The sequence below is a fragment of the Zea mays genome, chromosome 6, assembly GCF_902167145.1.
Source record: "Zea mays cultivar B73 chromosome 6, Zm-B73-REFERENCE-NAM-5.0, whole genome shotgun sequence".
In the NCBI taxonomy this organism is placed as follows: Eukaryota; Viridiplantae; Streptophyta; class Magnoliopsida; order Poales; family Poaceae; genus Zea; species Zea mays.
The window spans coordinates 13,376,645-13,448,733 of NC_050101.1; the positions used below are offsets into that span (position 1 = coordinate 13,376,645).

The window sequence follows — 72,089 nt, forward strand, 5'->3', positions numbered from 1 at the left end:
TCCGAGCCCTGGGGTCGGGCGGAGCGGAGTTCGCCGTCTTCCGGGGCTGAGCCCGAGTCCGAGCCCTGGGTCGGGCGGAGCGGAGCTTCCTATGGCGCCTTTGGCAAGGCCTGACTGCCTGTCAGACTCACTCTGTTGAGTGGCACTGCAGTCGGAGTGGCGCAGGCGGCGCTGTCCTTCTGTCAGACCGGTCAGCGGTGCGGCGGAGTGACGGCGGTCACTTCGGCTCTGCCGGGGGGCGCGCGTCAGGATAAAGGTGTCAGGCCACCTTTGCGTTAAATGCTCCTGCAACTCGGTCAGTCGGTGCGGCGATTTGGTCAGGGTTGCTTCTCAGCGAAGCCAAGGCCTCGGGCGAGCCGGAGATGCGTCCGCCGTTAAAAGGGGGGCCTCGGGCGAGACGGAAGTCCCTCGAGGTCGGCTGCCCTTGGCCGAGGCTAGGCTCAGGCGAAGCGTGATCGAGTCACTCGTATGGACTGATCCCTGACTTAATCGCACCCATCAGGCCTCTGCAGCTTTATGCTGATGGGGGTTACCAGTTGAGAATTAGGCGTCTTGAGGGTACCCCTAATTATGGTCCCCGACAGTAGCCCCCGAGCCTCGAAGGGAGTGTTAGCACTCGCTTGGAGGCTTTCGTCGCACTTTTTTGCAAGGGGACCAGCCTTTCTCGGTTGCATTTTGTTCCGGTGGGTGCGCGCGAGTGCACCCGCCGGGTGTAGCCCCCGAGGCCTCAGAGGAGTGGTTTCACTCCTTCGAGGTCTTAATGCCTTGCGTAATGCTTCGGCTGGTCTGGTTGTTCCCTCATGCGAACTGGCCGTAGCCCGGGTGCACGGTCGGGGCCCAAGCTCTCGGGCTGGTATGTTGACGCTGTCAACGGTCTGGCCGGAGCCGGGTTTGCGAGAGCAGCCCCCGAGCCTCCGCACAGGGCGAGAGGACGATCAGGGACAGACTCGGCTTTTTTACATACGCCCCTGCGTCGCCTTTCCGCAAGGAGGAGGGGGGGAGAGCGCCATGTTACCCTCGATGGGCACCGAACATGGTGTCTCCGGTGAGCTGCAAGCGGGTGATCCGAGTGGACGTCCGTGCCCCGTTCGTTGGGGGTTGGCTAGGGGCCCAGAGGCACGCCCAAAAGTACCTACGGGTGATCTGCCGGACCCGGTCCCCTGGCGACGGGGTCCGAGGGCTCGATGCCTCCCTCCGATGGGATTCCGTTACAAGATCGTTCCCGCTGGTCTCGAAAATGTCCTAGGGTACCTCGGGAGCGCAGCCCGAGCCTCGGTTATGTATCGAACGTACCCCTGGTCATCCCTCGCTCGGTGTCTGAGGCGACTGTGAACCCTTCGGGGGCCAGCCTTCGAACCCCTGATCAGTAATGGGCGCGGAGCCCGAGTAGCCTGAGGCGGCCATGGAGCCCTTCGGGGGGCCGGCCTTCGAACCCCTGACCAGTAGTGGGTGTCGGGCCCACGCGATCTGAGGCGACTGTTGAACCCTTCGGAGGGCCAGCCTTCGAACCTCTTATCAGTAGGGGGGGCTCGGAGCCCGGTTCCTTCGCAGAGAAGGATCCTTTTCGGGGTATCCCCCTTTCCCGGTCCCTGTTGCAAGAGATAGAGAAAGAGGAAAAAAGGAAAAGGATACGAAATCGAACGACGTGGCGTACCTTTTTTGGCGCGGTAATTACGGCGAAGGCGAAGCGTCGCCCGCCGCTCCTGCCAGAGGCGCCGCCTGTCCCGCCGCGAAGTTAATGCGACGGGGCGAGTGGTTGGCGGGGCGGCCGTTGCGCGTGCGCGAGCCGTTCGAGGGACGGCTGTTTCGCTTCGCGTTTTTTGAATCCCGCGTCCGGTCCGAGCGGAGCGCTGGAAACGGTTCCGCCCTGGCCTTTATATCCTCGAGAGGGGGTCCGGTGACGGCTCTTCGCTCTGCTCCCCGCTTCTTCCTTTAGGTCTTTGCAACCCAAGGAACTTTAGTCAGAGAAGAGAAAAATCACCCTTCCTGCCCTTTGCGCCGCCATCCCTTCCATCTTGGTGATGGCTGATCGGGTGACCATAATTCCCCCACGCGATCCGTGGCCCTTTTCCACGGTGATGGCGAGCGACCTGGAGGAGCTGGTCGGCGAGGGTTTGCTTCGCCCCCTCACCGATAAGCAGCGACCATAATGGATTCCTCCCGTGGGCGGAGCCGCTCCGTCCCCACCACCGGGGTACGTCGTGAGCTTCGTCTCCTTCCACGAGCGGGGATTCGGTGTGCCGACGGGCCGCTTTATGCGGGCAATCCTGTTCCACTATGGGGTGGAGTTGCATAACCTCACCCCCAACTCCATCTCGCAGGCCGCTATCTTTGTAGCGGTGTGCGAAGGGTACTTGGGGATCGCTCCCCATTGGGATTTGTGGACTCATCTCTTCCTCGCCGAGCCTTTCGCCTTGTCGACGGGGGAGAGGAGGATCCGTGCAGCGGTGCGGGCCGGAGGCTGCACTCTTTTGCTGAGGCAGTCGCGGGCGTCGCAGTACATTCCTGCCATCCTCGCGTCCTCGAACAAGGGGTGGCAACGCCGGTGGTTCTACCTTCGGAATAACGGTGAGTTGCTCCCACCATTCTCCCAGCGGGTAGTCACCGCCGCCACCGACGCCTGGCGCCATGGGACCCCGCACGAGAGACAGAAGAATCTCGAACCCCTTCTCCAGGCCCTGAAGGAGTTGCGGGAGGGGGGACTCACCGCTGCGGGAGTGGTCGCCGCCATCCACCGTCGGAGGGTGCTTCCTTTGGCGGAGCGGCGGCTGCCGCTCTGGGAGATGACTCCGGAGGCTGACTGGGAGGGCTCGCGGATGTCCCCTGATCCTCTTCCCTTCGACGCCCTCCAATGGCGAGTGTCGGCTGCGATGGGGAAGCCGGACCCTCATGCCTACTCCCAGCTTCGGATGCGCCCCGACCAGGGGTGCGTAACTCTGGTGAGTATTCACTCCCTCCTTCTTCATACATCGGGTTGCTCCGGGTTCTTATGATTGGGTTTCTTTCTCCCCTTCTTTTAGGAGGTGGGATGGCACAAGCCCTCCCTGCCACGGGTCCCGGAGGACGCGGTGGATCGAGCAGCGCGGCGGGTCGCCGTAGAGGAGAAAAAGAAGAAGAAGGACGCGGAGAAGGCCCGAGCCCGCGAGCGGAGGCGGGCTCGGGACGCCTTGGAGAAGCGTCGTCGCCAGCAGGAGAGGGAAGGGCTCCCAAGGGAGCCATCGCCAGAGACGCCCGACGACGACGATGACGACGATGATGAAGAGGAGGATGACATGGCCGCCCGTCTCGGCCTCAGCCCCGGCTTGGGGTGTGGCCAGGAGCCGCCGAGCCAGCCCCCGAGCGGGCCGACGCCGTCAGCCCCCGGAGTTGGGGTGTCGGGGTCCCGGCCCGAGGCGCAGGGGCGATCCGAGAGGTCACCTGACCCCTCAGCCGGAGGAGCTGAGGTGGCTCCGGAGGGCCAGGTCAGGGCGTCTGCTCCCCAGGGGCCGCCGCTCGTGCCGGTGGCGCATGGGGGTGACCCTCAAGTCATCGCGGTCGTGCCCGGGCAATCTGCTCCCCGGGTGTCCAAAACGAGGGTGGCGCCGAAGTTGCCGGCGAAGCGGACCTCGGCGGTTGTTTCGGGAGCCGGGACCCAAGAAGGCTCTCCCCAGGCGCGGTGGATCATGGCCCGAAGTGGGTGAGTATCTCGGAATGTCTTCGTCTTGGCTTCCCATTCGTATGTCTCGGCTGTGATTTTCCCTTTCCCCCTTTTTTTATCCAGCAAGCGAAGCCATGGCCAGAGCGACCTGGCACCCCGGAAGGCCCTTAAGACGGCACCGGACTGCGCGGCCAGCGCCGCCTCGGGTCTTGTCGTTCAGCCGACCCTTTCGCAGGGTGTTCCGCCGCAGGGGGCTCGGGTGTCGCCCGTCTCTGGGGAGCGGGCTCCCAAGGCTGGCTCTTCTGCCGAGGCGGCCATCGTGACAGGGGAGGCGGCCGACGCCGACGTGGCCCCGAGCCCGCCTGTCGTGTCGGCCACGCCGGCGCCCGTCGCTACTGAAGTCGCCGACGTCCCAGTCGGAGAGCGACCGGTTGCTGCCTGCGTCAGGATGGCCGACGCGTCGGCGCCCAGTGCCTCGGAAGAGGTGGGCGTGGGCGCGCGATCCGTCCAGCCGGGCGGCGGCCTCGTCGCCGTGTGGCGGAGCCCCGAGGCCCGGCGTCAGCTGCTCCGATTCCGGACCCGCGAGGCCTCGGACCCTGTCTTCGTCCTCGACGATGAACAGGAGGACCAGTCCTGGGATGAGCTCCGCGAGCGCGCTGAAGCAACGGTGGGATCGCTCCAGTCGTCGTTGGAGGTTTTCTGCAGGGATGTCCCCAAAATCCTCCAGGTAACGGTTTCAGGCATACCTTTTCCTTTCTGCGAGCGAGGCGTTCGTCGTGACGCCCTGTCTCCTTCCTCCAGGACCTGACGGATCGGAGCGCCGCCAAGTCGTCATTCATCCGCCGCGAGGCCGATGTCTGGGGCTCGCTGCGATCCCTGAGGACCTCGCTTGCCGGGGCTACTGCGCGCCTTTCTCAGCAGGATGCCAAGGTAGCGGACCTCCAGTTGCTTTGCGCTGACCTGAGGGCCGAGGCGGCAGCAGCGCGCACGGAGGCGCAATGGCAGCGGTCGGAGTTCGCCCAGGTCGTCGAGGAGCGGGACCAATCTCGGGGCCGAGCTGCCGAGGCCGAAGGCCGGGCCGAGACCCTCGCGGCCGACCTAGCCGCAGCCCAGGTCGCGGCCTCGGAACAGCGTGCCCGAGCCGAAGGTACGCCATGGTCGTCCCTGATTCTTGTTCTTGTCGGTTTCCTCTGCTTGTGCTTGAGGTCTTTCTTCTGGTTGTTCGCAGAGCTCGAGTCTGCCCTTGACGAGTCCGCCAAGGCGCTCGCCGAGGCGCTTGCCGGAGCTGCCGAGCAGAGGGAGGCTGACCTCGCGGCCATGTCCGAGGCCGTCTCGGATGCTTATCGGATCCTCGGCTCCGGCGACGTCCCTTCAGGAAGCTCCCCCCAAAGCCGCCTTCAAGCCTTGGGTGATCACGCGCGCGGCAGAGTCCGCGAGGCGCTGCACCACGGCGTCAGGCGGGCCTTCGCTGTGCTCGCTTCCCACTACGTTGTGGACCTGGAGCGGGTTAGTGAGGGGTATTGTCTTCCTGATGAGGACGAAGCTGCCCTGGCGGAAGTTCAGCGGCTCGACGCGATCGCCGCGGGTCCGAGCGCGGTGTTGGCGACCACCTTCGAGGCGGAGATCCTTCCCCCTGCGCCGTCGCCGGAAGCCGAGATGGACCTTACCGACGGCGGGGACGGAACGGAGGGCGCGGCTCCTTCCCAAAGCGGCGCCTAACTCTTGTTGGAACAGCTTCTGTTGAATGTGTGCCTTGCCGCGGCCGCTGAGGCCTGAACACTTTGTTTTTCTTGCATGAAGTCGCACTCTTCTTTCTTTCAGCCTGCGTGTCTGGCCCGGCTTGTCGATAATGGGGTGGCTTCCCAAGTTGGGTCATTTTTTTCGTGGCAGGTGATGAGTGAGGTGTCCCTAGCCCGGAGGCGTAGGAGTTCCTCGGCTCAGTCGGCCTTGCCACTTACATGTACCCACGTTCGCTCCTCGGGACTCTGCTTCCGACATAGCCGGGAGAACGCAAACGCCCTTTTTTGATTGAAAATTTTTGATGCGGAGAAGTACACCCGATCTTCAACGCAGAGGGGTTCCCCCTTTCTAGCCCCCGAGGGAGGGTCGGGCTCCGCCGAGGCGAGGCCGACCCTACCTTGACGGCTGAGGCGCAGAGGCTGCCTGACGGGTCGGACTCAGGCCCGAATATCCAGCGGGTGCTCGGCGACATCCCTCGGTATGTCAGGCATGTCCGAGGGACTCCACGCAAAGATGTCGGCGCTTGCGTGGAGAAAGTCGACGAGCACTGCTTCCTTATTTGGGGTCGAGCCCGGAACCGATCTGGATCTGCCTGGAGGTGTCGCCACTGGGGTCGAGTGGGACGGCCTTAACCGTCTCCGCTGGCTCGAAGTTGCCGGCATGACGCTTCACGTCTGGCACCTCTTTGGAGAGGTTCTCCAGGTCGGCGATGAGGGCCTCGGACTCGGCGAGGGCCTCGGCGTACTCCATGCACTCCACGTCGCATTCGAACGCGTGTTTGTACGTGGGGCCGACGGTGATGACCCCATTGGGGCCCGGCATCTTGAGCTTCAGGTAGGTGTAGTTGGGGACGGCCATGAACTTCGCGTAGCATGGCCTTCCCAGTACCGCGTGGTAGGTTCCTCGGAACCCGACCACCTCGAACGTCAAGGTCTCCCTTCGGAAGTTGGAGGGCGTTCCGAAGCAGACGGGGAGGTCGAGTCGTCCGAGGGGCTGGACGCGCTTCCCAGGGATGATCCCGTGGAAGGGCGCAGCGCCTGCTCGGACGGAAGACAGATCGACGCGCAGGAGCTTGAGGGTCTCGGCGTAGATGATGTTGAGGCAGCTGCCCCCATCCATCAGGACCTTGGTGAGCCTGACGTTGCCGACGATGGGGTCGACGACGAGCGGGTATTTCCCCGGGCTCGGCACATGGTCGGGGTGGTCAGCCTGGTCGAAAGTGATGGGCTTGTCGGACCAGTATAGGTAGACTGGCGCCGCCACCTTCACCGAGCAGACCTCCCGGCGCTCTTGCTTGCGATGCCGAGCCGAGGTATTCGCCGCATGCCCACCGTAGATCATGAAGCAGTCGCGGACCTCGGGGAACTCTCCTGCTTGGTGATCTTCTTTCTTGTCGTCGTCGTGGGCCCTGCCACCCTCCGCGGGTGGCCCGGCCCTGTGGAAGTGGCGCCGAAGCATGACGCACTCCTCGAGAGTGTGCTTAACGGGCCCCTGATGGTAGGGGCACGGCTCCTTGAGCATCTTGTCGAAGAGGTTAGCACCTCCGGGGGGCTTCCGAGGGTTCTTGTACTCGGCGGCGGCGACAAGGTCCGCGTCAGCGGCGTCGCGTTTCGATTGCGACTTCTTCTTGCCCTTCTTCTTGGCGCCACGCGGAGTAGACGCCTCGGGAGCCTCTTCCGATGGGCGGCCCTGGGGCTGCTTGTCCTTTCGGAAGATAGCCTCAACCGCCTCCTGGCCAGAGGCGAACTTGGTGGCGATGTCCATCAGCTCGCTCGCCCTGGTGGGGGTCTTGCGACCCAACTTACTCACCAGGTCGCGGCAGGTGGTGCCGGCAAGGAACGCGCCGATGACATCCGAGTCGGTGATGTTGGGCAGCTCGGTGCGCTGCTTCGAGAATCGCCGGATGTAGTCCCGGAGCGACTCTCCCGGCTGTTGCCGGCAGCTCCGAAGGTCCCAGGAATTTCCGGGGCGCACGTACGTGCCCTGGAAATTGTCGGCGAAGGCTTGGACCAAGTCGTCCCAGTTGGAGATCTGCCCCGGAGGCAGGTGCTCCAACCAGGCGCGAGCAGTGTCGGAGAGGAACAGGGGAAGGTTGCGGATGATGAGGTTGTCGTCGTCCGTTCCACCCAGTTGGCAGGCCAGGCGGTAGTCCGCGAGCCCCAGTTCCGGCCTCGTTTCCCCCGAGTACTTTGTGATAGTAGTCGGGGGTCGGAACCGGGTCGGGAACGACGCCCGTCGGATGGCCCGACTGAAGGCCTGCGGACCGGGTGGTTCGGGCGAGGGACTCCGATCCTCCCCGCTGTCGTAGCGCCCCCCACGCCTGGGGTGGTAGCCTCGGCGCACCCTTTCGTCGAGGTGGGCCCGACGGTCGCGTCGATGGTGCTCGTTGCCGAGGTGGCCCGGGGCCGCAGGCGCGGTGTTGCGCGTGCGCCCGGTGTAGACCGAGGCTTCCCGCATAAATCCGGAAGTCGCGGCGTGAGGCTCCGAGGGGTATCCCTGCCTTCGGGAGGCAGTGCTCTCGGCCCGTTGGGCCGCAGCACCTTCCAGGAGATTCTTGAGCTCTCTCTGGATTCGCCGACCCTCGGTGGTTGATGGCTCCGGCATCGTGCGGAGGAGCATCGCTGCGGCTGCCAGGTTCTGACCAACCCCGCTGGATGCGGGCGGCGGCCTGAGCCTGACATCGTTGGCGACGCGGTGCTGGAGACCTTGGGGCAGGTGACGTATTTCTCCGGCCGGGGGTTGGCCCGCCCATGCCTGCCCGACGTCCCGGCGGATCGTCTCAAGCGCCCCTGTTTCCTCGTCGAGCCTGGCTTGCGCCCCGCGGACTTGCTCGAGCTGTGGGTCGTGACCCCCCGCCGGAACGGGGACCACAGCTAGCTCCCGCGGGATGTCGGCGCGAGGCACCGTCCTAGGAAAATCACTGTCCTCCGGCATGCCAAGATGGTTGCCTTCGGAGGGATCCCCTAGCTCGACGTGGAAACATTCGCGGCTTGGGCCACAGTCCTCGTCGTCAAGGCTGCGGCTTCCGTCGGAACAGTCGGAGAGGCAGTAGTCACATGCGGTCATGAAGTCCCGCATGGCACTGGGGTTGCCAAATCCAGAGAAATCCCAACAGATGCTGGGATCGTCATCTTCCTCGGACCCAGAGGGCCCGTAGGTCGAGACGTCCGTCAATCGGTACCAAGGCGACCGCATACGAAACCCCAGTGGGGTTGCACTCGCCTCAATGAGAGCGCCCGCCAAAGCGAGGTCGCTTGGCGGGTTGAGGCCGAGTCGAAATGACATAAGATGGGAGTTAGTCAGTACCTTTTGGTCGACGAGGAGCGACGTAGTCACATCGGGGACTGGTTGCACCGTCGTCTCAGGTACGAGGGCGACGTCCTGCAAGCTCTCCGCGAGTGCGCCGGCGTCGTCTTCTTGCTCGGGATCAGCGTGTCGCGGGGGGACGGCGCCTGCCTTCGTCTCGAACGCGAGGTCGACGCCCGGCATGCCCTCCGTTGGGGCGCTGGGAACGTCGATTCGCTCGACGGCCGACGAAGCGCGGCCTCCCGCTTGGCCTTGGTTGCCCCGCCTCCTTCCCCGTTGACGGGGGAGAGGACGGGGCGAGCTCGAACGTTGTTCTTCCACCACGCGGGGAAGATGTCGTCGGTTCCGCCGCCGGTGGGCGGGTTGTCGGCCACCATTGTCGTTGTCGCGCGGCGGTGGAAGGAGTATCATGTCGTAGCTGCCGTCGAACGACATGAACTCGAGACTCCCGAAACGGAGCACCGTCCCGGGCCGGAGAGGTTGCTGGAGACTGCCCATCTGGAGCTTGACGGGAAGCTGTTCGTCAGCACGCAGCAGGCCCCTACCTGGCGTGCCAACTGTCGGCGTTTCGAGACCGAGGGGTCCCCGAGCCGACGAGTGAGTGTGCCACGTGCCCCAGCCTAGATGGGTCGAGCGCGTGGGCGAGCGCGAAGGGGGGAGAAGCGAGGTGGCCGGAGACGGGCGTGAGAGAGGTGGAGATCCCGCGGCCTTCGTGTTCGTCCCGCGCCCAGGTCGGGTGCGCTTGCAGTAGGGGGGTTACAAGCGTCCACGCGGGTGAGGGAAGCGAGCGGCCCTAAGAGAGCGCCTGTCCCGTCCTCGTCCCGCGCGGCCAACCTTCTCTAAGAAGGCCCTGGTCCTCCCTTTTATAGGCGTAAGGAGAGGATCCAGGTGTACGATGGGGGTGTAGCAGAGTGCTACGTGTCTAGCGGAGGGAGAGCTAGCGCCCTAAGTACATGCCAATGTGGCAGCCAGAGAGATCTTGGCACCCTGCTGGCGTGATGTCGTGGCTGTCGGAGGAGCAACGGAGCCTGGCGGAGGGACAGCTGTCGGAGCGGTCGAGTCCTTGCTGACGTCCACCTGCTTCCGTAAGAGAGCTGAGAGCCGCCGTCGTCACAGAGCTTGTGGGGCGCCATCATTGCCCATCTGGCGGAGCTAGCCAGATGGGACATCGGTCTTGTTCTCCATGACCCGAGTCGGCTCGGGGTAGGATGATGATGGCGCTTCCTGTTGACGTGGCGGGCCTGTGCCCTAGGTCGGGCGACGTGGGGGCTCCTCCGAAGCCGGGGTCGAGTCTGTCTTCCGTGGCTGAGGCCGAGCCCGAGCCCCCGGGTCGGGCGAGGCGGAGATCGTTCGGCAGAGGCCTGGGCGGAGTCCGAGCCCTGGGGTCGGGCGAAGCGGAGTTCGTCGTCTTCCGGGTCTTAGCCCGAGTCCGAGCCGTGGGGTCGGCGGAGCGGAGTTCGCCGTCTTCCGGGTCTTAGCCCGAGTCCGAGCCCTGGGGTCGGGCGGAGCGGAGTTCGTCGTCTTCCGGGTCTGAGCTCGAGTCCGAGCCCTGGGGTCGGGCGAAGCGGAGTTCGTCGTCTTCCGGGTCTTAGCCCGAGTCCGAGCCCTGGGGTCGGGCGGAGCGGAGTTCGCCGTCTTCCGGGTCTTAGCCCGAGTCCGAGCCCTGGGGTCGGGCGGAGCGGAGTTCGTCGTCTTCCGGGTCTGAGCCCGAGTCCGAGCCCTGGGGTCGGGCGAAGCGGAGTTCGTCGTCTTCCGGGTCTTAGCCCGAGTCCGAGCCCTGGGGTCGGGCGGAGCGGAGTTCGCCGTCTTCCGGGGCTGAGCCCGAGTCCGAGCCCTGGGTCGGGCGGAGCGGAGCTTCCTATGGCGCCTTTGGCAAGGCCTGACTGCCTGTCAGACTCACTCTGTTGAGTGGCACTGCAGTCGGAGTGGCGCAGGCGGCGCTGTCCTTCTGTCAGACCGGTCAGTGGTGCGGCGGAGTGACGGCGGTCACTTCGGCTCTGCCGGGGGGCGCGCGTCAGGATAAAGGTGTCAGGCCACCTTTGCGTTAAATGCTCCTGCAACTCGGTCAGTCGGTGCGGCGATTTGGTCAGGGTTGCTTCTCAGCGAAGCCAAGGCCTCGGGCGAGCCGGAGATGCGTCCGCCGTTAAAAGGGGGGCCTCGGGCGAGACGGAAGTCCCTCGAGGTCGGCTGCCCTTGGCCGAGGCTAGGCTCGGGCGAAGCGTGATCGAGTCACTCGTATGGACTGATCCCTGACTTAATCGCACCCATCAGGCCTCTGCAGCTTTATGCTGATGGGGGTTACCAGCTGAGAATTAGGCGTCTTGAGGGTACCCCTAATTATGGTCCCCGATAGTTATCTAATAGCATCCAAAATTTATATAATTTGAAAAAACAGTAATTACATATTATATTTGTCCTAATTTTCCTAAAATTTTATGTGTAAAAGATTAGTTACTAAAATAGAAAGGAATAAGAAAAACAAAAAAGAAAAAAATGAAAGACTCCCTCGGTCAGTGTACCGAAATCGGTCAGCCCATTCATTCACCCGGTGCCGACAGGTAGGGACGTTATGTCATCCGCTCAACCGTGTGCGCCCTCACTGGATCATAGGCCCGCGCAATATCTCCGTTCCACCACACAAGACCGCTGACGCGTGGGACCACTTCGATAGCTCCTCCTTCCTAGAATCCTAGCACCATCTCAACAGAATCCACGCCGTACAGAAAACAAATTCGATTGAGATCTTCTCAGATCGATTGCAAACGATTTTCTGTTAGGATTAATCTCGGGCACCGCGGCTCCTCGTCCTCCCAAGCCAAGGCGCCGTGGGAGCTCGGGATCTCATGTCGTGCTGTCACCTAGCAGAGAGAAGGGCCAACCATGAGCAATTCGCCATGTCATCGCCAAGATTCCCAGAGGGTAGCCAAGGGAGTTCACGAGCGAGGGTCGAGCCTAATCCCAGCTGTCTTAGGGGCAGGGGAGCATCCGAACCATGGGAATTTCCCCGCCGGAGTTCGTGGGCAGAGGAAGATCCGCACCACGCCTACATCATCGCTCTGGGTATACGATGTGGTCGAGGATATTCGCCATTGCATGTGGATGTTCATCGTAGCAGCGCCTAGGCGGAATCGCTCTCCGGGCCATCGGAATTCGTCGCCGGAGATGGGCCCCGCCGCGGAGCCGCGACGAGGATGGGACTCTGCATAGTGCAATCATCGGTGAGCAACACTCTACCTGTTTTGCCAGGACCTCTGCATCGTATAACGCGTGTAAGCATGTGATATGGGTCACCAGGGGGGCTGATCGCCTGACCTCGGCGAGGGCGCCGCCGTGAAATAGGGGGGCATCGTCGCTGCTGGCTGTAGTGGGGCAAACGATGGCCGCTAGTCGTTGATCAGCTATTGGGCGGCCAGGATTATATCCCGTTTGCATAAAATCTGAATCGTTGGTCATAGATCTGGCGGCTCGCAGTGAGTACCGGTTCACCATGGAGATGTTCTAATCTGAGCCGTGCATTTATGATCGGGCAGCTGATAAACACACATACCCTTTTGCCGAGCGTAACTTACAAAAGAGTCCCTCGGTTTTTGTAGAATCAACCCGCAGTCCACCCAGTTCAATGGAAATCACAGTCAAGGCCTCGAATTTCACAAATAAGTGCATGGAATCTTCAAAACAGCCCCTGACGACTTAAAATTATGAAATTAATATAAAAAGTATAAACAAACTTAGACAATCTATATCTTACTCATTTTAACTTTGTTTTGATCTGTTTAAACTGTGTTAGCTTCGTAATAATATTGCCTACACAGTATAAAACTGTTTGTAATATATCACATACTTTTATAATTAGATATTTCTTTAATCCATAAGATTAACCTTTCTAATCATCGTTAGTCTATCTATAATTATAAACCGACTAAAAGATATCCTCCGATCGAAAACTATAACTTAGATCAAAGTTGAATTAGTTATTTCTCTGAAATATTTTTCTCACATGATTTATGTTAATGAACATAGAATATAATTTTATTGTTTAATCACCTAAAACTTTGGAAAACCATATCTTTTCAACTATGACTCCGATTTTAGTGGTTCTCGAACCTACGATCTTATAGCGACACGTAGAATATTCTTATATAGTTTGTTCTTGTATTTGGTGTAATGTTATCATATCCATTATTTGTTTATTTGTATGTAATGTTGCAATAGAAGCGAGGTGACGTGGAACCTGAAGCTTCAATTGGAGAAGTATCTGGAGTTACATAAAAAGGCAAGATATGTCTTTGATCACTTTCTTTACCTAATAATTATTCTATTAATCACCGTGGCATAGTTAGGTTAAGTTGATGGGACCTAATAAGTTACCTAATTTTGTTTACTCTATACCTTGCAAACAAATGAAATATTGGGTAGTCTTGCTATTGCTTTATCTAGTTTTGGGATTAATGATATATATGAATTATGATCATGCTTTATTATTGCGAATGAAATTCTTTATTTTCATGATAAGAACATTGTGTCAATTGCAACATGGAACTTAACCTGAGATAACAATTAACAGTGCTACCATAAGAGTGGAATGAGATGCCCTTAGCCAATTAATTAGGAAAGTTAGGGAGAGATTACTTTACTCAAAACGGGCAAGCGGGAGGCATCGCTGCAGAGTATGGAGAGGTTCTCGTGTCGATCATGCTGTGATGGCTTTTCGAACAAGAGATTCCTATGCTTCCTTCTTCCTAAAATTGTAGCGGGTTTTCTCAAACTAGCGAAACTTTGTAAAGGCCTCACAGTGGATCCCTAGTGTTGCACCATGGGATTGTCTAAGTGTGTAGCTAACCTTGTCTTTATGGGAAACACATATTGTGGGTAAAGATGTGCAACCTTTGCAGAGTGTAAAAGTGGTATATCAGTCGCGCAAACGGTCATGAGCGACTAAGGATTCTCACATGATTAACTTATAGAATTAAATTTAATCTATCATTTGCATTGCTATTATTATTAATTATGCTCAATTACTTAATTGAGTTGGTACTCACTTATACTTAGTAATTGCTAATAAAATTTTGACAAACTATTTAAAAGCAATGCTCGGCTTTAACCATTCTACTAGCAAGCCTTACACCACACTTTTTCCACACTTACTGAATGATGATCGTATGTGAGCTCACTCTTGCTATAATCACACTAGGTCAAGCATAGGTACCATAAAATGAGGAGCATGCAGGATACTACAATGAGTACGGAAAGGTCTAGACCGTTATCTCTCAGTCAACTATGGTTGCAGGGATCGTTGTCGTTATATAATGTATTTATTTAGCTATTTTGTATAGAACTCCTATTATATAATATAGATGTGACATTGATTTCTATATCATGAGTTATCATATGTGTGAGACTTGATCCTAGTAGATATTTAAGACGGGTCCAAATCTATATCTATACTCTACTTAAAGCACCAGTTTCAACGGTCGTCCCGCGTCATATTTTTACAAATAACTCCTCATAGCTATTTCGAATTAATCCGTTGCATGCCTATAGATTGCTAAACGGCGGCTCAGCATGGGCCAGATGCCCGCGGGCCACAAGGGCCAGACGCCTGCGGGCCACAACTCTGGCCCATGCACGTCATGCCGGCCTGCTGACTGTGCCGGGCCAGCCCGTTATCCCGTCGGCCCATTTGATTAAATCAGCGTAAAATGTTAAAAAATGGTGCAGGAGGTGAGATTCGAACTCATGCCCTGATGGAAGAAGGGTTGAAGACACTAGGTAAAGTTGTCTAACCGGTAGAACATAATGCTCAGATGTTTTAATATTAAATATAAATTGTATATATGTATATATGTTTTTTTATAAAATAAAAAAATATAATCGTGTCGGGCCGGACCAGCACTACGGGCCGAGGCTACAGCCCAAGCATTAGATTGTTTTTGAGACCACATTGGCGCAATGGACTCTATGGTGTTTGAGGTTGCTGAATTGGATGAAGCAACAATGATTTGTCACACTAACAGCGAAATAAAAGGTTATTTGTTGGTTTAAACGTTAGTAATTGCTACGAAGTAGCAAAATTTATATGGAGCGCATCCAGATTTTATTGATGCCTGAATTTAGCAATCACTCCATATTTCGATCCATCTTTTTTATAAGTTTGAGTTTATGTGACTTATTTTAGAAACTTGATCTCACAAACTTTCTCTTACTTGGTCTATGTATGATGGAATTATGTCATTTTATAATCACTGTTCGTTCAGTCAGTCGTTGTGAACTCTTTTATAATCGACCACTTCATTGGTCGTGTTGTACCATGACATATTGCATGGAATAAACAATAACATTAGTTTGCTAAATCAAAAAAATATTATACGGAGAGCAAAGACAATCAATAAAAAATCATGAAATTTTTTTATGAATAGTTTACGTGGTTATTGTTGTAAGCTGTCGCAACGTACGGGCAACCGACTAGTTTATCCTTAAATTCGAGTGTGACACGTCTCGGCTACCCGGCCCATAAGGGCGACCAGGTCGTCCGCTGATCTATCTAGCCGGTAAGGTACTTTTTTGTGAAATTTTTGTAATCATAATGAGCTTTATTTGACAAAAAAAAACAAGGGAGCTTGACTTCCCCCCTCCTTATAGCAGGTTGTCGGGTTAGAGACCCATTAATCGTTGTATCAGTTGATCTATCGACCTGAAAGTGAGCTAATTGAAAATTTATTTTGGATTCGAATTTGGTCAATTTCTACTGATTTTCGTGATTAATTGTGATTTATTAGTTAGCGGTTATCTGCGGCGGCCGGTTTCTTGGGGCAGGCCAGTTTGGAGAACCCCAATTACTCCTGCGGCACGCACAACTCATATCGGTTGGTTGAATCTTGCATATCCAACAACCCATTCGTCACCGCATATATATTTTCACAAAATCTATATCTATACTATACTTAAAACATCAGTTTTAATGGTCGTCATGCGTCATTTTTTACAAATAACCCCTCACAGCCGTTGCACGTCTATAGATGTCAAACGATGCTCGACACGGGCTAAATGCACGCGGGCCACAACTATGGCACAGGCACGTCCTACCGGCCTGCTAACTGTGTCGGGCCAGCCTGTTAGCCCGTCGATCCATTTAATTAAATCAGCGTAACGACGTCCGACATGGGCTAGATGCACGCGGGCCACAACTATGACACATACACGTCATGCCGGCCTGCTAACTGTGTCGGACCAGCCCGTTAGCCCGTCGATCCATTTAATTAAATCAGCGTAAAATGTTAAAAAACGGTGCAGAAGGTGGGGTTCGAACCCACAGCTACTTCAAATTAATCTGTTGCACGTGTATAGATGTCAAACGACGCCCGACACGGGCTAGATGCACGCGGGCCACAACTATGGCACAGGCACGTCCTGCCAGCCTGCTAACTGTGTCGGGCCAGCCCGTTAGCCTATAGATCCATTTTATTAAATCAGCGTAACGACGCTCGACACGGGCTAGATGCATGCGGGCCACAACTATGGCACAGGCACGTCATGCCGGCCTACTAACTGTGTGGGACCAGCCCGTTAGCCCAGCTCGTTAGCCCGTCGATCCATTTAAGTAAATCAGCGTAAAATGTTAAAAACGGTGTAAGAGGTGGGATTCGAACCCATGCCTTGATGGAAGAAGGGCGGGAGACACTAGGTGAAACTGTCTAACCAGTAGAACATCACGCTAAAATGTTTTTAATATTGAATATAAATTGTATATAGGTATATACGTTTTTTTGTAAAATAAAAAAATAATCGTGTCGGGTCGGGCCAGCACTACGGGCCGAGGCTACAGCCCAAGCACGACACGACGTTTTTGGCTCTTGCAAGCATTAGGTCGTTCTGAGACCACATTGGCGCAATGGATTACATGGTGTTTGAGGTTGCTGAATTGGATGTAGCAGCAATGATTTGTCACACTAACAGCAAAATGAAAGGTTATTTGTTGGTTTTAAACGTTAGTAACTGCTACGAAGTAGCATAATTTATATGAAGCGCATCCAGTTTTTATTGATGCCTGAGTTTAGCAATCACTCCATATTTTGATCTATCTTTTTTATAAGTTTGACTTCATGGGACTTATTTTAGAAACTTAATCTCACAAACTTTCTCTTATTTGGTTTCTGTATGATGGAATTATGTCATTTTATAATCTCTGTTCATTCAGTCAATCGTTGTGAACTCTATTCTAATCGCTCACTTTATTGGCCGTGTTGTACCCAGACATATTTGCATGGAGTAAACAATAACATCAGTTAGCCAAATCAAAAAAATATATTATACATAGAGCGGAGACAATCAATAAAAAATCTTGAAATTTTTTTGATGAATAGTTTACGTGGGTATTGTTATAAGCCGTCGCAACGCACAGGCAACCAACTAATATCTATATATGGCACAGATATTTACCTAGCATGTCATTGTTATACACAAATTTGTTTTGTTTTTCTCGGGCTCCTTCTCTTTCCTCGCCTATTTTTGTCTCTATATATGTGGTGGAAAAATGGTGAGAAAACTAGGCAAGTCATCGTAATTACGTTTGAATTTGTTTCTTCCTTTGGATAGAGACCTGAGACAAGACCCCGAGGGGCATTGAGAAAAATAAGTCAATAATCTTTACGTGTAAAAAAAGGAGAGAAAGAGACCAAAAAAAAGAGATAAGGATCGATGACGAACTTGTAAGAGAGAAAAAGAGATAGACATCCAAAAGAGTTGCTAAAATCCACGCCAAATAACAAGCCAAGCAACTTTCTATACGCCCACAAGCTACAAACTTTTCTTAATGTCAGTTACCAAAAGCAGAACTTTTCTGAATACGTTCCAAAATATAATTCATTTAAACTAATCACATATTCATTAAGTATTGTAGTTTCCATGTATGTCTATATCATTACCGGATATAGTCAAAGCATAGAAAACACTTGGCAAACTTTTTACCGAGTGTAACTCTCGGCAAAGAGGTCTCGGTGAACTGTACATCGGCGACGGCTTCTTTGCTGAGAACTTTTTGTCAAGCACTCAACAAAGAAAAGTCATCGTCACGGCGTCAAGTGACGGTGACGGAGCCTTTGTCGAGTGCCTGCTGGACTAACACTCGGCAAAGAAGACTCCAGTGTGCCTCTTTGCCAGTCCCTTTGTCGAGTGCTCCGAGAAGCACTCGGCAAAGCCTTCCTCTTTGCCGAGTGACTGCTGGACTAACCCATAACAAATGGAGCACCAATGGATCCCTTTGTCAATCCCTTTGCCGAGTGTCGGAGCCATAGTACTAGGCAAAGAAGGCACACCGGCAAGTGTGCCTTCTTTGCCGAGTGCTATGGTCATGACACTCGGTAAAGTACCTCTTTATCGAGTGTTATACTTGGCAAAGTGACAAGAAAACCCCTTTTTATTTGTTTTTATTATTACATCCAAACAAACAAAAGATATATATCATTGACATCACATATATCACAGAATCAACACATGTATCACGAACACCATATATCTCACAAATATCACCATATCAAACAAGTTTCATAAACATAAGTCTCCAACACTCACAAACATAGGTCTCAAGTATCTCACAAATTATTACCAACATCAATAAATTCAGACCAAGTTATCTCACAAAGTATTACCAACACCAACAAACATAAGATCATCAGCGAGGTGGGTGGTTGGACTGGTTCGGCGATGGGCTGGCGATCCATGATGGTTGTTTGATGCTGCTGGTTGTCCTTGGACAGAGAAGAGATTGCATGTGTGACACCAGATGAATATATATCATGCAGGACTAAAATTTTGGTACTCACAGGAGTATGGAACTGAGCAGGGTCAACTGGAGGAAACAACAGAGGTGGTGGAGCAAAACCTTGTGCGGCGCCAAGGCTCTACATGTACTAGAACATCTCCACCATTCTCTGTTGATCCTCCAAGCGAGCCACTCGCTCTGCTTCCGGCTCCGCCCTCATCCTCGCCTCCATGTCCATCTGTTCCCTCCTCTCTTCTTCTAGTTGGGCCTGTAATATTTCACCCTAATGTTAGAATAATGCAAAAAAACAATGTACATAACTCAATGAATAACAAGGCACATAAGCACTAACCTGGAGGTTTCTAGATGTGATGTTGTGAGTTGTCCTACCGAAGTTGTATGGCTAGGCTCGCGCTTATGCTCCTTGCTCGCATCTGAGATAGAGTGTCACACCTAGCCTAGGCGCGAAATTCACCAACTGTGCTAGGACCAAGTCTCACACATATGATGACTCATGGTACATAAACGAATGTCACATCTTTAATATATAATGGAGTTCTGTACAAAATAATTAAATAATTACATCATATGAAGACAACAATCCAGCAACCATAGTTGGCTCGGAGACGATGGCCTAGACCACTCACGAACTCGTCATAGCATCCTTCATGTGCCTCATCCTGCAGTACCTATTCCTAACCTAGGTGGGGGGATGTGAGTACAGCAAGGGTGATTTCACATACGTTCATCGCTCAACAAGTTATGGGGAATAATGTGCATAAACACACCAAAGGTGGGAGCTCATGTGAAGTGTGAGGCTTACCAAAGGAGATGGTTACAGCTGAGCATTGCTTTTAGAGTTGGTCAAAATTTTATTAGCAATTACTACGTATAAGTAGATACCCACCCAATTAAATAAGAGATCAAGATTAATAACAACACCCACAATGCAATGCATATGACAAATTAAAGTTAGTTCCATAAATTAATCATGTGAGTGTCTGAGCCGCTCATGACCGTGAGCACGGCTGATATACCAGTTTTACACTCTGCAGAGGTTGCACATCTTTACCCACAAATCGTGTTACCCATTTTCCAAGGGATCACGACTACCTATTCATCTTTGCTGAGGAGATGAGGTAGGGTACCACTACAAGGCCTTTACAAAGTTCCACTAGCTTCAGAAAATTCGCTACGGTTTCTGAGAAGGACAATATAGGAATCCCTCGTCCGAAAAACCATCGTAGCATGATTGACCCGAGAACCTCCCTATACGTAGCTCATCTACCGCCCTTGCCCCTTTCGGGTAAGGTAGTTTTTCACTAGCTTTCCTAATTAGTCAGTCAAGGGCATCCCATACCACCATTGTGGTAGCATTGTTTTCCCGGGTGGTTCTCCATGTTCCAATTAACATGATGATCTTATCATGAACAGTAATTAAAACAACAACATAATTGGAACATGATCATAATAAAACATTAATTTCCCAAAACCAGGTAGAGAAATAGCAAATTTACCCAATAGTTCATCTGTTTGCAAGGTGGGGGATAACAATGCTAGGGAAACCTATTAGGTCCCATCAAATTAACCTGAGCATGTCATAATGATTAACATGAACATTATTTGATAAAGAAAGGTGATCAAGGGCATAACTTGCCTGAGACTCGAGATTCCTAAGTACCAACTTGGTCTTCAGATTCTCGTAACCTCGTTGCTACTCATAGCAATACAAACAAACATGGTATAGACAAAACTAACATCACACAAAACATAATAACAACTGCATAATAATGTTCTACATGTCGTAACGAGATCGCAGGTTTGAGAACCACTAAATTTGGAGTTACGGTTATAAAGTTATTATTTTTCCGAAGGTTTAAGTGTTAGATATAGAACAAATTAAGTGCAAAATTTTAATTTATGTCTCATAACAAAATAAAGTTATTAGATGATAAACAATATTAATATGAGATTAATGCAACTGGAATGAACCAAAAAGGAGTTAAAATAAATTAACTATGAATTAAACAAGGATCTAGAATTATTTCTATACTCTAAATCATTTTATATACTGTTTTATTCAATTTTATCTATTCTCTGGGTTGTGTGCATTAATATCCTAAAGATCAGGGGTTGTTGTATAAATGTCCGGGGCATGAATGCAACTAAATTGCACTGACAACAGACGGAGGGTTGATTTCTCTGTTTTCGAGGGACTCTAACAAAATTGACTAGCCGAAGGGGTATCGTTGCGTAGGGGTCGCTAGATCAACTCTGGACGGTAGGTCGTGGCTTTTACGAAAGGGGTATGTTGAACCCACCGTGGGATCCGGATCGGATGGCCCAACATTTATGAAGGCTGATCTAATTCCCCCCCCCCCCCCCTCCGATCAGGATCGGACGACTCAACCAAGCCCAGGACGAAACGGTATCCCCCTCTAATTCTAGCTCCCTGTTTAAAATCTGACGACCATCGCATCCCCACCATCGCCCGACGACCGCCGGTGACTGCAGCACCCGCCAACGGCGGAGGCTCCCCCACGAGCCCACAGACAGTCGCGCCAGAGCCATCTTCGCTAGATTGAAAACACCTACTCGTAGTACACAACGACGCAAACGGTATGGGGGTGTTAGTACCTAGATTCGTGTCGTGATGCGCTTCGGCCACGACAAAGGGCGGATCCGCAATGGAGATGCCACACTGGTGAGCAATTCTGTTTGCTCCGGTTACCCTCGAAGCTCGATTATGCGATGAAGACGTGCGTCTGTGTCCAAGGCTCCTTCCCACACTTTTCATTGGATCTCCACACCGGCGAATGCCCGATTCGAGGGACGCGACTACTCTCTTCCTCTCTCTCCTATCTTACGGCGACGGATGGAGAACTGGTGGGGCGATGAGGTGGCTACGGAGAGGGAAATAGAGGGGGGAAGAGTTGCAGGGCCTCGGTTTTTATACCTAGGCCTTTGGTTAGGGAGGGGAGGTCGTAACAACCCGGCGACGGCGGCAATGAATCCGCGTCGGCTGTTACGGTGGGGAGGAAGGAGCTGGCGTAGAGACCCCACCCGTCAGTGGAATTCCATCGGACGAGTAGCGTGCTGCGCAGAGACACCTACAACCAGGGCCCAACCGTCAGTGAGACAAGGCGAGCGCGCGCGTGGAGCTTGCATCTAGTGAATGGGCCCGCCCGTCAGGGAGAGCTGGAAAGCGGCCATGGTAGTGTGGATGCCATGCGGGCCCATGCTGTCGATGACCGTAGTTGAACAAGCGCGCGCAATGTGCGGCTGACGGGATGACCCACATGTCGGCACGCAAGGCAGGCGCGGTGGCATGGCTAGGCTGACCGAGCGCGGGATGGGCCGGAGTTGGGGAAAATCATCCCACGCAGGTTTTTCCTATTTTCTTTTCTTTTTCTTTTCTTGTTTTCTATTTCTGTTTTTTATTCAAATCAACACAAGTTTGAATTTCAAACTTTTACTTTTAGAAGCACAAGTAAAACTCCAGCATGAGATGCACATTTCTGTATTTAGTTATTTGTTATTTGACCAATAAAATCTCGTTAATTGAATATGCACAAAGAAAGAAAACCAAAATAATCTCCAAAGGTTCCATAATCCCAAAATACTAACATAATTATATTTATTTATTTATATCATTATTTTTTCTGTGATACAAATTTTAGGCTTTACACAGAGTGGGAGTGGAGGACGAGTCGATTGTCTCGTCAACAATCCAGTACCGCCCATGCCTCTTGCCTCCTCCGACCCTCATGAGGACATCTCCGTCGATGTCCTCGGACATCAGATCGTAATCTAGCCCATGGACATGTTGTGTCATGGCAGTGTACACACCGAGATGGCTATGGACAGTGGGGTTGCTATACGCCTCGGGCCCGTCCTCTGAGTTCTAGGCGACGTCATATGACGGTGTCGCCTTGCCCTTGTGGGCTATAACATATGCCGAGGAGATGGAGCAAGGATGGCCACCATGTGACGGTGACTACGAGAAAACCAACGAGATGGTTAGAAATCATGCCTTATGGAAAGTTAGACTAAATTAAAGAGAACGTGTACCCATGCTTCTGCATATTTGTCGAGGCTATGGTTGCCTTGGTGGTGGGAGGGGCCTAGCATCATCAAATGTCGTTCTCGGCTAGCGTTGTGCGTCTCGTCCCACTCGGTCGAGCACTACCTTTGCACCATCTGCTTCTAGCAATCAGGATGCGCGGTGCACCAATAAGAAATCATCTACAAAAATACAAGTACACAACATATAAGAAGATAAAATTAAGCATATTTAATATCAATATCAAAGTTTTGTATTACCTACAAGTACCGGTCCAGAGTCAACGACGTGGTCCGAGCATCCTTCTTGCTCACCTTCTCCCCAAGGACGGAGCCATAGTAAGTGATGATGTCATGGATGCGCGCCTCATAGTGCATGCAACGATGAGCTTCTTACAGCTTGTGGTAGTCACCACATCCGCCCTGCCCTCGTATCCAGCCTCACATCTAAGGAAATCCTGCCTACAAAGATGATGTATCCATACACTATTTCAATAATGTGCAACGAATGCAACATATTAAACAATACAGTGCGAGGAAGACTTACCAACATCTCTTGCTTCTCCCTGTCCACCTTGTTGCTGAATTGCTTGTCGTCCCGATCCACTGCATCGGGGGCGACGGCGTAGTGGTTGTAGGAACAGGCTAGGCCCGTCACTTTGGCGTACTCAACAAATCCTGGGAAGTGTTCCCTGCATAGAAAGCCAAGGATGTTATTGGGGTTGCGGTCGTGACCCTTGCATTCTCCAAAACCTTCCAAGACATGTCCAAGTGATTAAGAAAAAGTATTAGTTTCTATTTTAAATTTGAACATATAATATGAAGAAGCAACGACAACATCTAAAGTTACATACCTTTTGAAAGGGAAATAGGGTCAAACCTTTTCCTAAATGATTTTGGCGGTTGAAATGTCCAACACAAATAATTGGACAAACTAGTTTGCTCTAGACTATATATTCTACAGGTGCTAAAGATTCAACACAAACCAATAAAAAGGTCAAAGTTTGGGTTCAAAAGAAAGGAGCAAAAGAAACCGAAGAGAACCCTGGTCTGGCGCACCGGACCGTCCGGTGTGCCACCGGACAGTGTCCGGTGCACCAGGGGCGATTGACTCAAACTCTTCACCTTCGGGTTTCAGGAGAGCCGCTCCGCTATAATTCACCGGAGTGTCCGGTGGGCCACCGGAATGTCCGGTGTGCCAGCAGAGCAACGGCTATCCAGCGTAATGGTCGTCTGCAAAAGTGTGAACAGTGCGTGAATAGTGCGCATAAGTCAGAGCAGGCGTCAGAGGCACACCGAACAGTGAACAGCACTTGTCTAGTGCCACACCGAACTGTCCAGTGTGACATGAAGTCAGCGCTCCAATGTTTAGAATCCTCAGAACCCTAACGGTTGGGTGACATGGCTGGCGCACCGGACTGTCCGGTGCGCCCATCGACAGACATCCTCCCCAACGGTTGGTTTGGTGGTTGGGGCTATAAATACCCCCAACCACCACCACTCCAAGCATCCAAGATTTTTAGACATCCCATTCAATACAAGAGCTAGTGCAATCAATACAAGACACAATTCAAAAGAATCAAAGCCTCTCCAAGTCCCAAACACACTCCAAACACTTAGTGACTAGAGAGAGTTTTGCTCGTGTTCTTTGAGCTCTTGTTCTTGGATCGCTTTCTTCTTCCTTTTTCTTGTTCTCAAGACACTTGTAATCAAAACAAGAGACACCAAGTTGTGGTGGTCCTTGTAGGGGTCTAAGTGACCCGTTTGATTAAGGAGAAAGCTCACTCGGTCTAGGTGACCATTTGAGATAGGGAAAGGGTTGAAAGAGACCCGGTCTTTGTAACCACCTCAACAGGGAGTAGGTTTTCAAGAACCGAACCTCGGTAAAACAAATCACCATGTCATCCGCTTTATTTCTTGGTTGATTTGTTTTCGCCCTCTCTTTTGGACTCGGTTTTATTCCTAACGCTAACCCCGGCTTGTAGTGTGCTTAAAGTTTATAAATTTCAGTTTCTGCCTATTCACCCCCTCTAGGCGACTTTCAATTGGTATCAGAGCCCGGTACTTCATTAGAGTCTAACCACTCGAAGTGATGTCGGGAGGATCCGCCAAGAGGGAGATGGAAACGGACACAAGCCGCGGGAAGGCTCCATCGGGGGAGTCCGGCGCCAAAGGAAGGGAGGACTCACCTCCCCGCGTCAAGTCGCACCAGAGTGGCGACAAGAAGAAGAAAATGAAGAAAGTGGTCTACTACGAGACCGATTCTTCATCGCCCTCCACCTCCGGCTCCGACGCACCGTCCCTCACTTCTAAGCGCCATGAGCGCAAGAAGTTTAGTAAGATCCCCTTACGCTATCCCCACATTTCCAAACACACTCCTTTACTTTCTGTCCCATTAGGCAAACTATCGGTTTTTGACGGTGAAGATTATTGTATGTGGAGTGATAAAATGAGGCATCATCTAACCTCATTCCACGCTAGCATTTGGGACATTGTTGAGTTTGGAGTACAGGTACCATCCGTGGGGGATGAAGGATATGATTCGGATGAGGTCGTCTAAATTCGGCACTTCAACTCCCAAGCCACTACTATACTCCTCGCCTCTCTATGTCAAGAGGAGTATAATAAGGTGCGAGGGTTGAAGAGTTCCAAAGAGATTTGGGACGTGCTAAAGACCACGCACGAAGGAGATGAGGTGACCAAGATCACCAAGCGGGAGAAGATCGAGGGGGAGCTCGATCGATTCATCCTCAACCAAGGAGAGGAGCCACAAGCCATGTACAATTGGCTCAAGACCTTGGTCAACCAAGTGCGCAACCTCGGGAGCACCAAATGGGATGACCATGAAATGGTCAAGGTTATTCTAAGATCACTTGTTTTTCGTAATCCTACACAAGTTCAATTAATTCGTGGTGTTCCTAGATATAAGCTAATGTCTCCCAAGGAGGTTATATGAAAGTTTGTGAGCTTTGAGTTGATGATCAAAGGCTCCAAACAAATTGTCGAGCAAGGCGGCACCTCCACTCCCGAGGTGCAACCTGTCGCATTCAAAGCGACGAAAGAAAAAAAAGAAGAATCTACATCAAGTAGGCTCCCCATCAACGCCTCCAAGCTCGACAATGAGGAAATGACACTCATCATCAAGAGCTTCCGCCAAATCCTCAAGCAGAGGGGAAGGATTACAAGTCCCGCTCCAAGAAAGTATGCTACAAATGTGGTAAGCCTGGTCATTTTATTGCTAAATGTCCATTATCTAGTGATAGTGACAGGGGCGACGACAAGAAGGGAAAGAGGAAGGAAAAGAAAAGATACTACAAGAAGAAGGGCGGCGATGCCCATGTATGCCGGGAATGGGACTCTGATGAGAGCTCCACCGACTCCTCCTCCGACGAGGACGCCGCCAACATCGCCGTCAACAAGGGTCTCCTCTTCCCCAACGTCGGCCACAAGTGTCTCATGGAAAAGGATGGAAAAAATAAGAAGGTAAAATCTAGAGCCTCCACTAAATATACGACATCTAGTGATGAGGGTAGCTCTAGTGAAGATGAAGATGATTTGCTTGCTCTTTTTGCCAACTTAAACATGCAACAAAAAGAAAAATTGAAAGAATTGATAGGTGCCATTCATGAGAAGGATGAACTCTTGGATAGCCTAGAGGAATTCCTTATTAAGGAAAACAAAAAGCATGTTAAAGTTAAAAATGCTTATGCTCAGGAAGTAGAGAAAAATGAAAACTTGTCTAAAGAGCTTAGCATTTGCCATAACACTGTCTCTAACCTTAGATCTGAGAATGCCAAATTACTTGCTAAGGTTGAGAAGTTAAATGTTTGTGATGATTCTCTTGTCAATCTTAAAAATGATAATGCTAGTTTAATTGCTAAGATTGATAAATTGAACGAATCATTTGCTAGCCTTAAAATTGAAAATGACAAATTAATTTCTAAGGCTAAAGATTTAAATGTTTGCAATGTTCCTATTTCCAATCTTAGAAATGAGAACGCCATTTTACATGCTAAGATTGATGAACTAAATTCTTGCAAACCTTCTACATCTAGTGTTGATCATGTTTCTATTTGTACTAGATGTAGAGATATTAATGTTGATGCTATTCATGATCACCTAGCTTTAATTAAACAACAAAATGATCACATAGCACAACTAACTAGTAAAATTAATGAGAATGAGATAGAGAATGAAAATTTTAAATTTGCTAGAAGCATGCTCTATAATGGGCGACACCCTGACACCAAGGATGGCATTGGTTTCCAATAGGGAAGCAATGTCAAACTTAATGCCCCTAAAAGATTGTCTAATTTTGTTAAGGGCAAAGCTCCCATGGCTCAGGATAACGAGGGTTACATTTTATATCCTGTTGGTTATCCTGAGCATAAGATTACGAGAATTCATGGTATGAAGTGTCATTCTGTTTCCCATAATGCTTTTATGTACAAGAATGAAGCTTCTAGCTCTAGGCAATCAACTCATGTTAAATTGCCTAAAAAGAAATCTCCTACTGCATCAATTGAACCTAATGTTTCATTTAAGACTTTTGATGCTTCTTATGTGCTCACTAACAAATCAGGCAAAGTAGTTGCCAAATACGTTGGGGGCAAACACAAGGGCTCCAAGACTTGTGTTTGGGTACCCAAGGTACTTGTTTCTAATGTGAAAGGACCCAAGACAGTTTGGGTACCTAAGAACAAGGCCTAAACTTGTTTTGTAGGTTTATGCATCCGGGGGCTCAAGTTGGATAATTGATAGCGGGTGCACAAACCACATGACAGGGGAGAAAAGGATGTTCTCCTCCTACGAGAAAAAACAATGATCCCCAAAGAGCTATCACATTCAGGGATGGAAATCAAGGTTTGGTCAAAGGACTTGGTAAAATTGCTATATCCCCTAACCATTCTATTTCCAATGTTTTTCTTGTAGATTCTTTAGATTATAACTTGCTTTCAGTTTCTCAATTATGCAAAATGGGTTACAACTGTCTTTTTACGGATATAGGTGTTACTGTCTTTAGAAGAAGTGATGATTCAGTAGCATTTAAGGGAGTATTAGAGGGTCAGCTATACTTAGTTGATTTTAATAGAGCTGAACTCGGTACTTGCTTAATTGCTAAGACTAATATGGGTTGGCTCTGGCATCGCCGACTAGCCCATGTTGGGATGAAGAATCTTCACAAGCTTCTAAAAGGAGAACACATTTTGGGACTAACAAATGTTCATTTTGAGAAAGACAGGGTTTGTAGCGCATGTCAAGCAGGGAAGCAAGTTGGTGTTCATCATCCACACAAGAACATCATGACGACCGACAGGCCACTTGAGCTACTCCACATGGATCTATTCGGCCCGATAGCTTACATAAGCATCGGTGGGAGTAAGTACTGTCTAGTTATTGTGGATGATTATTCTCGCTTCACTTGGGTGTTCTTTTTGCAGGAAAAATCACAAACCCAAGAGACCTTAAAGGGATTCTTAAGAAGAGCTCAGAATGAGTTCGGATTAAGGATCAAGAAAATAAGAAGCGACAACGGGACGGAGTTCAAGAACTCTCAAATTGAAGGCTTTCTTGAGGAGGAGGGCATCAAGCATGAGTTCTCTTCTCCCTACACTCCTCAACAAAATGGTGTAGTGGAGAGGAAGAATAGAACTCTATTGGACATGGTGAGGACCATGCTTGATGAGTACAAGACTCCGAACCGGTTTTGGGCTAAGGCAATTAACACCGCCTGCTACTCCATCAACCGACTCTACCTTCACTGAATCCTCAAGAAGACATCATATGAACTCCTCACCAGTAAAAAGCCCAATGTTTCATATTTTAGAGTCTTTGGTAGCAGATGTTTTATTCTTGTTAAAAGAGGTAGAAAATCTAAATTTGCTCCTAAGGCTGTAGAAGGCTTTTTACTAGGATATGATTCAAACACAAGGGCATATAGAGTCTTCAACAAGTTCACTGGATTAGTTGAAGTTTCTTGTGACATTGTGTTTGATGAGACTAATGGCTCCCAAGTGGAGCAAGTTGATCTTGATGAGCTAGATGATGAAGAGGCTCCATGCGTCGCGCTAAGGAACATGTCCATTGGGGATGTGTGTCCTAAGGAATCCGAAGAGCCTACACAAGCACAGGATCAATCGTCATCTTCCATGCAAGCATCTCCACCAACCCAAGATGAGGATCAAGCTCAAGATGATGAAAATGAAGATCAAGAGGATGAGCCACCTCAAGAGGAGGACAATGATCAAGGGGGAGATAACAATAATCAAGACAAGGAAGATGATCAAGAAGTACAGGGTCAAATACCGCCACACCCAAGAGTCCATCAAGCGATTCAAAGAGATCACCTTGTGAACTCCATCCTCGGCGACATTCATAAGGGGGTAACAACTCGATCTCGAGTCACTCATTTTTGTGAACATTACTCTTTTGTTTCCTCTATTGAGCCATACAGTGTAGAGGATGCACTAAGAGACTCGGATTGGGTGTTGGCAATGCAAGAGGAGCTCAACAACTTCACAAGGAATGAGGTATGTCATTTAGTTCCACGTCCTAACCAAAATGTTGTAGGAACCAAGTGGGTATTCCGCAACAAGCAGGATGAGCATGGTGTGGTAACAAGGAACAAAGCCCGACTTGTGGCCAAGGGCTATTCACAAGTCGAAGGTTTGGATTTCGGTGAAACCTATGCACCCGTAGCTAGGCTTGAGTCAATTCGTATATTACTTGCCTATGCTACTTACCATGGCTTCAAGCTTTATCAAATGGACGTGAAGAGTGCCTTCCTCAATGGACCAATCAAAGAAGAGGTCTATGTTGAGCAACCTCCTGGCTTTGAAGATAGTGAGTACCCTAACCATGTGTATAAACTCTCTAATGCGCTTTATGGGCTCAAGCAAGCCCCAAGAGCATGGTATGAATGCCTAAGAGATTTTCTTATCACTAATGGCTTCAAAGTCGGAAAAGCCGATCCTACACTCTTTACTAAAACCATTGCAAATGATTTGTTTGTATGCCAAATTTATGTTGATGATATCATATTTGGGTCCACTAACAAATCTACATGTGAAGAGTTTAGTAAGATTATGATTCAAAAATTTGAGATGTCAATGATGGGGGAGTTGAAGTATTTCCTAGGATTTCAAGTGAAGCAACTCCAAGAGGGCACCTTCATCAGCCAAACCAAGTACATTCAAGATATACTTACCAAGTTTGGGATGAAGGATGCCAAGCCCATCAAAACATCCATGGGAACCAATGGGCATCTCAACCTCGACACGGGAGGTAAATCCGTAGATCAAAAGGTATATCGGTCGATGATAGGATCTTTACTCTATTTATGTGCATCTCGACCGAATATTATGCTTTCTGTATGCATGTGTGCAAGGTTCCAAGCTGATCCTAAGGAAGTTCACCTTAGGGCCGTGAAAAGAATCATGAGATATTTAGTTTATACACCTAAGTTTGGACTTTGGTACCCCAAGGGATCCACCTTTGATTTAATAGGATATTCAGATGCTGATTGGGCAGGGTGTAAAATTGATAGAAAGAGCACATCAGGGACTTGTTAGTTTTTGGGGAGATCCCTGGTGTCTTGGGCTTCAAAGAAACAAAACTCAGTAGCTATTTCTACCGCCGAAGCTGAGTATATTGCTGCAGGCCATTGTTGTGCGCAATTACTTTGGATGAGGCAAACCCTCAGGGACTATGGCTACAAATTGTGCAAAGTCCCTCTCCTATGTGACAATGAGAGTGCAATCCGCATGGCGGATAATCCCGTTGAACACAGCCGCACTAAGCACATAGCCATTCGGTATCACTTTTTGAGGGATCACCAACAAAGGGGGATATCGAGATTACTTATGTTAGCACCAAAGATCAATTAGCCGATATCTTTACCAAACCATTAGATGAGAAAACCTTTACCAAACTTAGGAATGAGCTAAATATACTTGATTCTCGGAACTTTGATTTACACTTTGCACACACAGCTCATTTATATATCTTTGATCATATCTCTTTTATCTATGACTAATGTGTTTTCAAGTTTATTCCTATGCTAAGTCGTAGATTGAAAGGGAAATGGAGTCTTCGGCGAAGACAAAGGCTTCCACTCTACTCTATCGGTATTATTTACCCTTCGCCATCACTCCACTCTCAATTGGTATAATCTTCACTCATATTAACTTGTACCATTGGGGGAGAAAGTAGAAGGGCTCTCAACCGTCTCCGTTTTTGGCGATTAATGCCAAAGGGGGAGAGAATTAGCCCAAAGCAAAAGGACCACACCACCACCAATTTCAAATTTTTTGAAATAAAGTTTTCAATTGGTATCTTTCAAAGTAGTGTTCCTCTAGAAATTATATCTCAATTGGTATCTATATTTCAAATTGATATATTTAAAGGAGGATTTTTCAATTGGTATTTAATCTTTTTCATATTAGTAAAACCCTCTTGAACACTAAGAGGAGAATATCATCCAGGGGAGTTTTGTTTTAGTCAAAGGAAAAGCATTTGAGATAGGGGGAGAAAATTTCAAATCTTGAAAATGCTTCTCGAAATCTTACTCCTATACCTTTGACTATTTGCAAAAGACTTTGAAGAAGAATTTCCAAAAAGATTTGCAAAAACAAAACAAGTGGTGCAAATGTGGTCCAAAATGTTAAAAGAAAGAAAACAATCCATGCATATCTAGTGAAAGTTCAAATTGGTTTAATTCCATGCAACCTTTGCACTTGCCTTATGCAAAGTAGTTCAATTTTGCACTTATATATTTGCTTTGGTTTGTGTTGGCATCAATCACCAAAAAGGGGGAGATTGAAAGGGAAATAGGGTCAAACCTTTTCCTAAATGATTTTGGTGGTTGAAATGCCCAACACAAATAATTGGACTAACTAGTTTGCTCTAGACTATATATTCTACAGGTGCTAAAGGTTCAACACAAACCAATAAAAAGGTCAAAGTTAGGGTTCAAAAGAAAGGAGCAAAAGAAACCTAAGAGAACCCTAGTCTGGTGCACCGGACTGTCCGGTGCACCAGGGGTGATTGACTCAAACTCTTCACCTTCGGGTTTCTGGAGAGCCGCTCCGCTATAATTCACCGGACCGTCCGGTGGGCTAGCGGAGCAACGGCTATCCAGCGCAACGGTTGTCTGCAAAAGTGTGAACAGTGCGCGCAGAAGTCAGAGCAGGCGTCAGAGGCGCACCGGACAGTGAACAACACCTGTCCGGTGCCACACCGGAATGTCCGGTGTGACATGAAGTCAGCGCTCCAACGGTCAGAATCTTCAGAACCCTAACGATTGGGTGATGTGGCTGGCGCACCGGACTGTCCGGTGCGCCCATCGACAGACAGCATCCCCAACAGTTGGTTTGGTAGTTGGGGCTATAAATACCCCCAACCACCACCACTCCAAGCATCCAAGATTTTCAGACATCTAAACAACCGGAACAACTTCCTGATAAAGCAATCTTTATTGCCCTCCGATCCTGTCACACCCGGGTTTTGGGGCACCAAGACCCGGGCGCGAACAATCACCAGGTATGTTGAGACCAAGTCCCACACATATGATGAATCATGGCACAGGATTGAATGTCACATCTTTACTACATAACAGGAGTTCTGTATAAAATAAATAAATAATTACATTATAAGGAGACAACGGTCCAGCAACCCAAAGTTGACTAGGAGACGATGACCTAGACCTCTCACGTACTCGTCACAACATCCTCCATGCGCCTCATCCTGCGGTACCTGCTCTTGACCTGTGGGGGCGTGTGAGACAGCAAGAGTGAGCTCACATACGTTCATAGCTCAACAAGTTGTGGGGAATAATGTGCATGAACTCGCCAAAGGTGGGAGCTCACGTGAAGTGTAAGGTTTACCAAAGAGGTTGGTTGAAGATGAGCATTGCTTTTAAAGTTGGTCAAAATTTTATTAGCAATTACTAAGTATAAGTAAATACCAAACCAATTAAGTAGTAGAACAAAAGTAATAACAACATCACCTACGATGCAATGCATATGACAAATTGAATTTAGTTTCATAGATTAATCATGTGAGGGTCTGAGTTGCTCATGACCGTGAGCACGGCTAGTATACCAGTTTTACACTCTGCAGAGGTTGTGCATCTTTACCCACAGGTCATGTTACCCATCTGCCACGGGGTTGTACGGGCCTCATACACATCTACCAAGGAAGCGAGGCAGGGTAACACTATGAGGCCTTTACAAAGTTCCACTAGCTTCAGAAAACCCGCTACAGTTTATAGGAAGCTCCAATGCAGGGATCCCTCGTCTGACCGCCATCACAGCAAAATCAACCCAAGGACCTCCCCTACACTGATCACTCCCCTACTGCCCTCGCCCCTTTCGGGTAAGGTAGTCATCCACTAGCTTTCCTAATTAATCAGCCAAGGGGTCCCATTCCTCCCTACACTGATCACTCCCCTACTGCCCTCGCCCCTTTCGGGTAAGGTAGCACTGTTTTTCTGGGTGGTCGCTCCATGTTCCAATTAACATAATGATCTTATCATGACAGTAAATAACAACTGATAACAAAGGTATGAATAATATGTATCTCAATGCCCAAATCCACATATAGCACTAGCAAGCACTACCTAAAAAGTCCAGTGGTAAACAAGGCATAAAGATAGTCAAACTAGGGTAATCTATTGGGTCCCATCAAAATTAACCTATGCAGATTATTATGATTAATCAGAACATGACTGGATAAAAGAAGTGATCAAGGCACAACTTGCCTGAGACTCAAGATTCCAGGTACCAGGATGATCTTCAGATTCTTGGGACCTCACAGCTATTCATAGCAATACAAACAAACATGGTATAGACAAAATTAACATCACACCAAACATAAGAATAAACTGTGTAATAATGTCACACCCGGGCTTTAAGGAACAAAGTCGGGTGCATCTCATACATGCGCCAAGAAGACAACATATATAATAACAGAGTGTATAGAGATAAATGTCACAATAACATCAGAGTATTTATTACATAGCGAAAGTCTTATTACAAAATAAAAGATGAATATAAAACGAACTAAGGATCATCCTTGGCGCCAATGTCAACTGGGAAACACCATCCGATCAACGACAATCAACAACCGTGGCTGAAGCGCTACGCTCGACTTAATCTCCATTGCCCATTCCCGATCTAACGGTGTACGAGCGCCACCTCTCTCCCCAAGCTAACGCGGCGGCGCCGCCCCTCAATTCTCACCCAGCCGAGCTCCGGTGAGGTCGTCAATCGGCGATCCCCAGGTGCTAAGCATCAAATTGAATCGAGATATACCATGCAGAAGGCAAGACGAACACTAGCGACAAGTTTCTTACCGAGGGAATGAAGCACAGGGGCACGACCACGGCATCGTGCGGATCTCTGGCCCCGGCGAAGAATTCCCGTGGCGTCATGAACCCTCTTTCCGCCTGCGCACCGCTTCTACGTGAGCGAGCTTTGGGTTTCCCAATCGGGGCCAGAAACGCTCTCTTTGCGGCTGTTTACGGTGGTGGTCGCTTCCTTCCTCGCGGCGGCGGTAGGTGTGTGGCTGACGTCGCGATAAGGGAGGAGGACAATGCTTTTAAATGGGGAGGTAGGGCGCACATCCGGGTTGTATGCCGCGCGGTTCGGAGGGACCGGCCACCAGCAGCACAGGCGTTCTCGGCGTCCATTGCGCAGCGTCGAGCTCGGTCATGGGACTGGGGAAGGACGTGGCTGACGGTGTGGCCCACACACAAGTCTCACAGGAGCACACCCCTGCGCGCGGCAAACGGCTGACCTGTGGGCCCCAGTCGCCAGAGTCACGCGGCGCGGCCGAGCGAAGTCCAGATGGGCCGGTGCAGTGGGTCATTCCTCTGGAGGGCCAGAATGGTAGTCGAAGCCCATGTAGGTCCCCTTTTCTTTTTCTTTATGTTTTATTTTCTGTTTTCTTTTATTCATAATTCTTTTGAACATAAATTTGAATTTGAATATGAGTTTCACCTTTGAGTAAACTATTCAAATTCAAACTCTGATGTAGGAATATATATATTTATTTACTTATTTTTATATCCACTTCATACTTGTTTTCTTCTCTTTTCTAAATTCTAGAATTCCTTTTAGAATTTAAATTCCACTTTGAGTTTTAGTATATTTCTTGTCATTTTATGTTGTCACAAAATGCACATCGAATAAAACCCCATCATGATGCATGTATTATTTTTTGGTGTCTTTTGTCATTTATTTATTTGTTTATGTGGCAGAACCGCCGAATTATTCCAGCTTAAGTGCCTAAGTCACGCCTTAGGGTCGCAACACATTTAAATCGGAATAACCCGTCAGTCCCTCAGATCTAGTCTGATAGAGCCACTTAACCAGGATCAAATTCCACAGTCTCACTCGAAGGTGAGTCACAGAAGAAATACAATAAAACAGGAAACCTCAAATTAAGAGCTGAATTATTACATAGATTGGAGTTTTTGAGTAGCAAATAAGAGTTCACAAAATAAAATGCAGCGGATAATTGATGTCGTCGGTATCGAGGAAATGGGCAAGGCCTAGCCCACTACTCCTCGTGCTCCTCTCCTGCCGGAGCAACATCCCACTCGACCGTCCAACCCGGTGGCAGGGTGGTTGGCCAAGTCACACCATCAACCATTTCCTGAATGGTACCTGCAAAAATTATGCCACAAGCAAGGCTGAGTATACTAATACTCAGCTAGACTTACCCGGTGTGAGGAGTCTACTCCTCTACCTCTAGACTATGCAGCTGTTTGGCTGAGGGGTTTGGTTTGCCAAAAGCACTAGCTGTTTTTAAAATCAATTTTTTAGCCTTTCAAATTCTATCATCATTATCTTAGCTAGGTTTGCTCCTTCTAAGCATACATGGTGACAAGCATTTAGTTCAATCAACAAATTGTCTCATGTAACCTCATTTCACTTCTTACTCGATGCAGTACAAGGGGTCAAGCAGTCTCATTAGCTGCGAGAAGCAGACGATTCGAATCGAGTTTTAACCTTGCAAGGTAAACCTAAACACACGACATGTCAAGGTACTCCGACCCCACATATGTCAACCGTCCCCATCGATTCCCCGTTCGCATCCAGGCCTCACCGCCTTGGCATACAATGCTCCACTGACCCCGGCTGCCGCCGTGCAGTGACCGCACGTGTACCCACCATAGCTAGCATGGGAGACCCAGTCTCAGGTCGCATGAGGGATAAAGTCCGCGCCCGGCATCACTCAGGTACTAGGTTTACCGGTTACCATTTTTCCCGGCATGTGCTTAGTACGTTTAAAAGCTTGACTCAGGTATCCACACATTAATCCTTAATTCCTTTTTCCCGTCTCATGGACAAGGCATCCTCCCTAGATCCAGGTCCATAGACTAACATAGATCCCGTTATCAAGATGAATACAATCAATTCCTGACCTCACGCGAGTGCTAGAAAAATCACTCGACTTCTACCGAGATCCTGATTAGCAAGCAGCTACTCGACCTAGTATACTAGTATTCATCTCAAAAGGAATCCTAAGTTCATGCAACTAGAGGTTTCAAGCAACTCCTACACTTAAGTGCACATTACAATCCTACAAGCAATAAGTGTAGTAAAGTAGCATATAATAATACGGTTATGCATATAAACCAGGGCTTGCCTTCAATAGCTGGGGCTGCGGGGAGATCCTCGATAGCAGCCTCGGAAACTTGCTCCTGGTCCTTCTCTTGGACAGATCTTTGCTCGGGGATGAGCACGTACTCTCCATCGGCAAGATTACAATCTAATGAATGCAATGCGTAAGATATATGCATGATATAATATGTGCTTTAGAAATTACAACTTTTGACGGTGTATGATCTACTTGAGTTAGACAATGTTAAACCTTACTTATGTAAGACCTTTGGATGGTATACTTGGTAAATTGGGTCAAACTTAGCTAAGGCAAGTGGTAGGTTTTATTTTGGGGTTCCACTGAATTCTTTTTAAGCCTTAGTGAGTTTTGACAAGAATTCAAGTTGGACTCATTGGAGTGAGGTTTATTTCCTCTTTCTTTTTCTTTATTCTCCTTAAGTTTTTGGAGTAGGTTTGAACTATAAGTTGCTTTAATAAAATTCCAAAAATCTTGTAAAAATTACAGTGGCTTATTACTGGTGTATAATTCTCTGTCTCAAAATTTGGGGATCAGAAAGTGAATAGTTTTCTCTGGACAAAATTACCAAGTTTAGGGCAGAAGGGGTGCTTTGAGCTACAACTATTAATGAAAAGTAGGTAATTCTCTAAAACTTATTTTTGCTGGCTTTTAGGTGCTATAAAATGACTTGACACAAATTTCTAGTCATTAATACCTATTAGTTATTTTATTAGGGTTTTCTCAAGTTTCTAGCCAAAGGGGTGCTTTCTACTACCACTATATTTGAAAAATATCAAACAACAGATTTCTAATTTTTCTTAGCTTCTATTTTGCGCAAGAGCAATCATTCCGAAGTTTGGCATCTTTTTGCTTAAGGAAAGGGGTGGTATGCATTAATTAGATTAAATGGCCTTTCTTATACAATATTAGCAATAAGTATTATTTTACATCTTTTCAATGGGTTTGCATTTTTCTCTGGTGGCTTATCTCATCATTGACTTAGCAAAATTTTGGTTGCCCATTATCGCATTATTATGGGTTATTCATGATTTATTTGGAAAATGCCTTATTATCATATTATATTTGTTTACCCTACTTAAAATGATGGGCTGAGGTGTTCATTATTTTTGCAGTGGGGTTCTGGTGGTTATAAGTCCACTGGATTTTTATTATCAATTTTGGGTCTGGTTTTTTAATTCTAACAATTGATTTATAATTGGAATAATGCTAAATAAAACATTTCACTTTAAAACGGATCTGGACTAAAGGTCCCTTTATTTTTCCTAGGTTCTCTGTTACTTAAGCAAACTAGGAAAAATAATTTCACTCACTGTTCAATAATTTCTAATGCCTTTCTGATTTTTCCTAAGTTTTGGGCAAAATAACTTTAAATAGATATCTACACTATATTTTTCAATACTGGGGTTCCTACTATTTTTAAACAGTTTCTAAAAGAGGTTTGAATAAGTACAAATTTTCTCAAGTTCAGCACAGAAGCAAAACTAATTTTCCTTAATTAAACAAGGTTTGGTCAGTTTCTGTTTTTAATTTTAAACTCTAAAAATTAGAACAGAAAGCATAAGGTTCATTATTTTTAAATGATAGTTCATAACTTTTAGGATCTAGCAAAATTAGTTTGACAACTTTTGATAAAAAATTCATCAAGTTATGGATTTTCTAAGTTCTCTGGTTATTTAAAAAGATTAACAGAATTGATTAAATGGAAAACTACTTTACACTAGGGTCCCTGGCGGGTGTTTTAAGTTTTCCTCACGGATCAGTCCCTGGGCTACTATTCACATGAGTCACTGACATTGCAGAAAACCCCCCGGGTTCTTCTAATCCTAACCCGAGGTCCTTCTCCCAACTTAAACAGTAACTGCAGCGGAAGAAAGGGCGGAGGGGCTTACCGGCGGCGAGATTGCTCCGGTGAGGTGGTCGAGGACGTAGGGAAGGTCTCGAGTATCACAGCGATGTGCGGGTCGCCGTCGGGGATGGTCGGAGTCGACCGGTCCACGTGCGCAGGCGGAGATGCTCGTCGGCGGCGAGGAGTCTGGCCTACTCACGGCGCGATAGTTCAATTGAACGGGTCAGAGGGCTTCACGGGATGCCAGGGAAGATGTGGGTGCAAGGAATTGGACGAAGACTCACTGGTTAGCTCGGTCCACGCGCGGCGGCGGAACACCAAAGTCCGGCGAGGGTGAAATCGCTTCTCCAGTGAGGCAATGCCTCAGCTCAAGCTTGGAGAAGCTTCACGGCTTCACTAGGAAGCGATCCAGGGGCTAGGGCGAGGCTGGAGTTCAACAGAAAGGGGTGGCCACGATGGCCGAGCCTGGGAGGGATGGCGGGCGGCGGTGCTCGCTTTTCACGGCGAACTCCGGTGATCTCTGGCTCGGGCGAGGCTCAGGGTGTGCGGTGCCAACGGCTAAGGCCTCTTGGACGCATTTATAGGCGAGGGAACGACACAGGCGCGCGGGGCGGGGCGACCACGCGCAGGGCGCGCGCTGCCGCGGCCAGTCCGCGCTCGGCCGGTTAGGCAAGCGATCGAACACGTGGCTTTTTGCTTCTGCCCGAGTTCAAGCGCCCATAGGTTGAAGATCTTCGCGAATTTGGGCATGATCGCTGCACAAGGTTTGCTCCCCCGACAGAGCTTTGTCGTTTGTGTGTGGAAGTCGAGTGGTTTGGGGCAGTGTACAAAGAGTTGTCGTGTCACAAAGGTGGCAGTGTCACAAGGTGAGTCCCGAGGTAAAACTGCGCCAAAACCGTGCCAAATGAAATTGGTTTGAGTTCAAACTTTTCCAGGGCGTGTTCAAGGGAATTTGGCACAACTTTGATGTTTGGACTTGTTTGATTTGAGTTCTGAAAAATAGAGAACAAGATTGATCTTTGGGAGGGGGGCTAAAATTCAGATTGCTGAATTTCTGAATTTTCCCCAAGTGCATTTGTTTAGGGCTGTTTTGGGGATTTTAAAAAGTTCAAAAGGCAAAACTTCCTTACTATGTTTTGTTATTTAATCAGTGAACTAAAACTTTATATTTTGGTTTTCTCCAAAATTGTATTTTTCTCCCAAGGGTTTCTCCCATTTACCCTTTATGCTTAAATGGTTCACTTAGGGTTATAACTAGGGTTTAAGAGTTTTTTTCCTTTTTTAGAATTCATAAAAACTTTAAGGAGGGTTTAAGTAGACTTCAACATAATTCTTTGTTCTCATTTTTAATGTTTATCCTTTCATTGATATTGCATGTGATCATGGGTTGGGGTTAGCTTAAGGAAGAACCCTAAGTGACACTGGGGTGTCACAGCCTTCCCCCCTTAAAGGAATCTCGTCCTGAGATTCGGGCCAGAGTCCTCCAGGGGTGAAGCGAAGGGTGAGACTTATAGGAAGTGGGTGCTTATTGCTATTTTTAGAGCAAACTACTCTTCGAATGTCATTCTCTTTGCAACTTCAGAAGGAAGCCCTTTTTAAGTTTTATTTCATGATTACTTCATTCTGATTTAGGATCATATTTTTGGAAATTAGATTCGAAGGGCAGGAGGAGGGGTTGGGGTGTGATTACATACCAGCTTCCTTAGGTAGGCAATCAGGGAAGTTGGATCTCAAGAATTCCTCGGTTTCCCAAGTAGCTTCTTCCTCTGAGTGATTACTCCACTGGACCTTTCTTTGCCCGAGTTGATCTTTCTTTGCCCGAGTTGATCTTTCTTTGCAATCCAGAATCTTGGAGGGGTACTCTTGGTACGATAGATCTGGCTCTATCTCCAATTCTGGCTCTGCTATGATCTCGGTCGGCAATCGAACACACTTCTTCAACTGAGATACATGGAACACACTGTGAATGGCAGACATTTTTGAAGGTAACTTCAGCTTATATGCCACGGGTCCACATGCTTCTATGATCTCATAAGGTCCAATGTAATGAGGGGCTAGCTTGCCTTTGATCCCAAACCTCTGCACTCCCTTGGTGGGTGATACCTTGAGGTATACAAAACTTCCCACCTCGAACTGGAGAGGTTTCCTTCTTCTATCATGGTAACTCTTCTGCCTGGCCTGAGCAGCTTCTAGATTCTTCCTGATTAGTTTGACCTTCCTTTCGGCTTCAGTCACTAAGTCAGGTCCAAAAACTCCTCTTTCTCTAGGTTGAGACCAATTGAGTGGTGTCCTGCACCTTCTTCCATAGAGAGCTTCGAAAGGTGCCATCCTTAGGCTGGATTGGTAACTGTTGTTATAAGCAAACTCTGCCAAGGAGAGGTGCTTATCCCAGTTCTTGCCACAATCGATTGCACAAGCTCTCAACATATCCTCCAGAATTTGGTTTACCCTTTCCGTCTGACCATCAATCTGTGGGTGGTAAGCTGAACTTCTGATTAGCTTGGTTCCTAAAGACTCCTGCAGTTGTTCCCAAAATCTGGCAACAAATTGGGCTCCTCGGTCAGAAACAATGGTCCAAGGTAATCCGTGCAAACACACGATCCGGTCAATATACAATTCTGCATACTTTTGAGCCTTGTCAGTGGTGTGCACAGGAAGAAAATGTGCCACTTTCGTCAGTCGGTCCACAATAACCCAAATCGAATCATGATGATGAGAGGTGTTGGGCAGACCCACAATGAAATCCATGCTGATGTCATCCCATTTCCACGAAGGTATAGATAGGGGTTGCAAAGCTCCAGCTGATTTCAAGTGGCTTGCCTTTATCCTCTGACAGGTGTCACATTCTGATACATACTGGGCTATCTCCCTCTTCATTCTGGTCCACCAATACAAAGGCTTCAGGTCATGGTACATTTTGGTGCTTCCCGGATGCATAGAGAATTTAGAGAGATGAGCCTCATCCAAGATTTTCCTCTTGAGGTCCTGGTTTTTAGGAATCACCAATCTGCTTTTGAACCATAACACACCCTTTTCATCTTGGCGGAAACAATTAGACTTCTCAATCTTCTGATGGAGATTCTTCTTGATAATCTGCACTCCCTTGTCACTGAGCTGGGCCATGATGATCTGGTCTTGCAAAGCTGGCTCGACAGAAATGTGAGACAAAGAACCAGAAGGAATCACTTCAATTTGCATCTTGCTCAACTCATCACACAAGGTGTTAATGCGAGAATCCATCAGAATACAATTGCATTGCAACTTCCAACTCAAGGCATCTGCTACCACGTTGGCCTTTCCTGGGTGATAATGTACCTCCAGGTCATAATCCTTGATCAGCTCTAGCCATCTTCTCTGCCTCATGTTGAGATCAGCCTGAGTAAAGATGTACTTAAGGCTCTTATGATCAGTGAAGATGTTGCAGTGGGTTCCCATTAAATAGTGCCTCCACATTTTTAATGCATGAACCACTGCTGCCAACTCGAGGTCATGAGTGGGATAATTCTGCTCATGAGGCCTGAGTGCTCTTGAGGCATAAGCGATGACTCGGTTGTCTTGCATTAAGACACAACCTAGTCCAGTGCCAGAGGCATCGCAATACACATCAAAAGGCTTGTTGTTGTCGGGTTGCGCTAATACCGGTGCTGTGGTCAGATGCTGCCTTAATGCATGGAAGGCATCTTCGCACTTCTGACTCCAAACAAACTTGGCTTCTTTCTTCAGCAACTCAGTTATAGGCTTCACAATTCGAGAGAAATCCGGAATAAATCTTCGGTAATAACCAGCTAATCCCAGAAAACTCCGAATCTGACGGACAGTCGTTGGTGGCTTCCAGTTCATCACATCTTGCACTTTATCAGGATCAACAGCTATTCCTGCCTGAGAGATAGTGTGACCCAAGAATTTGATTTCCTTTAGCCAAAAATCACACTTGGACAACTTGGCATAAAGGTGGTGCTCTCGCAGACGTTGAACCACTACATGCAAATGTCCGGCATGTTCTTCTTCGTTCTTTGAGTACACCAAAATATCATCGATGAAAACCACTACGAATTTGTCCAATTCAGGCATGAAAACAGAATTCATCAGATACATGAAATATGCTGGTGCATTTGTCAGCCCGAATGACATCACCAAAAATTCATATAGCCCATATCTGGTTGAGAATGTCGTCTTCGGAATATCGCTTGCTCGTATTTTGATCTGATGGTAGCTAGAGCGAAGGTCGATCTTGGAAAACACCTTGGCCCCGACCAACTGGTCAAAAAGTATAACACCCACTTTGTAAATTGCTAGAAATGATACCAATAGAGAAACAATTTCTCTTTATGTGAGTTTGATCTTTAAGCATCATCATATATGAACACCATGTCCAAAAACAATTAATAAAAAGATATGCTACTAAATCATTGCATCATGCTGAATATTTTACTTGTGTGTGCATTTTTGTGACAATATTACAGTAACGTAAAAAGAAATATGTTAAATATCCAAATGGGAAATTAAATCCTAAAAGAAATTATAGAGTTTGGAAAAGAAGAAAGGAAATACTATGTGACTAAAAATGGTATAAAAATATATATAATAGAATATATTATTTCTACATTAAGATTTTAATTTGTAAAATTTACTCAAAGTGGACCCTCATAACAAGAATCAAATTCAAACTTGAAATTCAAAAGAAAAAGAAAAGAAAATAGGAAATATAAAAAAGGAAAAGGAGTAAACCCTAATTGGGCCACCGGGCGCCAATTCGGCCCACTTAGACTTACCCTGCGCGCGCCAGCTCCAGAGTCCGCCTGACACACGGGTCCCGCTTGCCACTCACTCGCGCGGGCGCTCTCTGGCCGGTGGCCCCCACACGTCAGCTCTGCCCCTTTCCCCTTTCTTCGCCGCGCTGCTCGGATGAGCTCGACCCGGGCGCACTTCGCAGAATCCGTTGGAGCCCCACTGCGCACGCTCGGACCCGGACTCAGCACTGGGTATAAATCGTGCCGCTCTCCTCTCGCCCCTCATTGAGCCGTGCGATTAGCCAACACCACCGTGAAGGAGCGCCAGGGTCCGGGAGGGTCGTCTCTGCCCTCGGGTGGGCCGAGTGTTTCCAAGACCGGAGGAATTGCTCGTCGATTGGCAAGGAAGGCGTCATACGGCACGGCATCGCGGGCTGCCGCACCATCATCGTCGTTCTGGGGTGAGAATTCCTCCTATGGTCTCTCCTTCGTCCCCGCATCGCGTAGGATCAGTATGTTGTAGATTCGGGGTCATGGGGCGCTGGAAATTTCTCATTGGATCTCACCGCTGTGGCGTCTCCGCGTGCCACCGTGGGTAGGCATGGCGGTCCGACGGTACACTGATTTGGTGCCACCACTGGAATCGCCTTGGCTTCCTCGTCGCACAGCATTAATCTGGGATTGGTTGGTGCGCTAATGGGTGACGAGGCTCGTCGCCGGCGCAGTCGCTGTGGTGGTTCGTACTCGAGCCACCGTCTCACGCGGTGGGAGGAAGAAGACGCTCTGGCGCCGTCTGATCTACGCGGACGGCCGAGATTGGGCCAAGGCCCCCCCTTCGCGCTAGTAGTTCTGGACCGCTGGATGTAAATCGTGCGGGCGAGGGGGAGGAATCAAGGGCATTTTGGATCTGGGGCGTAGGTAGGTAATCCTACGGTCGTGATCGCGTACCCGTTCGCGAGGTCACTGGTCTAATCGGGTGCGTCCATTCTTGATCGGACGGCCCTGTGCGCTCGCGGGTTCATAATGGACGAGATCCGATCCTGGCCCTTGGATCTGATCTGAACGGTCCGAATCCTCCTGTACCCCTTCGCGTATTCACTTTGCAGAAAACCCCTCATAGTGTTTAAGAATCAACCCGCCGTCCCATAGGGACTGTAGACTGTGTCTTGGATTAATTTCGCAGAGACCCCTGCGCTTCACAGATTTTGACGCCTAGTCCAGAGGATTAGAAAATCAGAGAATTTAATTTAGAAATAGATTTTTAACATTAAATTAATTAAAGAAACTTGTTTAATTCATAGTAAATGCATATGAACTTCAAATTGGACCATTTCAGTTCCTATAATTTTGTAATATTATTATCTATCAAATAGTACCACTGTTTTCACATGAAATACACATTAAAAGTTATTTCTCACTTAACCCTATATTAAATGCATAAAATCTTTGGAATTTCATAACTTAAAATATATAACTCCAAAATTATTAATTCCAGTTCCTATGATCATATTTTGATGTCTAGTTTATTACTGTATATTCTATTTGCATGTTTGGTGTGATGTTAATCTATACCATGTATGTTTGTATTGCTACGACTAGCGCGAGGTTTCGAGGATCTGAAGAATTACCCTGGTAACTGGAATCTCAAGTGCCAGGCAAGTTGTGTCCTTGATCACTTCTTTTTACCCACTCATGTTCTAATTAATCATAATGATCTGCATAGGTTAATTTTGATGGGTCCCAATAGGATACCCTAGTTTGTCTATCTTTATACCTTGTTTACCACTGAACTTTCTGGGTAGTACTTGCTAGTGCTATATGTGGTTTTGGGTATGGAGATACCTTTTATTCATGATTATATCTTTGTTATCAGTTGTTATTTACTGTTCATGATAAGATCATTATGTTAATTGGAACATGGAGAACCACCCGGGAAAACAGTGCTACCACAAGGGTTTATGGGACGCCCTTGGCTGATTAACTAGGAAAGCTAGTGGATGGCTACCTTACCCGAAAGGGGCAAGGGCAGTAGGGGAGTGGTCAGTGTAGGGAGGTCCTTGGTTGATTTTGCTGCGATGGCGGTCAGGCAAGAACCCTGCACTAGAGCTTCCTATAAACTGTAGCGGGTAGTCTGAAGCTAGTGGAACTTTGTAAAGGCCTCGTAGTGGTACCCTGCCTCGCTTCCTTGGTAGAGGTGTATGAAGTCTGATCAACTCTGTGGCAAATGGGTAACACGACTTGTGGGTAAAGATGCGCAACCTCTGCAGAGTGTAAAACTGGTATACTAGCCGTGCTCACGGTCATGAGCGGCTCGGACACTCACATGATTAAATTATGGAACCTAAACTCAATTTGTCATATGCATTGCATCGCAGGTGAGGTTGTTACTTTAGTTCTACTACTTAATAAGGCTGGTATTTACCTATACTTAGTAATTGCTAATAAAATTTTGACCAACTTTAAAAGCAATGCTCAGCTCCAACCATCCTCTTTGGTAAGCCTTACACTTCACGTGTGCTCCCACCTTTGGCGAGTTCATGCACATTATTCCCCACAACTTGTTGAGCGATGAACGTATGTGAGCTCACTCTTGCTGTCTCACACCCCCCCACAGGTCAAGAGCAAGTACCGCAGGATGAGGCGCATGGAGGATGCTGTTCGTGAGTGGTCTAGGTCGTCGTCTCCCAGTCAACTTTGGGTTGCTGGACCGTTGTCTCCTTATAATGTAATTATTTATTTATTTTGTACAGAACTCCTATTATATAGTAAAGATGTGACATTTGATCCTGTGCCATGATTCATCATATGTGTGAGACTTGGTCCCAGCACACCTGGTGATTATGTTCGCGCCCGGGTCTTGGTGCCCCGAAACCCGGGTGTGACAGAAGTGGTATCAGAGGAATGTTGACTGTAGGACGAAACCTAGATAGAACTGGACAACCAATACTCACTTACCTCTGCTACTCTGATTTTTTTTCTAAACTTCCCTTAATCTTTTCTTATCTATTTCCGTTTTACTCTGATTATTCTTACCTCTTCATTCTAAAGACAAATGTGGATTTCACACTTTGAAATCCTGTGCCTAAAGTGACTTTAGGAATAGGAGACCTACTCTTAGGAACAAAAACAAAACTATTTTTATAGGTATTTGTATGCTTGAATGTTTGTTCTTATGATACTTGTTTGATTTGGATCTTTGATTGAGTGTGATTAGTTGTAGAGTAATGTCTACAATCACATCTGTATATACATATAGAAAAAAAACGGTTATAAAAATATCTAAATGAACTAGGTTATCCCTCATCAAAGAATCTAGCCTAGCAAAATCCATCTTATCTTGAAAAAGTCTATCCTACACTCATAAGATCCATCTTATCCTAAAAAAAATAGATTCTCATCTTATCTTGAAAAGATTTATCTTATCCTAATAGATCTATCTGACCTCAAAAGATTCTACCTTATCCTTATGGATTCATCTTACCCCAATAAGCATATTTATCCCACGCTAGTGTAACAACCATGATCTAGCCTAAAATAAATAAGATCTTATCTAGTCAAACTAGTCACACCAATCTAACCTAGATCTGATCTAATCTAAAGTGACTTATCAAACATGTTAGATAATACTAATGAAATAGATTAGACTCTACTCCTATAGAACGGGTCTTAACTTAGTTCACCCTGCACTAAATTAAGAATGACAGATCGACTTGGCCATATGCAACTACCTTAACCATCCAATAGTTGCATAACCCCACAATTTTAACCTAGCAAGAGATTCTAACCTACCTACACCATACAATCCATCCTACTCACATATGTCCTAGCCATATGTCCTTGACTCGGATGACAACTCCAAGAAATAAAGGCCAAAGAAGACCAACCATGTCAAAAAGGATAAGCATCAACTCAAGACTTCAAAGATCAAGTTGAATCGCCAGCGGAATCAAGATCCATAGTTTAGGATGAAGTCTTTCCTTATTATACCCTTGCCACAACCTCTACATGCGATAACCGTACCTGACCTAATGAATATCTAGACATACAATATTCATATCATCTACTAACTGTTAAAAAAAACTTGAACAAAACTTTGATTCCCAAAACCAAATGAGAAACTAAAATTCTAGACCAAACCTATTATATCCCTTTTCTTACAAATCTCGAGGACGAGATTATTTTTAAGGGGGTAGGATTTATAACACCCACTTTGTAAATTGCTAGAAATAATACCAATAGAGAAACAATTTCTCTTTATGTGAGTTTGATCTTTAAGCATCATCATATATGAACACCATGTCCAAAAACAATTAATAAAAAGATATGCTACTAAATCATTGCACCATGCTGAATATTTTACTTGTGTGTGCATTTTTGTGACAATATTACAGTAACGTAAAAAGAAATATGTTAAATATCCAAATGGGAAATTAAATCCTAAAAGAAATTATAGAGTTTGGAAAAGAAGAAAGGAAATACTATGTGACTAAAAATGGTATAAAAATATATATAATAGAATATATTATTTCTACATTAAGATTTTAATTTGTAAAATTTACTCAAAGTGGACCCTCATAACAAGAATCAAATTCAAACTTGAAATTCAAAAGAAAAAGAAAAGAAAATAGGAAATATAAAAAAGGAAAAGGAGTAAACCCTAATTGGGCCACCGGGCGCCAATTCGGCCCACTTAGACTTACCCTGCGCGCGCCAGCTCCAGAGTCCGCCTGACACACGGGTCCCGCTTGCCACTCACTCGCACGGACGCTCTCTGGCCGGTGGCCCCCACACGTCAGCTCTGCCCCTTTCCCCTTTCTTCGCCGCGCTGCTCGGATGAGCTCGACCCGGGCGCACTTCGCAGAATCCGTTGGAGCCCCACTGCGCACGCTCGGACCCGGACTCAGCACTGGGTATAAATCGTGCCGCTCTCCTCTCGCCCCTCATTGAGCCGTGCGATTAGCCAACACCGCCGTGAAGGAGCGCCAGGGTCCGGGAGGGTCGTCTCTGCCCTCGGGTGGGCCGAGTGTTTCCAAGACCGGAGGAATTGCTCGTCGATTGGCAAGGAAGGCGTCATACGACACGGCATCGCGGGCTGCCGCACCATCATCGTCGTTCTGGGGTGAGAATTCCTCCTATGGTCTCTCCTTCGTCCCCGCATCGCGTAGGATTAGTATGTTGTAGATTCGGGGTCATGGGGCGCTGGAAATTTCTCATTGGATCTCACCGCTGTGGCGTCTCCGCGTGCCACCGTGGGTAGGCATGGCGGTCCGACGATACACTGATTTGGTGCCACCATTGGAATCGCCTTGGCTTCCTCGTCGCACAGCATTAATCTGGGATTGGTTGGTGCGCTAATGGGTGACGAGGCTCGTCGCCGGCGCAGTCGCTGTGGTGGTTCGTACTCGAGCCACCGTCTCACGCGGTGGGAGGAAGAAGACGCTCTGGCGCCGTCTGATCTGCGCGGACGGCCGAGATTGGGCCAAGGCCCCCCCTTCGCGCTAGTAGTTCTGGACCGCTGGATGTAAATCGTGCGGGCGAGGGGGAGGAATCAAGGGCATTTTGGATCTGGGGCGTAGGTAGGTAATCCTACGGTCGTGATCGCGTACCCGTTCGCGAGGTCACTGGTCTAATCGGGTGCGTCCATTCTTGATCGGACGGCCCTGTGCGCTCGCGTGTTCATAATGGACGAGATCCGATCCTGGCCCTTGGATCTGATCTGAACGGTCCGAATCCTCCTGTACCCCTTCGCGTATTCACTTTGCAGAAAACCCCTCATAGTGTTTAAGAATCAACCCGCCGTCCCATAGGGACTGTAGACTGTGTCTTGGATTAATTTCGCAGAGACCCCTGCGCTTCACAGATTTTGACGCCTAGTCCAGAGGATTAGAAAATCAGAGAATTTAATTTAGAAATAGATTTTTAACATTAAATTAATTAAAGAAACTTGTTTAATTCATAGTAAATGCATATGAACTTCAAATTGGACCATTTCAGTTCCTATAATTTTGTAATATTATTATCTATCAAATAGTACCACTGTTTTCACATGAAATACACATTAAAAGTTATTTCTCACTTAACCCTATATTAAATGCATAAAATCTTTGGAATTTCATAACTTAAAATATATAACTCCAAAATTATTAATTCCAGTTCCTATGATCATATTTTGATGTCTAGTTTATTACTGTATATTCTATTTGCATGTTTGGTGTGATGTTAATCTATACCATGTATGTTTGTATTGCTACGACTAGCGCGAGGTTTCGAGGATCTGAAGAATTACCCTGGTAACTGGAATCTCAAGTGCCAGGCAAGTTGTGTCCTTGATCACTTCTTTTTACCCACTCATGTTCTAATTAATCATAATGATCTGCATAGGTTAATTTTGATGGGTCCCAATAGGATACCCTAGTTTGTCTATCTTTATACCTTGTTTACCACTGAACTTTCTGGGTAGTACTTGCTAGTGCTATATGTGGTTTTGAGTATGGAGATACCTTTTATTCATGATTATATCTTTGTTATCAGTTGTTATTTACTGTTCATGATAAGATCATTATGTTAATTGGAACATGGAGAACCACCCGGGAAAACAGTGCTACCACAAGGGTTTATGGGACGCCCTTGGCTGATTAACTAGGAAAGCTAGTGGATGGCTACCTTCACTACTACATATATGACTATTTAAGACACACCATTAAAGACTCATATAAGTACATTTTATAGAAGTGTCTTATATCATACGATGTTGAGTAAGATAAGACAAATTTTTGGAAATCCGTCTTAATTGGAAAAGTTTTTTGAGACAGTTACGTCGTAAAAAATGTCTTATATTGATTTAAGACATGTTTTTATTATTAACTGTCTCAAATAAGGATAATATTTGAGTCATCCCTACTTTAACAACTGACTTAGATGACAATGAGTATTTGAGACACTTCTATGTATGAAACCATCTCAAATAAGAATACTATTAGAGTCGTCTAGACTATAAGAACCGTCATAGATGTTAGTGAGTATACTAGACACTTATAAATATGGAAGCGTCTTCACATGATAGTCTGACAAGACGTATATGAAAAATGTAGCAAATAGTGAAATCACCTTGAGCTGATGATATATAAAAATCGCTATCATTTTGTTTCCATCCGCGATGCCTTCTCACCATACACACCCAATGCCTCCCTCGGGAACGACCGCCGCTGTCCAATAATCATGGACTCCGAACCCCAAGAATCGTCGCCGCCGGAGGCCGTCTCACGTTGTGGTGGCTCAGAACGATCGGCGCCAGCCTGCGACGTTCATTCGTGGCACCATCAGCAGCAAGAGTGTTGATGCGAGATTAAATTTGACCGAGATAATTAGAGTCGATATTGAGTATTCATAATTAATTTGTTTCCATGTTCAGACTGCGGATAAAATTATTGGGTTTCAAATCAAATCAAATTAAGCACAGTCTTAATATATTGACTCTAATGTCGTTTGGTTTGGTCCGTGCGTTTCTCGTCCAGATCTAAATATTCGAAAATAAATAACGGGTAAAAGTTCATCTGACTCCAGAGTATTCACCAAATAAAATCATGTCTAAATTATGTACTCAAAATTATTTTGGTCCAACTTGTTTATGTCTCTTTTTAACCCTAATCTCATAATCGTGTATATCTGTATCACTTATTCACTTATGTAAAAAATCCAGAATGCTTCCTTATCATTTCACCTCTCTACTCATCTGTCTACTACCCTATCTTCACGCCGCTCACCAGGAGCTTTGTTTCTTCACGTCACCTCCTCCCCACACCTTTTCCCTTTCACCTCTTCCATGGACGCTCCCTGGCCGGTGCCCTCTCCCATGGCCGCGCCCTCCCTGCTCGCCCAGCCATCTCCTCCCTCCCCAGCCGCTCCCTCCATCTCTCCCCACACAGAAGTCGTCCCTACCCCTCGCCGCCCTGGATCTCCATGGTAGAGCTCCCCCCTGCAGGATCCCCTTCCATGGCGCCTGGTCTTCTTCCCTAGCCGAGCTCGCCCAGCCGTTTCTCTGCTAATGGCTGATGCCCCTCCAGCTACTGCTCGATGCTGCCCTCTCGATCCCGGAGTCTATCGCTGCCCCCTGGTTTCAGCCCTCAAACCCCAGCGTCGATCTCCCTGTCTTGCTGCCGGTGAGAGCCGATGTTCATTTTTTTAATTTATATTGTCATCCTTCCCATATTATGATTATGTATGTTTATGCGTGTACAATATGTGGAGTGAAACCCTAGGTTTACCGTGGAAGAGGAAAGTCCATTCGGCGCGCTCTAGGTGTTTGGCAAAAAGCTTAAACCGGAAATCGTCATCGCCCTTACACATATCGATTTGATTTATGACATGGTGAGCCCGGTCACTGTCCTTGCAAAATTAATTTGATGAATGGATGATTAGATGTTTGTGTCGGTGATGCTCTCATGGTTACCAAGTATGGTTTTATAGGTTCGATGTTGTGATTTTGGTGAACTAAAATATTGCGTAGGATGAGTTTAGAATTTTTATCGATTATCCGACAGGTCCTATCAGTGTGTTGTGCTGATTGTGTTGATATGTTGAAGTCAATGAGTTGCTTTAGGAGTCACCCAATCCATATTAGTGGCTGGCTAATGCCATAGTTGGAGGTTACCTATTTTTATCCGAGTAATTGAAATCTAGTAACATCGACAGGTCTTCTGTTTGAAATCTGAAATATACTTAATAGAAGGTGTGTTAAGTACTTTAAGTCTTTACTTCTAAGTTATAGTCGAGTGGAATCGTGTAATGTTTTGATGGTGCTCTACTTGCTAGAATGATCAATGAGATGATTTCCTTAGTATTGTGTAATTCTAGTATCCAACAAAATGATTTAGAAAGTTAGCAGATTGCTTCTATCCTTATATTTGTTCTAAGTGTCTCGCAATGAAGAATCTAAAGTTATTTGTCTTTCGATGAATGCTTGATCTTAAAAGAGTATAGAACTTGAATAAAATCTACTACTTGCTGTTTGGGACTGCATGACCAGTTTTAGTTATGCAGCTAGTTCAATGAAGTAAACCATATTTTCTGTAGCAATTTTATATAGGAAAGTTGTAGATAACTTCTTTATCTTACTTGTGTAAAAATTTCAAGATCATAGGTTTAGTAGTTTAGGAGTTATGAGTTTTCCAAGTCCAGTTTCAGAATCTGTCCAAATTCTGTACAGGTTTCGAAAATTGGATTGTTTGGCTAAGTTAAAATGAGAATAAGTCATTAGCAATTATAGGAGAATTGTATTACTTTCCTTAAGCTTTCCAACAAATTTTGGATCACCCTTTGTGGTGATCTATAAATTAAGTTACAGCTGTTTGAGTTAGGATCTCTGAATCTGTCCCAATTTGGACAGCAGAGTTTTTCTCATGTTTTCTGACCTTTATATACATTGAATCACCTTGAGATGTTTATAAATGAATTGTAGACAATTATATTAGCTTTCTAAAAAGTCTAGGATCACCTGATTTGGATTTCTGAAACTCTAGTTATAAATTTTTGAAATAAAGAGCCGAATTCTGTCCAAATGTGGACAGAATTAAAGTTTAGCACTGTTTGACCTTTTAAACTGTCGAATCAGGTTGTGATCATAATATAATAGTTATAGAGGACTTTCTAAGATTTCTAGAAAGTCCTAGTTTACTATTTTTGGATGCCTATTTTGTGAGTTATGAACTAAACAAATAGTTGCTGTTCTGCTGTCCAAATTCAGCAAGTATTTAAATGACTGTTAATTTGCTCTTGTTTCTTTGGCCTCCTTGACTCTAGCAGTTCAGTTGGTTTTCTGATTTGTGCAGTATCAGTACAAAGACGATATCAAGTATGAAGAGGTTAGTGCGACTGCAATTCTCTTGGGTGGTTCATCAGTTTCCAACAAGGATTCCTTTTTTGATTCCAGCGGTGTAGTATGCCAGTTTTTCCTAACATATTTCTGCGCGATTTTTTTTGGGCAGGACTTCTTCGTGAATTCACGCGGAAGCAAGCTCTTCACTTGTAGGTGGACACCGAGGAAATCGGAGTGCAAAGCTTTGATCTTTATCTGCCACGGTAGCGACATCTCCTTACACTCACTTCCTCCCTTGGCTATGGTTTGTTTGAGAACTAACGAGCCGATCTTTCTTCCGTGGCTCAATTTTGCTAGGATACAGAGCCGAGTGCAGCATATCCATGGGAGGTAAACCTTCAAGTTTCACTTCCATGTTCTTTCCATCAGTGATGAACTCATGGCATCGATTGCATACTCACAAACTTCCATAAAAAATACAGACACGACCACTCGATTAGTACACCATGGATACGTTGTTCACGGAATCGACCACGAGGGCCACGACAAATCTTCAGGCTCGAAAGGCTACCTGTCGAGCTTCGGCGACGTCGTCAGAGACTGCTCGGACCATTTCAAGAGTGTTTGTGGTGAGAACGAAGCTGTGGATTCCAGTAGCTATATATGTACGCAAACCATAGCCCGGCATGGGATCTCTCCATTTTTTTAGTTGTTAACCATGACCACTGCATTTCCACAGAGAAACAGGAGAACAGGCTGAAGAAGAGGTTCCTCTACGGCTTCTCCATGGGAGGAACCGTGGTGCTTCAGCTCCACAGGAAGGATCCTCTCTACTGGGACGGTGCCGTGCTGCTTGCCCCAATGTGCAAGGTCAGATCCTTAAATGTTGATCTCAGTCTGTTGTGCTTGTAGTGGCATGAGCATTTGATCACTGGGACTGCGCAGTCAATAATTTTCGTGAATGTATACAGTAAACACCGATGCGATGATAGGAACATTGTTGTTCACTAGTTATAATCTTGTGCCTTGTTTTTGTGGGTTCAACATCCACTGAGATCTTTACAAATAAACTTGATAGGCCACATTTTGCAATTAACCATGAAGATCTGACACTGTTATTTCCAAATATGTACTATGGTCAGTAATTTTTTCTACTTCTTTAAAACTGAGTATTCTGTCTTGTGGATTTATTTCAGGGTTATTGTATATTAACAGCCAACAATAGTGTCGAAGGAGCACAAGATGAGGTGTGAGCACAAAGTGGCCAGCAAGAATGGAGTCATGGAACATGGGCAGGAGGGGTGCGGCAGCGGCAACCGATGTATCCCTTGGACAATCTGGTTTTGACATGATGCAAATCAATCTGCTGTACATTGTATTCTGCACTTGCACAGATTGTTTGGCTAATTACAAGATTATCTCAATGTTTTGGTTTGGATTTAGAGTACACTTATGTATGAAATATTTATTGGTACTCATCTATATTATATTAATTATATTATTATTAAATATATGTGTGTATTTCTCTTTCAAATTATTATAATGTGGTATCTCAAATGAATATAAATTGAAGAATATATTGTTATTTAAGTCAATTTGTTTAAATCTTATTCAGACGGTTCTAAAAATGTCCCATATCGGTCCTCTAAATAAGACGATTTCCAAAACGTCCAATATCAGTCACCAAAATAAGACGGTTTTTATATTGCAAGCGTTTATTAATATAGAACATTTTAGACAGTTTACTAAATAACTTGTGACATAAAATGTTCATATACTCAACGGTTATTTTGAAAAAGTGTCTTAAATAAACATAATTTAAGACAGGTTATTGGACAAAATAACTTAAACAAATACCTTTTTTGGACGGTTATAAACTAACAATGTCTTATGTAAAATCTTTTTAAGACGGTTTGCAACCATCTTAAATGTGTGACATCTTTTGCGACTCCATCAAATTTGGACACTTGAGAAACGTCTTAATAAGTGAAAATTAACCGTCTCATATAATAGGATCTGTAGTAGTGCTTACCCGAAAGGGGCAAGGGCAGTAGGGGAGTGGTCAGTGTAGGGAGGTCCTTGGTTGATTTTGCTGCGATGGCGGTCAGGCAAGAACCCTGCACTGGAGCTTCCTATAAACTGTAGCGGGTAGTCTGAAGCTAGTGGAACTTTGTAAAGGCCTCGTAGTGGTACCCTGCCTCGCTTCCTTGGTAGAGGTGTATGAAGTCTGATCAACTCTGTGGCAAATGGGTAACACGACTTGTGGGTAAAGATGCGCAACCTCTGCAGAGTGTAAAACTGGTATACTAGCCGTGCTCACGGTCATGAGCGGCTCGGACACTCACATGATTAAATTATGGAACCTAAACTCAATTTGTCATATGCATTGCATCGCAGGTGAGGTTGTTACTTTTGTTCTACTACTTAATTGGGCTGGTATTTACCTATACTTAGTAATTGCTAATAAAATTTTGACCAACTTTAAAAGCAATGCTCAGCTCCAACCATCCTCTTTGGTAAGCCTTACACTTCACGTGTGCTCCCACCTTTGGCGAGTTCATGCACATTATTCCCCACAACTTGTTGAGCGATGAACGTATGTGAGCTCACTCTTGTTGTCTCACACCCCCCCACAGGTCAAGAGCAAGTACCGCAGGATGAGGCGCATGGAGGATGCTGTTCGTGAGTGGTCTAGGTCGTCGTCTCCCAGTCAACTTTGGGTTGCTGGACCGTTGTCTCCTTATAATGTAATTATTTATTTATTTTGTACAGAACTCCTATTATATAGTAAAGATGTGACATTTGATCCTGTGCCATGATTCATCATATGTGTGAGACTTGGTCCCAGCACACCTGGTGATTATGTTCGCGCCCGGGTCTTGGTGCCCCGAAACCCGGGTGTGACAAAAAGAACATCAATACGAGGCAAAGGATACTTGTTCTTGGCAGTTACCGCATTAAGAGGGCGGTAATCTATACACAGCCTCAAGCTTTCATCCTTCTTCTTCACAAACAGTGTTGGACATCCCCAAGGCGAAGTACTTAGGCGAATAAATCCCTTATCCAGCAACTCCTGCAATTGCTTCTTCAATTCTGCCAACTCAGCGGGTGGCATTCGGTAGGGCCTCTTGGAAATTGGTGTCGTTCCCGGTTGCAACTCGATGGCAAAATCAATATCCCGGTCTAGTGGCATTCCTGGCAATTCATCAGGAAAGACATCTGCATACTCGCAGACCACTGGGATCTTCTTTAGAGGTAACTTCGTCATAGAGAAAGCACATGACTGAGTAGAACCTTGACTGGGCAGAATTAAGGTGAAGTTCCCACAGAATGGAGAATTAATTTCCACGGTACGACTGGCTACATCAAGCACAACTTGGTGCAAGGTCATCTAATTGGCTCCCATAATAATGTCCACATTTTCCAAACCCAACACAAGAAGAGTGGTTTTGACAATGTGGCTCCCTAGTTGAATAGGCACACATTGGTTTAATTGATTAGTTGAAATTTTACCCCCAGGTGTGACTATCAAGAATGACCCTTTTGAGGGAGAGAATGGCAGTTCACATTTAGTACTGAACTTCTGGCTAATGAAACTATGAGATGCACCAGAATCAAACAGAATTAAAGCAGGTTGATTATAAACTGAAAAGATACCGGTCATGATAGGAGCTCCCTCAGGTACTTCCTCCAGAGTAGTGAAGTTGAGCTTCCCTTGCCTGACTTGTACCTTCTGCTTTCTTCCCTTGTCTTGATTTGGTGCTGGCATCGGCCTCTGCTGGTTCCTGGGATAATTCTTGGCATAGTGGCCCACATTGCCACAAGTGAAACACTTGTTCCCATTGCCCTGGCGGAACTGCTGCTGCTGCGGAGGCTGATTGTTCCTTGGAGCAGGAGCTGGAAAGCGGTTGGGTGCCGGCTGCTGCTGCTGAGGTGGCCTGATCACCCATCTGCCTGCCTGCTGCTGGAAACCCCTGCTCTGATTGAGAGAAACAATCCGGAACCTCTGGGCCTGAGCGGATGGTGCTGCCATTGGTGCCCTTCTCTTCTTCTCTGCCCGGTGAGCTACAATGCAATCCTCCTAGGAGATGGCCATGTTGACCAACTCATTGAAGCTATCAGCCCGGACAGTGTTGAGTCGTTCCCGCAGCTTGGTATTAAGACCTCTGCGGAAGCGGTCTCTCTTCTTTTCATCAGAATCAGCATGGTAACCTGCATATTGGCATAGGTCGTTGAAGGCTTGCGCATACTGCAGTACCATGCGAGTTCCTTGATTAAGTGCCAGAAACTCATTCAGCTTGTGATCAAGAATGCCAGCTGGGATGTGGTGTCCCCTGAAGGCAGTCTTGAATTCCTCCCAAGACACTTCACGATCAGTGGGGAGCATAGCACGGAAGTGGTCCCACCAAGTCCGAGCAGGGCCACGAAGCTGCTGTGCGGCGAAGCGAGCCTTGGCTTCATCAGGGCAGTCTCCCGTGAGGAGGGGAAACTTGGACTCGACGACGCGAAGCCATACATCGGCGTCCAACGGATCCTCTGCCTTGGTGAACAAGGGTGGCTGCGTGCTCAGAACTCCTGGTAAGTTGCCATTGCCGGAGGTCGCTGATGCTGGCCTCCACCATGCTGCTGAGGGTGGGGTTGGCGCTGCAAGAGCTGTCGCAGAAGCTCATTCTGCTGGGCCATCAGCTCCTGCACTGTGGGAGCTGGAGGAGGTGGTGGGGGAACCTGCTCGTTATGCCCGCGACGCTGCCTAGCTGCCATATGAAAACAGAGATTGCCGCCATTGTTATCCCAACTCACAGTTTCGAACGACAAGATATCATCTCAGATGGAAAAAGAAAATGCCATAATCATAATATTAGGTTCGAAATGAAGATAACATGGTGACAAACATCCCAAGATTTCAAAAGTTCACAGGGTTACATCAATCAGGGGAAAGTACCCGTAAGCCTAGTCCAAAATCTGACGTTAACTAAGCTCGCATAGGTTTCGATCCGCCTAAAAGTGTCGAAGTGACTGATCAACCCTGAGCGGTGGAAGCGACACTGGATACGGGTGAAGGAGGCATCGCGGAGGTAGTCCCATTGGCACCAGGGGCTGGTCCTAGCTCCTCGGGAGCCTCTTCTCCCTCGCTTCCGGCTTCATTGGCCTCCATCTCCAGGTGGTGCATGTCCAGGTGGTCATTTGCTTCTTCGAGTTCCCTCTGCACATCATGAAGCTGGTTCTCCAAGACATCAATGGTGTTGTCTCGGATCTCCACCTGCTGCTCCAAGGTGGCAATGCGCTGGCTCAGCCTTTCCACCTGCAGATCCTTCTCTACCAACTCGGAGGATAAGTCGACCACAAAATCTTCTCGACTGTCGAGAGTGAGCTTGGCGGTTAGAGCGATGTTAGCAAGGTGTGCCATAGCGTCGCTCTGAAGGGCCTGAAGGCGGTACAGCGCACTCATGCACTGAATGGTGACCCTCCCAACCAAGTCAGGATACATTGCCCACACATCCTTCACATGGCTCACGCGGTTACACCACATGGGATCATCCTTCTTCTCAGCAGGGAAGAGTCCCAAGGGGTGCATCACCATCTCCAGGGGATGGTAGCCACAGAAAGTCGTCAGAGTCTTCATGGCTGCCGCTTCAACGGTGTCGTCCGTCCTGAGTCCAATTGTCTCGGAATCAAGAGAACGCCAACCAGGCTAAAGGGGGTGTGCCTCCAAAGTCAGCCAGACCCGACAACGAGGTACCCGATGCTCTTCATACAACTGCACCGTGTACAAAGGGGGCGTAGGGTAACCAGCAGAGTTAAGCACTTCCCACAAGATGGAAGGAAAGCCATCGCGAGAAAGGAAGTCAGAACTGAAACGAGTGTCTCCTCCACTGGCGGGGGTGGGTGAATTCATCTGCGGAAGGGAATCAAAGGTAAAGATTATGGTGGAAGGTAAAAGAAAAATAGAGCCCGGATGGTTTTAAGGAAAGTGGGTTAGCTCAAGTTTTTAATTCCTCTTTGTATTTATAATGCATGCATGCTGGAAGTAACGTTGCCTCTCCAAACAATAGGGTGCTCTTAGGGCATCCAAAAAATATAAGTACTGGCCCACGGGGCCTAATTAATTAGCCACCTATTTCTCCCTCTATGCCTAAGGCCTTTCGTCCTAGGTCTAGCGGTCTAGTCCTGACGATCCGTAGCAATTTCTAGGCAAGTTTTAGATTTTGAAAATTGGTATTCATGGTTTATTGTCCTTCTCTATGGTGGAATTTGCTCCAATACCAGCTGTGGCAGAACTGCCCGAATTATTCCAGCTTAAGTGCCTAAGTCACGCCTCAGGGATCGCAACACACTTAAATCGGAATAACACGTCAGTCCCTCTGATCTAGTCTGATAGAGCCACTTAACCAGGATCAAATTCCACAGTCTCACTCGAAGGTGAGTCACAGAAGAAATACAATAAAACAGGAAACCTCAAATTAAGAACTGAATTATTACATAGGTTGGAGTTTTTGAGTAGCAAATAAGAGTTCACAAAATAAAATGCAGCGGATAATTGATGTCGTCGGTATCGAGGAAATGGGCAAGGCCTAGCCCACTACTCCTCGTGCTCCTCTCCTGCCGGAGCAACATCCCACTCGACCGTCCAACCCGGTGGCAGGGTGGTAGGCCAAGTCACACCATCAACCATTTCCTGAATGGTACCTGCAAAAATTATGCCATAAGCAAGGCTGAGTATACTAATACTCAGCTAGACTTACCCGGTGTGAGGAGTCTACTCCTCTACCTCTAGACTATGCAGCTGTTTGGCTGAGGGGTTTGGTTTGCCAAAAGCACTAGCTGTTTTTAAAATCAATTTTTTTAGCCTTTCAAATTCTATCATCATTATCTTAGCTAGGTTTGCTCCTTCTAAGCATACATGGTGACAAGCATTTAGTTCAATCAACAAATTGTCTCATGTAACCTCATTTCACTTCTTACTCGATGCAGTACAAGGGGTCAAGCAGTCTCATTAGCTGCGAGAAGCAGACGATTCGAATCGAGTTTTAACCTTGCAAGGTAAACCTAAACACACGACATGTCAAGGTACTCCGACCCCACACATGTCAACTGTCCCCATCGATTCCCCGTTCGCGTCCAGGCCTCACCGCCTTGGCATACAATGCTCCACTGACCCCGGCTGCCGCCGTGCAGTGACCGCACGTGTACCCACCATAGCTAGCATGGGAGACCCAGTCTCAGGTCACATGAGGGATAAAGTCCGCGCCCGACTTCACTCAGGTACTAGGTTTACCGGTTACCATTTTTCCCGGCATGTGCTTAGTACGTTCAAAAGCTTGACTCAGGTATCCACACATTAATCCTTAATTCCTTTTTCCCGTCTCATGGACAAGGCATCCTCCCTGGATCCAGGTCCATAGACTAACATAGATCCCGTTATCAAGATGAATACAATCAATTCCTGACCTCGCGCGAGTGCTAGAAAAATCACTCGACTTCTACCGAGATCCTGATTAGCAAGCAGCTACTCGACCTAGTATACTAGTATTCATCTCCAAAGGAATCCTAAGTTCATGCAACTAGAGGTTTCAAGCAACTCCTACACTTAAGTGCACATTACAATCCTACAAGCAATAAGTGTAGTAAAGTAGCATATAATAATACGGTTATGCATATAAACCGGGGCTTGCCTTCAATAGCTGGGGCTGCGGGGAGATCCTCGATAGCAGCCTCAGAAGCTTGCTCCTGGTCCTCCTCTTGGACAAATCTTTGCTCGGGGATGAGCACATACTCTCCGTCAGCAAGATTACAATCTAATGAATGCAATGCGTAAGATATATGCATGATATAATATGTGCTTTAGAAATTACAACTTTTGACGGTGTATGATCTACTTGAGTTAGACAAGGTTAAACCTTACTTATGTAAGACCTTTGGATGGTATACTTGGTAAATTAGGTCAAACTTAGCTCAGGCAAGTGGTAGGTTTTATTTTGGGGTTCCACTGAATTCTTTTTAGGCCTTAGTGAGTTTTGACAAGAATTCAAGTTGGGCTCATTGGAGTGAGGTTTATTTCCTCTTTCTTTTTCTTTATTCTCCTTAAGTTTTTGGAGTAGGTTTGAACTATAAGTTGCTTTAATAAAATTCCAAAAATCCTGTAAAAATTACAGTGGCTTATTACTGGTGTATAACTCTCTGTCTCAAAATATGGGGATCAGAAAGTGAATAGTTTTCTCTGGACAAAATTACCAAGTTTTAGGGCAGAAGGGGTGCTTTGAGCTACAACTATTAATTAAAAGTAGGTAATTCTCTAAAACTTATTTTTGCTGGCTTTTAGGTGCTATAACATGACTTGACACAAATTTCTAGTCATTAATACCTATTAGTTATTTTACTAGGGTTTTCTCAAGTTTCTAGCCAAAGGGGTGCTTTCTACTACCACTATATTTGAAAAATATCAAACAACAAATTTCTGATTTTTCTTAGCTTCTATTTTGCGCAAGAGCAATCATTCTGAAGTTTGGCATCTTTTTGCTTAATGGAAGGGGTGGTATGCATTAATTGGATTAAATGGCCTTTCTTATACAATATTAGCAATAGGTATTATTTTACATCTTTTCAATGGGTTTGCATTTTTCTCTGGTGGCTTATCTTATCATTGACTTAGCAAAATTTTGGTTGCCCATTATTGCATTATTATGGGTTATTCATGATTTATTTGGAAAATGCCTCATTATCATATTATATTTGTTTACCCTATTTAAAATGATGGGCTAAGGTGTTCATTATTTTTGCAGTGGGGTTCTGGTGGTTATAAGTTCACAAGATTTTTATTATCAATTTTGGATCTGGTTTTGTAATTCTAACAATTGATTTCTAATTGGAATAATGCTAAATAAAACATTTCACTTTAAAACTGATCTGGACTAAAGGTCCCTTTATTATTCCTAGTTTTTCTGTTACTTAAGCAAACTAGGAAAAATAATTTCACTCACTGTTCAATAATTTCTAATGCCTTTCTGATTTTTCCTAAGTTTTGAGCAAAATAGCTTTAAATGGGTATCTACACTATATTTTTCAATACTGGGGTTCCTACTATTTTTAAACAGTGTCTAAAAGAGGTTTGAATACCTACAAATTTTCTCAAGTTCAGCACAGAAGCAAAACTAATTTTCCTTAATTAAACAAGGTTTGGTCAGTTTCTGTTTTTAATTTTAAACTCTAAAAATTAGAACAGAAAACATAGGGTTCATTATTTTTAAATGATAGTTCATAATATTTAGGATCTCGCAAAATTAGTTTGCCAACTTTTGATTAAGAATTCATCAAGTTATGGATTTTCTAAGTTCTCTGGTTATTTAAAAAGATTAACAGAATTGATTAAATGGAAAACTACTTTACACTGGGGTCCCTGGCGGGTGTTTTAAGTTTTCCTCACGGATCAGTCCCTGGGCTACTATTCACATGAGTCACTGACATTGCAGAAAACCCCCCGGGTTCTTCTAATCCTAACCCGAGGTCCTTCTCCCAAGTTAAACAGTAACCACGACGGAAGAAAGGATGGAGGGGCTTACCGGCGGCGAGATTGCTCCGGTGAGGTGGTCGAGGACGTAGGGGAGGTCTCGGGGATCACAACAATGTGCGGGTCGCCGTCGGGGATGGTCGGAGTCGGCCGGTCCACGTGCGCAGGCGGAGATGCTCGTCGGCGCCGAGGAGTCCGGCCTACTCACGACATGATAGTTCAATTGAACGGGTCAGAGGGCTTCACGGGATGCCAGGGAAGATGTGGGTGCAAGGAATTGGACGAAGACTCACTGGTTAGCTCGGTCCACGCGCGGCGGCGGAAGACCGAAGTCCGGCGAGGGTGAAATCGCTTCTCCGGTGAGGCAATGCTTCGGCTCAAGCTTGGAGAAGCTTCACGGCTTCACTGGGAAGCAATCCAGATGCTAGGGCGAGGCTGGAGTTCAACAGAAAGGGGTGGCCACGATGGCCGAGCCTGGGCAAGGATGGCGGGCGGCGGTGCTCGCTTTTCACGGCGAACTCCGGTGATCTCTGGCTCGGGCGAGGCTCGGGGTGTGCGGTGCCAACGGCTAAGGCCTCTTGGACACATTTATAGGCGAGGGCACGACACAGGCGCGCGGGGCAGGGCGACCACGCGCGGGGCGCGCACTGCCGCGGCCAGTCCGCGCTCGGCCGGTCAGGCAAGCGATCGAACACGTGGCTTTTTGCTTCTGCCCGAGTTCAAGCGCCCATAGGTTGAAGATCTTCACGAATTTGGGCATGATCGCTGCACAAGATTTGCTCCCCCGACAGAGCTTTGTCGTTTGTGTGTGGAAGTCGAGCGGTTTGGGGCAGTGTACAGAGAGTTGTCGTGTCACAAAGGTGGCAGTGTCACAAGGTGAGTCCCGAGGTAAAACTGCACCAAAACCGTGCCAAATGAAATTGGTTTGAGTTCAAACTTTTCTAGGGCGTGTTCAAGGGAATTTTGCACAACTTTGATGTTTGGACTTGTTTGATTTGAGTTCTGAAAAATAGAGAACAAGATTGATCATTGGGAGGGGGGCTAAAATTCAGATTGCTAAATTTCTGAATTTTCCCCAAGTGCATTTGTTTAGGGCTGTTTTGGGGATTTTAAAAAGTTCAAAAGGCAAAACTTCCTTACTATGTTTTGTTAGTTAATCAGTGAACTAAAACTTTATAATTTGGTTTTCTCCAAAATTGTATTTTTCTCCCAAGGGTTTCTCCCATTTACCCTTTATGCTTAAATGGTTTACTTAGGGTTAACTAGGGTTTAAGAGTTTTTTTCCTTCTTTATATTTCATGAAAACTTTAAGGAGGGTTTAAGTAGACTTCAACATAATTCTTTGTTCTCATTTTTAATGTTTATCCTTTCATTGAGATTGCATGTGATCATGGGTTGGGGTTAGCTTAAGGAAGAACCCTAAGTGACACTGGGGTGTCACAGTTTAATTGTGGTGTTCACATGAAATGATAAATATAGGTAACACATATGTGTATAAAGGAATATAATTTCTTTTTTTCTTTTACAAAGTGGGTTTTACAAATCCTACCCCCCTTAACAAGAATCTCGTCCTCGAGATTTAGGAAGGTCTAGGGAAAAGATGGGGAAAATCTATGCGAAGCTCTTCTTCTCTTTCCCATGTTGCTTCATCTTCTCCATGGTGACTCCATTGCACTTTGCATATCTTTATAACCTTATTTCTTGTAGCTCGAGTCAATGTATCAAGAATCTTGACAGGATACTCCGTGTAAGTCAAATCACCCTGAACGCTGAGCTCATCCATTGGTAACTGTTCCTCAGGGACACGGAGACACTTCTTAAGTTGAGATACATGAAATACATTATGCACATCAGATAGATTATCAGGTAGCTCGAGTTGGTATGACATCTCCCCAACTCGCCTAAAGATCATGAATGGTCCAATAAAGCAAGGGTACAATTTGCCCTTAACTTTGAATCTCCTCATTCCACGAAGTGGTGACACCTTGAGGTACACAAAATATCCTTCCTCAAATTCCAGTGGTCTCCTTCTATTATCAGCATAGCTCTTTTGCCTGGTTTGAGCTACCCTCAAATTCTCTCGAATTATACGGACTTGCTCTTCTGCTTCTTGAATCAGTTCAGGCCCAAAGAACTATCTTTCTCCAGTCTGATCCCAGTATAAAGGAGTCCTGCACTTCCTACCATATAAAGCTTCAAAAGGTGACATCTTCAGACTGGCCTGATAGCTATTATTATAAGAGAACTCAGCATAATGTATACTTTTATCCCAACTTCCTCCATGCTGAAGGGCACATGCTCTCAACATATCTTCCAATACTTGATTAGTCCTTTCAGTCTGTCCATCAGTCTGAGGGTGATAGGCCGTGCTAAAGTTCAACTTTGTGTTCATATTCTCATGAAAGCTTCTCCAGAACCTTGAGGTAAACTATGAGCCTCGATCATACACGATCTTCTTTGGTACTCCATGTAAACACACAATTCGAGCCATATATAACTCTGCCAGTTGAGAACCTTTATAAGTAGTCTTGACAGGAATGAAGTGAGCTACTTTAGTCAGTCTATCCCCAATCACCCATATAGCATCATATCCTTTCTGGGTGCGAGGCAATTCAGTAACAAAATTGTCACACCCGGTTTTGGAAGGTAAACCGAATGCGAACCATGTACGTGCCAGGATTAGAACTCACGTACACATCGATTACATAGTTGGACATCATCACACAATGCTTGGATTAAATAGCGGAAAGGTACTTAGTTACATCAAGATGTCTGAGACATCCACAGAGTCTAATACATATCCATGGTCTTTAACATAAAATCAAAGTGCGGAGTATCGAAACGTAGAATGTAAGCCTACACAGGCAGCTGACTGGGGGGTTTGCCACTAAGATAAACTAGAACTCATCATATTCCTGGAACTCCTCGAAGTCATCCATGTTGCCAACTTCACCTCTTGAGCACTGAGAACAGTGGGGACATCCAGGGGTGGGGTGGTTTGTAAAGCAAGGGTGAGTACACTTCAACATACTCAGCAAATGTCCCATTTGGCTAATGTGGACTAGCTGTATATGTGGAGTTAAGGTTAAGCAGTTGCTTTTAGTTGATCAAGTTTTATTATTATAAGTATAGCCAAGTTTTAGTAATAACCCAGTTATTACCCAGAGGCACTCCCTCCAAGAGGAAATACCAGAGATCAGGATTATAATCACCATTGTTAATCATCATCATAAAGGTAATCATTGTTCTTCTAATCGAAGAGGATCCCAAGGCTGTTCTTAACCGTGAGCATGACTGATATACCAGTTTCTAAGACTCTGCAGAGGTCGCACACTTTACCCACAAGCCCTGATTCCCATTCTGCCTGGGGTTCTAGCCTCCCCATTGATCACTACCAAGGTGACCTAGCAGGGTCTCACTATGTAGCCTTTACAAAGATTTCCCAGAGGTCATAGCCGCCCGTTAGGTTTCTCCAGTTTGATAAACACAGTACATCTCCCCAAAGGAAGGGTGACTAATAAAACTAAATCAAGGAACCTCTGCAACCAAGCTCGGTAGAGCAAGTACTGTGCCCGGACCCCATGGACGGCCCTACGGCGAAGCCAACTACTCCTCTGGTTCCTCTAATTAATCAGCTAAGGGCGTCCCTTTCCACCCTCATGGTTGCACTGTTATCCCGGGTTGTCACTCCCCAAACAGGTCCTTACGGAGAGGTACTCAAGAAAGAGCCTGAGCCCCCTAAAGTAATCACAAGGACCCCATTGGGATAACATCATCATATCATAAAAGATCACATCATGTTCATTGATTAAGTTTAAGAGCATAAGCTAACCATGATAAACCCAAAAAGGTAAACAAGAGTAAGGGAAATACAACTAGTCAGTCCTTAGGTTTTCAATAAAGTAATGTGGGACAGTGAATTATAAGGTAAAGTAGGACATGATAGGTCTGAGGACATTTGCCTTCACCAAGTTGTTGCTCAGGGAGGTCTCCAACAACACACTCAGGAACTTCAGACTGCTCGTTGTCTAAGTAAAGCGAGCATACATTCAATACATTTGAAAAAGTACAAATGAACAGCACATCAAACATTTACAATCATTAACTAACAAAAAGGTATAGTATTAAGTGTAGGGGAATGATATCAAGCTACAAAGAAAATGGAGTAATCCTAATTGGAGAATTGATTACTCTCTAAATGTTTAGGACATAGCTCAAAAAGGTTAAGTAGTGATTAAAACAAAGGAAGGTTAGAATTATAATATAAACTACTCTCATTTAGGAATTTGATTATCCTTTAAGTATTATCCATACCTACATACCTAATTCTTTTATCACATTAGGGTCTAAAGGTTAAACCAGAATTGAATCCATGAAATGCATTACACTAATCTCACAACTTTTAAATATATTTTAACTCCTAGGATTCCCCTTTTATTTATTTCAATAAATAAATCAACATATACTTTAATTCTATATTCTGAGTGAAAAAATTAAAGTATACAGATTACATTTGATCATATTTTACTTGAACAGAGAATAAACTTGTGAACATTTTTCAATTTGAAGCACTAAATTTGGAGTTCATATAAAAAAGATATGAAATAAACAAGTTTTGAGGTTTGAAATATGAAATTAGGGCTAAATCTGTGATTAAATAAAAGTCCAGGGGTCTAATTAAAACAAACCAGGGACCTATGCGCTAAAACAGAGGACGACGGGTTGATTTCCTAAAACCAGGGGGGGTTCTTAAGCAAAACGACCACGCGAAGGGGTACGTGGTAATCTCAGCCATCGGATCAGAAACCGACGACCCAGATTAGATCGCGCGGGCACGGGCGCGCGGACGTGACTGACAAGCGGGGTCAGGGCGTCAGCGACAGAGGGGGAGGGCGCACTGACTGAGCGGGACCAGCGCTAGAGGGGAAATGGATGGCTGCAGGGGTCCGAGCCGTTCGATCACGATCAGACGGGGAGGGGGTCCAAGGTGGTCCGAGGAGGTCTAGGGAGGGTCCGAGCCGTTCGATCAAGATCGGACGGGGAAAATCAGACTGGGAAGGATGAGCGGTTGCGGGCGGCGCTGACAGGCGGGCCAGGGCATCAGGCGCGCGTGCCCGAAGCAGCATCCCGCGGTCCGGACCGTTCGATCTGAATCGGACGGAGGGGATCAGACCGGGGAAACAGACGGCTGCGGGTGGCGCTGCTCCTCTCCGCGGCGGTGAGGTCGCCGGAGTTGAGGCAGTCACGAGCTAGGGTGGCTCCGGGGTCGCTGGAGTTGGGCAGAGAGGAAGAGGGTGCCACAGTGAACTCGATGGCGGGGAAGAGGCCATGAATCCACGGGCAGAGAGGGTAGAACGGCGGTGAGAAGGCCTCGGGCGGGTCGGAGCAACTCCGGTGAGCGATTCCGGCCACGGAGAGGGGACTTAAGGTGCGCTAAGGCCTAGGCTAGCTTTAGCAGAGATAGGAGTGACACAAGGAACTACTCCAGTGAACTAGACCGGGCTGAATCGGCCGGCCACCGCGCGAGCATGGCGGACCGCCACGGTCGAGCACTGGCGAAGGCGAAATTGGACGACCACAGGGCGCAATAAGGGAAATTGGGCACGGGGACGGGTGTCTCACCTCGGGGAGGAGCTCGGGGAGGCTTGGAGCGGTCTCCGGTGGGCTGGATGGCCGGGAACGCGGGTGCGGGTCTCCGGCGGTGGCTAGCGGCGTGGGCAGAGCGCGAGAGAGGGTGAAGCTACGCGAAATGAGGTGAGGGGTGTGTGCGGGGCACTGGCGGGCCTCTAAGAAGGGAGCTGGGCGCGTGGGCGGGCGTCGTGGCCGAGAAATCTGGAGACGTGCGCGAGTGCGCACGTGCCGGTCCAAGGCGGGCGCGGGGAAGGCAGATTTTACAGGGAGGGTCCATGGCGCAGAGAGAGTAAAGGGGACGTGCGGGGCAACGGCCCAGCACTGGCGATTCGGGCCCGCGAGACAGAGAGAGAGGGAGTGCGCGAGCGAGGTAACTGGCGCCGACAGGCTGGGTCCGCCTGTCAGGGCGGCAGGCGCGCGCGGGACTGGGTCTGGTGGGCTGGTTTGGGCCGAAATGCCCTTTTCTTTTTCCCTGGATTTTCTAATTCCTTTTCTATTTCTCTTTCTATAGGGTTTTGTGGGGGACAGATATCCCCCGGGTCCACTGGAAGGGTAAAAGACCTCACGAGAGGCCCAAGGGCCCAATAAATCGTAAGGCCATTCCTTCGTGGGCCTGGGGAGGGACAATCAGTAAAGCAGGTTGATGTAAGGCCGGATTGGTGCAAGCCCGGACGGCCCACAGCGTTGAGCAAGCGACCACAACAAAGATCCGACTTTCCCGCGCTGGAGCCCCATGCAACAGAACCAGGCGAGGATAGGTCGGCAGAACCATAGGAAGATGGACTCGAACAGTTCACTATCTTTTAGGTGCACATTGTTATCATATCCACGTGTATTTCCCCACGGTCGAATATATAAGGCCTAGGGGGCACCCCTTCAGATAGATCGATCCCATCACTCAGCCATCCACCTCAATTCTCTACGTTCTCGTCTTAGAGAACTACCTTGTAACCCATTACACAAAGCATACTCACCAGGACGTAGGGTGTTACGCATCTCTAAGCGGCCCGAACCTGTAAACACTGTCCATCGTCCCTCGTGCATCTGACACGAACCATTTTGCTATAGTCGGCGACACCGTCCTACTCCTAAAAACACCTAGAGGGGCAACCCCGGGTGTGCGGTCGGACCCAAAACACCGACAGCTGGCGCGCCAGGTAGGGGGTGTGTCGACGATCCAAGCTAGCTCAATGGCCATCACCTTCCATAGCAAGATCACCCTCCGTCCCGGATCCGTATTCTGCTTCGGAACAATCTCATCCATAGCAGATGAAGAGGGAACTCTACACCGCATTGCAGATTCGCCGAAAAAGAAGTCTCCTCCAACAAACTTCGAAAATACCGGAGAAGCGCAACCTCCAGCTCTCCGAAAAAAGATCGCCTTCAGAAAGTCAGGGGCCGAGGGCCCGCTGACCCGGAGAACTCTGCTGTCTACTTCCCCGACGAAAGAATGGACACAGGTCGCAAGGAAGAAAGAGGCCGGGAGAAAGCAAGTTGTTATTTCCGTTCCTCCGCCCTCAAAGGAGAACGGAAAAAAGATCGTCACGACCGCCGTACCATTCTACCCCGACGTCCTCTTCATCGGGAGAGTGGAGTCGCCCCCCATCTCCGACGACGAGCCGACCGCGCCTGGAGAAGAACCACCTCAGCGGGAATTCCACCGACGGAGAAACCGGCGCCAAAACATTCGGCGACACCACGAGGCCGGAGAACGGGATCCGGAGCAACCTGTTTCGCGAGACGAGGTCTCGGAGATAGGAGAAACTCCGAAGGAACGCGTCTTCAGAGAACGAAGGAACTCCCGACGACGTGATCGCCGACGGGCTCAGGAACAAGCCGAGCAAGATGCAAGGCAACGCCAGGAGAATCCACTCTTCGGGCACAACCTGAATCCCGACTTCGCCCGAGCCATGAACACGCCGAGTGAAGTCGGAGGGGTACTAGCTCGGATAGCTGATGGACTCCCTCGGACTCCCGACGCCGAGGGCTATCGACGACTGTTCACCCAGGCAGCCAACCATCTTCTACCGCTTGCTCACCCGCCGAACGATCTTCGACGCGCCATCAACAGTCGCTAGGATGCGCGAAGCTCCATCAATGCTTCGCGTGAACGACGGCATGAGAACGAGATCCGCCGCCGGGAGGAGTACGACAGGGATCATGGCATCCCAGCTCGGAGCCAGGCCACCAGAACTGAGTCGGCAACAGCCTCAACTGGCGGCACTACCCGGGGACGGTCGAGGAACCACAACAACTACTCCCCTCCCCGGGACAGACATCATCCCCGACGACAGGAGGACACGTCTGGAGTGTCTGCTCTTACTCCACGCCTTAGGGCCATCCAATGGCCCCCTAACTTCAAGGTATCCAATGTCGATAAATATGAACCTAAGCAGGATCTAGGGGGCTGGCTAGCCGTCTACACCACCGCTGCTCGGGCCGCCGGGGCGTCCGAGGACGTGATGACCGCATACTTACCCATTGTCCTCGGGCAAGACGCGCTGCAATGGCTGCGACATCTACCCCGACACTGCATCGACGACTGGGGCGATTTCAGTCGACGCTTCACCGCCAATTTTCAGTCCCTCTCCGACAAACCGGCGCAACCATGGGACCTCAAATCCATCAAGCGCCGGGGGGACGAAACTCTCCGGTCATACCTCAAAAGGTTCCAGACCATGAGAAATCGTATTCCTGAGGTCACGGAGGCGGCCGTGATCGAGGACTTTTACAGAGGATCCAATGACTCGGCCTTCGTCCGAGCCATATTGCAGAAGGCGCCGACTACCTCCGAGGAGCTTTTCCGGGAAGCCGACCTCTACATCACCGCCGACGAGCAAGCCCAGGACCTCATCGGAGGAGCGAAGCCCGCACCGGCAGCACCACGACGCGACGCGAACCAGCAACCCGACAAACGCTGGGAGAAGAGACCTCACGAAGAAGTACACGCCGCCGGACCACCAACTTCTCGCGCCCGAGGAGGACCTCGCGGAGGCGAGCGCACGCTGGACGACATCCTCGACGCCCAGTGCCCGTACCACAAGGACATGCGCCACACTCTTCGGAACTGCCGGGACTTTAAGCACTCCATCGGGCATGGCCGACCCTTCCAACCTCTACCTCCTCCTCCGCCGCGGGGAGGGCCAGAAGAACCACAACAACCCCAGCAGCAGGAGGAGGGAGGAAGAGGAGCTTTCCCGCGCGTTGATAGGGAGGTCAACGTCATCTTCGGCGGACACAGATCACAGGAGAATAGAAGACAACAAAAGCTCAACGATCGCCAGATATTGGTGGCGACCACCGGTCCTCCCGCCCCATACCGGTGGTCGGAGCACCCGATCACTTTCACTCGGGCTGATCAATGGCTCAACTTCGACCACCCAGGCAAATACCCGCTCCTCGTCGATCCGGTGATCCGAGAGAGCAGGGTGAAGAAGGTGTTAGTGGACGGGGGGAGCAGCATCAACGTCACCTTCCCCCGGACACTCCAAGGCTTGGGAGTTCACCTCAAAGAGCTCCACGAGTTAGACACTCCTTTCTTCGGCATCGTGCCGACTGAAGGAGAATACCCGCTGGGCCACATCTACATGCCCGTCACCTTCGGAACTCCGGATAACTACAGAACCGAGTTCCTGAGGTTCGAAGTGGCGAACTTCGACTGCGGGTACAACGCCATTATCGGGAGGCCGGGATTGGCAAAATTCATGGCCATTCCGCATTACACGTACATGATACTGAAGATGCCAGGACCACAAGGAATCATAACTGTGCGCGCTGATTTCCAAGGCGCCGCAGAGTGTTTCCGAGTGGCCATCCAAGCGGCCCTCACCACCAAACCGCCGGCGACTTCTTTGGCGCAGGCGAACTCGAAGCCTGAGGAACACTTTACAGCACCGGCGAACGAAGCTCAAGCCGCGACCTCTATGTGGCCGACTGAAGAAACTAAAAGGATCAACCTGGGGTTCGCTGATGAACGCAAGACTGCCATCATCAGCTCCAGCCTGGACGACAAATAGGAAGGCGCGCTCGTCCAGTTTCTACAAGATAACCGAGACATATTCGCATGGCAACCTGCGGATATGCCGGGAGTCCCAAGAGAACTGGCCGAGCACAAACTGAAGGTCTATCCCCAGGCAAGGCCGATCCGGCAAAAACTACATCGTTTCACGCCCGACAAGAGAGAGGCCATTCCCGCCGAGCTAGCTCGCTTGGTCGCGGCTGGATTTATTAGAGAGGTGTTACACCCCGAGTGGTTAGCCAACCCTGTTCTTGTACTCAAAAAGAATAAAGTGGATTGGCACATGTGCGTCGACTATACTGATCTCAACAAACATTGTCCAAAGGATCCCTTCGGGCTCCCAAGGATAGATCAGGTAGTAGACTCCATCGTTGGATGTTCAGTGCTATCTTTCCT

The 72,089-nt window shown here is 47.5% G+C and overlaps 1 long non-coding RNA gene across 2 annotated transcripts; it reads right to left on the reverse strand.

Moving 5' to 3' along the window:
- Positions 1 to 18,175: 18,175 nt before the first annotated feature.
- Positions 18,176 to 21,487, reverse strand: LOC103629012 (uncharacterized). Of its 2 annotated transcripts, none has more exons than XR_002748654.2 (3): positions 18,793 to 21,487; positions 18,502 to 18,708; positions 18,176 to 18,417 (listed from the first exon to the last, which is right to left on the reverse strand). It is a non-coding gene; the product is annotated as an uncharacterized lncRNA (long non-coding RNA). The 2 variants fall into 2 exon arrangements; XR_554038.3 differs by having other exon boundaries at positions 18,176 to 18,426; positions 18,793 to 21,486.
- Positions 21,488 to 72,089: the final 50,602 nt, after the last annotated feature.